We start from the raw sequence: 71,167 nt of genomic DNA on the forward strand, positions 1-71,167 counted from the left end.
GAGACAATAATGATAAAAAAAAGACAGGCTTCTAATTGTACAATTGCAACGCTGCTGAAATGTGTTAACAACAATTAGAGACAAATGGTAGGCTACATACAGTACGATTTTCTTGAATAGTAAACGCACGGTATAGTGGTTGCGGTCTTTACCTTCAGAGGGGGAGACGTCTTCAGAACTTTTCTGTCTCAGGTATCCATTAACCAGCAGCAAGCACAGTCATATTTCCTTATGTCGAAGCAGATGTTTGGGCTACGTGACCAGCAGTGAGACCTAACCTGAGCACCTACAATCTGGCTGTCTTCTTTTCGCGATGGGCGGACTCCTGGAGATGTTCTTTAACTTGGCAATAAAAAAATGCTGGAAAGAAAGATAGTCGTTTCACTCTCAAAAGTGAGACACGGTAGATCTACTAGAACATTTAAAAGCTAGCTAGCTTGCTAGAAGTAAGCAGAAAACTTCCCCAAGTAGCTAGCAGTATTATTGTGGAACTCATTGAATCAGCGAGCTTCCATCACCATGGTAACTATATGCTAATTTCCTGGAATCCAAGATTTATGCAGTAGTATCCCACTACGTTCAATTTGACAGATAAGAATACCTACATTTCAGTAACACAGACACGACTTGATTTTTTAAATCAATTTTGCCATAGCATAGCCTACTATCTCTCTAGTCTAATCCCCTTTTCTGGCATTTCATTGCTTTCCCCCATGGCCTCCATCCCGGACCCAAAACCTGGCAGTGGTAATAGGTGGCACCCAGTCTCCTTCATCAGCCTAGGCATCCCCGAAACTACCCTACGCCAGAGAGGAAGGGACAAAGCCCAAAATCTGTCGGCGCGAGAATACAGCAATAAGAAGACAAAGTGGGTATTTTTTTATGGAGGTGTATATAACAGTGTCTAATTTGGTAAGCAAAAAATGTGAATACTAATTTACTACTTATTTGATCTAATAGAAGTTTCGTAATTATTATGTTGTTAGAAATGTATTGATATAAGTTGACGGAAACCTGAGAAAAAAATTGTTTGCAAGCTGTGCATATCTGCCCTCTCACGGGCTAGAATGAGCAAAAACGTAAATGCAACATTTGTAAAGTGTCACTCACATTTTGAGCACACATTTGTTTACATCCCTGTTAGTGAGCATTTCTCCTTTGCCAAGATAATCCATCTACCTGGCAGGTGTGGCATATCAAGAAGGTGATTAAACAACATGATCATTACACAGATGCACCTTTTGCTTTGTACAATAAAAGGCCACTTTAAAATGTGCAGTTTTGTCACACAACACAATGCCACAGATGTCTCAAGTTTTGAGGGAGCGTGCAATTGGCATACTGACTGCAGGAATGTCCACCAGAGCTGTTGCCAGATCATTTTATGTTAATTTCTCTACCATATGCCGCCTCCAACGTCATTTTAGACAATTTGGCAGTACGTTCAACCGGCCTCACAACAGCAGACTTCGTGTAACTACACCAGGCCAGGACCTCCACATCCGGCTTTTTCACCTACGGGATCATCTGAGGGGGGATGGAGGAGGGTGCTGAGGAGCATTCCTGTCTGTAATAAAGGGAAAAACTCCCAAGTGGGTGGGCCTGGCTGCCAAGTGGGTGGCCCTATGCCCTCTAAGGCCCCTGCCCAGTCAGGTGAAATCCATAGATTAGGGCCAAATTAATGAATTAATTTCAATTGACTTATTTCCTTATATGAACTGCAACTCAGTAAAATCTTTGGAATTGATGCATGTTGCGTTTATATTTCTGTTGTTATTTCCGTGGACTATCTTCGCATTATAATAGATCATCTTTGGGGGACACATGCCTAATAATCCTAATAATTGCTTCAGCGGTCACATTTTAAATCTTGAACATATTTCAGACTTTTTTATAGTTATTATTATTATTTGGAACACTATTTACTGTATACAGCATTACTTGAAAAGCCATAAAAACGTACAAACTTGCAGACCGGTCTGGAATACGTTTCTTGTATACAGCTTTTTGATAACATACCATTTATACATTATAAAGCTACCCTTGTTAAAACTCCCATTTTTAAAGGAGCTTCCTGGAACATTGTTGCATTATCATTTCAGAAAAGGTCCAAAATACGTCTGCAGTAATGGAATTATAGTGTTTCACAATAAATGTAAAAAAACATTTGTCATTGTTTTGGGCCCTCACTAAATTGCATTCTGATGGTGCAGCTTTCCTATTAAAAAGCATGAGCTAATGCAAATCCAAAAACGTTTGTAGAGGTGCTGACTAACAGATGTATAAAAGGAAAGAAAGTCGCACACTATGAAGAGTGCTGAATTTGCCATCTTGTTGAAAGAGATTGCGTGCTGACCGCTCTGATGAACTCTCATTCTGCCTTTGAGTCAAGAACTTGAGAAGGACAGATGTATCATGTAAAAATAAACCAATGGTTATTTGCGTGTGAAAATGTTCTGGGATGCATTTGCCAGTCCATCCAGGATTTTGCGATTCTGCGATCCTATTTTTTGTTGTTGCAAAATCAACAATTTCCCAGCTATTATGCAAAGGCTTCCAAATTTGACGAATCACTGCACTATTAGGCCTAATGCATAAAACAGTTAAATCATAATCATAAATCATAAAACATAAGACAAATAATAAAATAATGACACAAACTGAGCAACTAAAAAGCACACTAAGGAAAAGCAAAGCTAAAAAGACGTGATTTAAGAGATCTATTAAACATGTCCACAGTCCCCCCCCCCCCCCCTCCAGGTTCTCTGGCAGGCTATTCCAGAGGCAGGGGGCATAATAACTAAAGGCTGCCTCTCCATGCCTCTTAGTCCTAGGCTTTGGAATAGTTAAAAGGCCAGTACCAGAGGACCTGAGGGACCTTCTGGGTACATAACTTAAAGCATATCTGATATGTATTGGGGTGCACAAGAACGTCTATTTATTGACAAACCAATAGAATAATCTTAAAATGAATTATAAAAACTCACAGGCAACCAGTGCAGAGACCTTAAAATTGGTGTAAAAAAAATGGTCAGTACCCGTGCTGCAGCATTCTGTATGTTTTGTAGTTGACCAATGACTTTCTTGGGTAGACCATCCATGAGAGCATTATAGTAGTCAGGCCTGCTTGTAATAAAAACATGGATGAGTCTCTCTGTATCAGCCTGAGAGAGAAACAGACTGAGAGAAAAACTCAAGTTGTAAAAAGCTATTTTGTTCACATTCCTAATGTGTGATTCGAAATTGAGTTCAGAATCTAAAATAACACCTGGGTTTTTTACCTGGTGTTTTGTATTTTTTGCTCAAATGTGCGGCTAGATTTCCTCTCTGTGCTTTGGTTCCAACAATAAGTACTGCGGTCTTGTCTTAGTTTAGCTGAAGGAAGTTGTATTAAAATCACTAATGCAGTCTAATAATTTATCCATGGAGCTAAAATCCTCTGGTGACATAGAAATGTGACGTTGTGTATCGTCTGCGTAGCAGTGAAAATCAATGCCGTGCTTTCTGATAGTGCTGCCAAGGGGTAACATATATAAACTCAACAGTACCGGACCCAAAATCGAACCTTATGGAATGCCACATGTGAAATGTATTGTCTCTGAGTTATGTTCACCAAGGGTGACAAAAAACTCTCGACCAGTTAAATAAGTCCTAAAACCATTTAGAACGGCACCGGAGAGGCCAACCCACCTGTCCAGAAGGACATCATGGTCAACAGTGTTGAATACAACACTTTAATCTAAGGACAGAGAGCTGTTTGGCATCTGCTCAAAGATCATTTACCACTTTAACTAAAGGGCACATGTCAAACTTCTCATCAGGTCTTGCTTGACTCATACCCAGCCTATTGTTGGTTGTCTTATCTCTGAAATGTGCTGTAAACTGAAATGTAATGTAAACTCCTCACATTTAGAAAAATTAGCCCTTCTGGAATTTCTAATTGCCTTGTTATATAGTGCATTCGGAAAGTATTCAGACCCTTTCACTTTTTGATGATAAATGGAAACAGCTGAGCTCAATTTCGAGCCTCATAGCAAAGGGTCGGAATAGTTATGTAAATAAGTTATTTCTGTTTTAGTTTTTTTTAACATTTGAAAACATTTTTTGAAAACATTTTTCTCTTTGTCATTATGCGGTATCTATCGTGTGTAGATTGATGAGGAATATTTTTTATTTAATACTGTCACGCCCTGGCCTTAGTTGTCTTTTTTTTCTTTATTATTTTGGTTAGGTCAGGGTGTGACATGGGGGATTTGTGTTTTGTCTGGTCTAGGGGTTTTGTATGTTTATGGGGTGTTTTCTAGTCTAGGTGTTTATGTAAGTCTATGGTTGCCTAGATTGGTTCTCAATTAAAGGCAGGTGTTTATCGTTGTCTCTGATTGGGAACCATATTTATGTTCTTTGGGTATTTTGTGGGTGATTGTCTTCTGTCTTTGTGTCATTGCACCAGATAGGACTGTTTCGGTTTTCACCTTTGTTGTTTTCTATTTTGTAGTGTTCTCATGTATGTTCTTGATTAAACATGTTGAACTCTAACCACGCTGCATTTTGGTCCTCCTCTCCTTCAGCGGAAGAAAACCGTGACAGAATCACCCACCAACCAAGGACCAAGCGGCGTGGTAAACAGCAGCAGGAGAGGCAGCAATATATAGAGAAGTGGACTTGGGAGGAAATCCTGGACGGAAAAGGACCCTGGGTACAGCCAGGGGAATGTCGCCGCCCCTAAGCGGAGCTGGAGGCAGCGAAGGCGGAGAGACGCTGGTATGAGGAGGTAGCACGGCGGCACGGATGGAAGCCCGAGAGTCAGCCCCAACAATTTATTGGCGGGGGCACACAGGGAGTATGGCGAAGCCAGGTAGGAGACCTGTGCCAACTTCCTGTGCTTACCGGAGTGCGAGAGGGACTGGGCAGGCACCGTGTTATGCGGTGGAGCGCACGGTGTCCCCAGTGTGGGTGCATAGCCCGGTGCGGTACATACCAGCTCCTCGTATCGGCCGGGCTAGAGTGGGCATCAAGCCAGGTGCCATGAAGCCGGCTCTACGCATCTGGTCTCCAGTGCGTCTCCTTGGGCCGGCATACATGGCACCAGCCTTACGAATGGTGTCCCCGGTTCGCCAGCACAGCCAGTGTGGGCTATTTCACCACGTCGCACTGGCAGGGCGACCGGGAGCATTCAACCAGGTAAGGTTTGGCAGGCTCGGTGCTCAAGAGCTCCAGTGCGCCTGCACGGTCCGGTCTATCCAGTCCCACCTACACGCACCAGCCCTCCGGTGGCAGCCCGCCGCACCAGGCTTCCTGTGCGTGTCCAGAGCCCAGTATTCCCTGTTCCTCCTCCCCGCCCTGAGGTCTACTGTGCGCCTCGCCTGTCCAGCGCTGCTAGAGCCTTCCTCCTCTCCAGCGCCGTCAGATTCTCCCGTCTCTCCAGAGCTGCTAGATTCTCCCGTCTCTCCAGAGCTGCTAGAGTCTCCCGCCTGTCCAGAGCTGCTAGAGTCTCCCGCCTGTCCAGAGCTGCTAGATTCTCCCGTCTCTCCAGAGCTGCTAGAGTCTCCCGCCTGTCCAGAGCTGCTAGAGTCTCCCGCCTGTCCAGAGCTGCTAGAGTCTCCCGCCTCTCCAGAGCTGCTAGAGTCTCCCGCCTGTCCAGAGCTGCTAGAATCTCCCATCTCTCCAGAGCTGCTAGAGTCTCCCGCCTGTCCATAGCTGCTAGATTCTCCCATCTGTCCAGAGCTGCAAGAGTCTCCCGCCTGTCCAGAGCTGCTAGAGCCGCCAGACCCGCCAGTCTGCAAAGAGCCGCCAGACCCACCAGTCTGCAAGGGGCCGCCAGAGCCGCCAGTCTGCAAGGGGCCGCCAGAGCCGCCAGTCTGCAAGGGGCCGCCAGAGCCGCCAGTCTGCAAGGGGCCGCCAGAGCCGGCAGTCTGCAAGGGGCCGCCAGAGCCGACAGTCTGCAAGGGGCCGCCAGAGCCGCCAGTCTGCAAGAAGCCGCCAGAGCCGCCAGTCTGCCAGTAGCCGCCAGTCTGCCAGGAGCCGCCAGTCTGCCAGGAGCCGCTGAGCCGCCAGTCTGCCAGGAGCCGCCAGTCTGCCAGGAGCCGCCAGTCTGCCAGGAGCCGCCAGAGCCCCCAGTCTGCCAGGATCCGCCAGAGCCGCCAGTCTGCCAGGAGCCGCCAGTCTGCCAGGATCCGTCAGAGCCGCCAGTCTGCCAGGATCCGCCAGAGTCGTCAGCCAGTCCCGAGCTGCCCCTCAGTCCCGAGCTGCCCCTCAGTCCGGAGTTGCCCCTCAGTCCGGAGCTGCCCCTCAGTCCAGTGGGGCCATTTAGTACGGTTGCCAATCCTAGGTTGACGGCGAGGGTTGCCGTTCCTAGGAGGAGACTTAAACGGACAAAGACTATGGTGTGGTGGGGTCCATGTCCAGCGCCAGAGCAGCCACCATGGACAGACGCCCACTATACACCATGGACAGATGCTCCCCTATAGGTTTAGGTGTGCGGCCGGGAGTCCGCACCTTTGGGGGGGGGGGGGGGGGGGGGGTACTGTCACACCCTGACCTTAGTATTCTTAGTTTTCCTTGTTATTTTGGTTAGGTCAGGGTGTGACATGGGTGACGTATGTGTTTTTGTCTTGTCTAGGGGTGTTGTATGTTTATGGGGCTGTTTCCTTTCTAGGTATATGGTATTTCTATATTTAGGCAGCCATATTCTGTGGGTACTTTGTGGGTGATTGTTTCTGTGTCTGTTTGTTTCACCACACGGTACTGTTTCGGTTATTCACGTTTCGTTTATTGTTTTGTAGTGTTTCAGTTTATTTCATTAAAAACAACTATGGACACTTACCACGCTGCATTTTGGTCCGATCCCTGCTACACCTCTTCAGACGAAGAGGAGGAAATCAGCCGTGACAAATACATCTTAAAATAAGGCTGGAACGTAACAAAATGTGGAAAAAGTGAAGTGGTCTGAATACTTTCTGAATGGATTGTATATGCCATTTTGCTCTCTCAGAATATCATAATGGACCTGCAACTTTGACTTTCTCCACTTCCACTCTGCCTTTTTGCAATTTCTCTTTAATTGATTAGTTTCCTCACTCATCGGGGCGGCAGGGTAGCCTAGTGGTTAGAGTGTTGGACTAGTAACCGCAAGGTTGCAAGTTCAAATCCCCGAGCTGACAAGGTACAAATCTGTCGTTCTGCCCCTGAACAGGCAGTTAACCCACTGTTCCTAAGCCGTCATTGAAAATAAGAATTTGTTCTTAACTGACTTAGTTGAATAAAGGTAAAAATAAAAAATCCAAGGGGATCTTTTGGATGTGGCCTTTTTCAACTTTACTGGAGTTATGGCATCTAAATGGTTACACTTAACTTGTTATTAAAGTTATCAACTAAATCATCACAAAAGGAAGGCAGAATAGGTGGTGGAGTATTGTTCATACATTCAATACAATTTGCATCAACTTCAGAAGTAAGATAGTGTTTCTCAATAATGCATTCAGTATTACCATGTGCTATGGGCAACAATGTAATAAAAAAAATACACAGTGGTGATTAGATAAAGCAACATCAACAATAGAGGATATGTTCATAGAAAGCCCCCTTGGTAATAACCAGGTCCAGAGTATGGACAGACCTCCACTCGTTACCTGTATTAATGGCACCTGTTTGAACTTGTTATCAGTATAAAAGACACCTGTCCACAACCTCAAACAGTCACACTTCAAACTCCACTATGGCCAAGACCAAAGAGCTGTCAAAGGACACCAGAAACAAAGCCTCTGAAAGAAGAAGTTACAGGTCTGTGAGAGCCAGAAATCTTGCTTGTTTGTAGGTGACCAAATACTTATTTTCCACCATAATTTGCAAATAAATTCATTAAAAATCCTACAATGTGATTTTCTGGAATTTTTTTTCTCATTTTGTCTGTCATAGTTGAAGTGTACCTATGATTAAATGTACAGGCCTCTCTCATCTTTTTAAGTGGGAGAACTTGCACAACTGGTGGCTGACTAAATACTTTTTTGCCCCACTGAAAAATCCCGCAAAATGAGTGAAGTAGGCCTTTATTACTCCCGTATGACGGGAGAAAAATACTCCTCAGTCAAAATTGACATTTGTTTTTTTACCAGAAGAAATGCAGGAGTTAATATTATAGTACCTATGTGAGAGGTTATAGATACAGTCAGTGTCCAGATTTCAGACTATTATTCAATGAACCCACCGGAACAGTAGACTGCATAGCACCTCACAATCATCACGCATAACATAGCAGGCACTGTATTCATCCTCTTTTACAACTTTAACGTTAACGTTGACGTTGTCTTCCCAAGTTCCCCAAAGCATTTGGCAATTGGTGTGTATTTGGCGCGCTACAGTTAGGCCCTGAAGCTTAGGCTACGCACTAACGCCAGGTAAAAAAATGTTTTAAAGAAAAATATCAATTTAGCCGATAGATATGTATTGCACAGGAATTACACATTTATGTATTTTTGTATGCCTTGTTTTATTTTGATTCAGTCAACCAGCGCATCACTAATGTTTATTACAACGCTAAATCATGACGAGTCATTAATTAGTCATCAGAATGCCACTTTGTAACTTCAGGTCCTTAACCGTACAATAATGAACAATCGCGTCATGAAGCATGAGACAGTCCATATCATGATGATCCATCCTCCTGTGCAGCATGCAGACAGGTGGTGATAGGCTCCCCCAGCCTTCTTTAAGTGAAATAAAAAAGACCCTGGCAATTTCCCCAGCAGTCTCTCCCAAGCCGCGCTCCTGTCTGTGCAAATGACATGTTTCCCACTTCTCACTGTCTCCTGGGGTGATCATAGTATGCATCGGGCCCCGCGGCTCACCGTACACTAATAGGACCAGAGACAGGCTTCCCCAGTATGCAAATGTGAAAGATTTCACTCTCAGACTCAGCATGACAATCACTTCCCTGAAGAGGATGATGACTGCTCAGGCTTCCTTGTCTGAGTGAACTCAGGTTCTCATTAATGTCAGCGGATAGGTTCAAGAGACAGGTTTAGTATCAGTTATGATGATGAACTAGTTTCCTTAACACTGGTTGGTTATGCATCCATAATCCTCCACTCTATATTCACTCAACATGAAATGTAATGATCAGATCTTGATTTTACAATCAACATTCGCTTTTTATTATGGATGTGTAAAGTGTTAAAGGTGGCTGTTGTAATGACATCTGATTTCAAATTCACTGTCTCCTATTTTCTGTGCCGTTCAAGGGGATAATTGGTGAGAGATGTCTGCCCTCTGCTGGACATACAAGGTAGTAGCGAAAATTCGGCAAATAAAAACTCAAAACTATATAAGGATCCATAGGGACAAATAAGGGAGGCACTCTGGTCAAATACGTTGTCCTTTGAGTGGTTGACTACTTCTATGAGGTGTGCAGACGAGTCCAAAGTAAACCCCCCCCCCCCCCAACCACTTCCTGCCAACACACACAAACATACAGTATACACACACACACACACACCTGGATGTTGGTATGTGTTGCTGGAGGGGGCAAACTCGTTGTGTTGCATAATTTATGTTCCATATTACCTTACATCTTTACAGTGCCTGTTTGGAAACAAAGCAGTCATTAACTATTCACTGCATGATTTTGAAGTGAAAAATGATTCCGGCCGTGTGGATCCGGAGCAGGTCATTTTGTCGCTGAAGCCCCTGGAGTCTGATTTCAGACTGGTGAGTGATACGTGATAGTTCTATTGTTGTTATTTAGTGGGGACGTGTGGCGATATTAGTATGGGGAGGGTGTATGGAGTGTGCTGTTCATTCACACACAGTATAGTATACACTTGTAGTGATATTTGAGTTTACTTATACACAGTATTTGCTATGTTTTTAAAAATATATAACGTATTTTCTGCACAGAGATGAAAAGAAAGAGTGAAATGAATTGACAAACTTCAGTAACTGATCGTGCTTATGATAATCAGGACATTGATCATGAGTGCAATATAGTTTTTCCTCCACAATGCATTTGTCGAAATGTTAAAACTCCAATAAGGTTAACAGAAATGAGGAAATAACATAGATATCTATCAAAATAGCCATCTCTCTTTGCACCTTCTTTAGTTTCATCAGTAAGACTTATTACACACATACTATACATGAAAATGCTCTCTTGATGAACAAAAGAACAGGGCCTGGTTTCCCAAAAGCACCAGGCTAAGTTTATCTTAGAACCATAGTTTATCTTAGAACCATAGGATCATATGGTTCTAACAAAGAACTTAGCCTTAAGATGCTTTTGGGAAACCGTGCGCAGAACAGTCTCCAATAACACGTGGGTAGCCAGCATTGTCATGGTGCCTTGCCGATGATCAGAATGCTCATGAGGAAGACCATAATGAAAAAGATCCACATGAAGAACCTGTCCATCACCTTGGCAACCCTCTTCCACTCCGCCCCCTTGGCGCAGGTGGCCCTCTGCTCCCGGAAGCAGTTGGCAATGTACTCCACGTTCCGCACCAGCTTGGAGTCCACCCCGGGTAAGCTGCTGCCGTGACTACAGAACACACAGGGGCCAAAGGTTACTGAGGCCACCGCAGCAGCGACCACTGCTGTCTTTTCATCCTCCGGACAGCAGGGCGGAGCCTCCTTGCAGCAGTCCCCCAGGGGGAGGTTCCTGTTGGACTCAAAGCCCTCGTATTTGGAGCTGGAGAGATGGTTCTTCTCGTCTCTGGTGATGTGGTGTTGGTGTCGGGGCTTGGGGTGACGTTGAGGTCCAGGAGTCTGGGGTCTGGGGTGTTTGTGGCGGTACTGGTTCTCTCGCCCGCTGTTGCCCCCCGGCTTCCCATTGGCCTGGCAATGGGGGCTGAGGTTGGGTTGGTGGACATCGTCCTGGCCAAAATGTGATGAGGAAGAGGAGGAGGAGGAGGAAGAGGTGGCAGTGGCACAGTTCTCTCCCACCTCGTAGACAAAGAAGATCTTGGACATGTAGTCGATGATGAGGACTTTGGCCCAGTGGGGGACGGGTTTGGCCTCGGCCCCACAGAAGTGGATGTTCATGATGAAGATGGTGAGAGCCGTGGAGGCTGTGATCATCGTCATGGTAGCAATGTAGTACTTTCCTGTGACATACAGGAGAGGGAAAAATGAGTTCATGCACATGTACAGCATGTGCGTATGAGACGCATGCGTGTATGAGACGTAACGTGCGTATGAGATTAGCGGTGCTTGTGCGGGTGAGAGAGTTAGAGAAAGACTAAGAGACGCGGGGGGGGGTGCGTACACGCTCACCAATAAGCGGCACACTCTCAGACGGCGGCATACTCTCGGCCACCATGAGCTGGAAGACAGTCAGGGCCAGCAACACGGTGACCCCCAAGGACACCTTCTCCCCAGAGTCAGCGGGCAGGTAGAAGCCCAGCGGAGCCAGGAAGGAGATGAGGAAGCAAGGCAGGAGAAGGTTAAAGATGTAGAAGGAGGAGCGGCGCTGGAGCAGGACGGTGTAGGTGATGTCAGGGTAGGGGTCGGAGCAGCATCCGTACATTATGACGTTCTTGGTGGCCGGCATGCCGTGGCATTCCCATTCAACGTTCTCCACGAAATCAGACAGGTCCCCGCTGTCCATGCCCATGGCGATGTCAACCTGGGAACAGACATAGGAATAGAGGGTGAAATATAATGGGACCGTAATAGCAGTGTTTTAGCAGGACGTGTGTAATGCGCACACACACACACACACACACACACAATGAGTTTGTCTGCATCGATAATGGTAGAATGATATCACCACACACCGAGGAATGTGTGTGTCTGCCTGTCTGCGGCAGGGTAGTCTGAAGCAGTAGGACAAGGGCGGTGCACAATTGGCCCAGCGCCGTCCGGGTTTGGCCGGTGTAGGCCGTCATTGTAAATAAGAATTTGTTCTTAAATGACTTGCCTAGTTAAATAAAGGTTCAATAAATGTAAAAAAGATATATTATATATATATCATCTGTGGATGTATGCCCATCCTGTATACCTGGTTGCCGTTGTATGTCCAGGAGCCGAAGGTGAGGTTGCACTCCTGGCTGTCGAAGGGGAAGTAGGACACGTCCACCACACATGAGCTCTTGGTGATGGCCGGAGCATCCCATGTAATCTCCCCATTATAGCGCAGCACCACGTTCGTGTCTAGCGGCCCTGAGAAGTCATCATCAGCCCTGAGAAAGAACGGAGAAACTAGTACCTGTACACTGTAATAACACAACATGACATTTTAGTCAGTGATTTACAGGAGCAATTAGGGTTAAGTGGCTTTTTCAAGTGCACATCGACAGATCGTTCACCTAGTCAGCTCGCTGATTCGAACCAGCGACCTTTCGGTTACAGGCCCAACGCCCACTAGGCCACCTGCCGCCTTACCATGTCATTACTATAGTATAACATCCTTCTACTGTATATGGGACCACCTTCCTCAATATATATACTTTGCATTAATACACGACCAATTCATGGACCAATAATTATTGCGAATAAGGGAGGTTGTTTCTAGATAGAATAAGTCATTCCGATATCATGGTACAGTGTTTGTATATATCTGTGTGACGTATGGGCGTACTTGTTATAGAGGACGAGGTCAGGCCTCCACACCAGGCTGCTGGGGATCCGTATGACCTCCAGGCCATCGTAGTCCTCCTTGTTCCACCTCAGGTAGGCATCGTGCCACGTCTGACGGATCCACAGGTACGCTATCAATACCTGGTTCCTCTCATCCTGCATACATAGGCACAGTAATAAACATACAGATGCAGGTTCACACACACACACACACACACAGAGATGCCGCAGAGGCGCGCACACACACACAGATCCCGCAGATGCGCACACACACACACAAGGCATGTGGACACACACAGGTAAGGGCAATGTGCTACTGTACATGTGTATCTCTCTCTCCCCCTCCCTCTCTCTCTCTCTCTCTCTCTCTCTATATATATATATATATATATATATATATATATATATATATATATATATATTTCTCTCACTCTTCCTCACTCTCTCTATTTCTCTCACTCTTCCTCTCTCTCTCTCTCTCTCTCTCTGTCACTCAATAACCCACTAAGGTCTCAGACTAGCTGTCAGACACAGTGAAATCCAGACCCAGTTTAGGAAGTATCACTGCCAGAACCTGATGCACTGCTTAACCAAAGCAGGGAACCAAGGAGAGTAAAGGAACCTTCATTACACACACACTCGGATACACACACGAACACACAGGTCACACACGTGTAATGGGTCTGTGTGCGTTTCCAAGTGGCAGGATGACATCATCACAGAGACGAGGATGAAGGCCGTAGGACAGATGTCTCGTCTCTCTTCAGAGTGCACCGGACAAGATGCACTTAGTTACTTAGTCAGACACACAGACACGCAGAAGGGGAGGTTGACCCTCCGCTGGACTGAAACAGGAGATGGCTGAGTAACTGTAGGCCGGTACAGTAGGAGGTCTGACGTCTCTCAGACCTCCTAGCTGACCACTGCACCTTGTCATCAGTGACCTCTAATACTAATCTGCACTCAATTGCAATTGCACGATGTGCACCTCTGCACAACACTATCTATTCACCATGGCGACATCCCTCCCCCTGCTTATGTAGATAGATCCCCTCTGTAAATGGTGTGTTGCCACTGTAATCAGCCTATGCTCCAGAGTTTTGGTTTATGGTCCCTGTTCCGGTATTGTATATTCTGTCTGCATTCGGTTGAATTATTGTCTGTTGCTGGCAGCACCTTCTCACCAAGGCAAATTCTGGGTGTTTCTGATTCTCATGCACATCAACAGAGGAACCAACACAATCAACTGGGTAACCAATACAGTGAGGGCATCTTGGCGCACCGATCTGCCCTGCCCGGGTGCATGTTAAAGATTCAGTGCATATGCCTTTCATGCTTGGGTAAAAGACCAGGTGAGTCACAGAGATGACTGACTTTATGCTATATGCAGACTAGACTGTCTTACCAATGAACAGAGCAGCACTGGCAATTGATGCCTTTCTCTCACAATGCTTTATGATCAAAAGTACACGATCGCTCTCTCTACAATATATTTGATATATTTGAAAGTATTTGATCAAGGATGACATTTTGTCAAAGCCTCATCGAGAGAGAAGCCAGTCATAGATTGCCAGTGGTGCTCTGCTCATCGTCGAGACACAGTCAGTCATCTCTGAGACTCACCATGTCTTTGATCTGGGAGAGAGTGATCTGCAGGGTGACGTTCAGGGCTTTGTCTGTGTCCTCCACCGGCCGCAGGGCATTTGAGTAGTTCTCCATCAGGTCGGTGAGCAGCTGTTGAGCGTACCGGCCCTGAGCCGAGTGAGCCACTGCGATAGGAGAATATAGAAGTTATTTGTTGCAGTCTCCCTTTATAGGTGTAGACTCTGAGGGGTCAAAGCCTTAATGGCACAGGTGGCATGATATTGACCCATGGAATGCTGGTTCAAGCCCCACTCCACAGCTACCCCATTTAATCCCCCTGAGCACCAATTAAAGGATTACCTTGTTTGGAGAGAGTATGGTCTGGAGATTGTGTGACTCATGGGTCGAAGTGCCCAAGGGGCATGCCGAACAATCAGTGGTGTAAAGTACTTAAGTAAAAAATACTTTAAAGTACTACTTAAGTAGATTTTGGAATATCTGTACTTTACTTTAATATGATTTATTTTGGACTACTTTTACTTTTACTTCACTACATTCCTAAAGAAAATGATGTACTTTTTAACTCCATACATTTTCCCTGGCAGCCAAATGTTCTAGCTACAATTTGAATTGCTTAGCAGTAAAGGAAAAAGGTCCTCCCTACTGCCTCTGATCTAGTGGACTCACTAAACATAAATGCTTCCTTTGTCAATTATGTCTGAGTGTTGGAGAGTGCCCATTGCTGTCAAAAGAAGTTCTAAAAAAACGAAATTGTACCGTCTGGTTTGCTAAATATAAGGAATTTGATGTGTAGCGTTTACTTTTACTTTGTACTTTTACTCAAGTATGACAATTGAGTACTTTTTCCACCTCTGCGAACAATCCAATGTGTAAAATGAGCGCACTTGGATTTATAAAAATACTTTATGTTGTGAACTATAAAAGCAAAAATGTCGATCTAGGTCAGAAAAAATTGCCTGGTAATAGTATATAAAATGTATTTACATACATGTATAGAAATATAATCTTTAGATTTCCATAGCCTAAACTCCTAAAGCTTTCCAAAAAATGTCCAAAGTACAGCACAAGTGCCACTGACTTACCCTGGAGCAACATCGTCGCAAAGCACACAACTGGAACCATCTTCCGCATTTTGGATGAATAAGTCCAGAAGAAAACTGGAGGATGTTGGAGCAAAATAAATAACCACTCCTTGGTTTAAATCCATTCAGGTTTACATGATGTTCATTCAACCCCAATTGAACTCAATTGCTGATAGCATCCTGTAATTTCCTTTCGTCCCCTTCAGGGCAGCGCTTATTGCTTGGCAGAGGAGGCTGCATGGCTGCTCAGACACGGAATAGGACCCCAGCTATCACGTAGCACGCGCAGACCGAGAGAAACAAGATGCCCTCCGAGCATCGGCTCAGTGCACACAGAATCTATTCAGCTGTCAATCAAACGCTTGGCAGGTGGGCTCGCGGGCCTGCAACAGGCTGTGGGTTATATGAGATAAATGCAGAAGATTCAGTCAATATAATAGTGGATCAACAGTCTTCAAACATAATTGCATGGGTGTCCGGTTTGAATATGGCATAGGAATGGTTGTGTGGTTTTATGGTCATGGGTGCTGTGGTAGTCAAATGGTTATAGCCTACAATTCTCTGGGTTGGTTGCCTTGGAGGGCCCACAGGGGACCTGGGTAATAGGGCACCAAGGGAAGAGATGGGAGAGGATTATATCTGGGTGGTAAAACCAGTAGATTCTGAGAATGGAAATTCTAGGTTGTAAATAACCTTCTGAGAACGTTTCAAAAAGACTTTTAATTACCCTGCTAGCTTAGGTAAACTGTTTTTAACTCCAAGCACAGACATACATTCATTTGCTTAGGCATTAATCATGCAAACACATGTATTTTTTATTGCGGTATGGAATCAGTGAGATTTGAATCTCTCTGCTTTCTATCCATGGACTTAGTCCACTGCGCCACAAGGATGCCGTGTTTGTTTTTTTACTCATTAAAAGCTGTTCATTTTAGTCTATTCAAACAGACACTATTTCAAAGGAAACAAGCACCTGAACACACTTAACAAGACAGAGGATAGAGAGAGTTTTGTTGACGCTGAGAAAGGAATGTATATGTTTTTAAATAACATTCTTAGAACATTCTTTGATTGTTACTAATGTTTTCTTGTGTTTTTTTATGGAAAGTTTTCTTAATGTTCTCAGAACATGACTTTAAATAGAACCATAAGAAAACCTGTAGAAAATGTTATGCTGAAGTACTGAAATTCCCACAGAAAAATGTTGTTTCTTAACATTCTCTGAACATGACTTTAAATGGGGAAACCTTTTTTTTTAAATAATTGTTATACTTTTTCCCCTTTTTTTTCTCTCCAATTGGAAGTTACAGTTTTGTCCCATCACTGCAACTCCCGTACGGACTCGGGAGAGGCAAAGGTCAAGAGCCATGCGTCCTCCGAAACATGACCTTGCCAAGCCGCACTGCTTCTTGACACACTGCTCGCTTAACCCGGATGCCAGCGGCACAAATTTGTTGGAGGGAACACCATCCAGCTGGCGACCGAAGTCAGCTTGCAGGTGCGCGGACTACTCCTACTACAAGGAGTTGCTAGAGCGTGATGGGGCAAGAAAATCCCCTGTGACACAGCCTGGGATCGAACCCAGGTCTGCAGTGACGCCTCAAGCACTGTGACGAAGTGCCTTATACCGCTGTGGCACTCGGCAGGCCACATGAGGAAACCTGTAGGAAATATTATGGGAAGGTTGAATGAAAAATAACCATAGGGCAACCACACTCTCACCAGGCTCTAAGAAACATATGGTTCTCAGAACCTTATGCGCTAGCTGGGTAAACTGTTACAACCCTGACATTCACTCAGATCTCTTCTCACATTACTGAGTATCATTGGACCTATACTTTGAGCCTAAATGCCTCAGCTTGTCTAAACTCTGTCAGGAGACTTGGTGGTGTGCCAGGGGAGAGATATTCATCAGGTTGAAAAGGGGAGGTACAAAACAAGCTTAGGAAACCTGAGGCTGGTTATCTCTGTAGCTTGATAGCAGCTGTTGTTGTGCAGCAGGGGAGTTGGCATGGTGTCGCGAAAGGGGCGCTGAGGCCTGACTCCAGAGTCCACACACACAGTACACTCTTAGAAAAAAGGGTTCTTTGCGGAGGGGTAGGATTTTACCAAGAGCCGTTTTCATCCTAAGAATAGTTTTTCGAAGAAAGGGTTCTTTGATGATTCTTTGCAAGTGTTATGATATGGGGGGAAGGTGTTAGGATATAGACAAACCCACTATCCAGGTTACACTTCCACACTCTATTCCCCCAGGGGGCAGCAGCAAACCTTTTCCAGGTGTTGAGCCTGGCTGATAAGCACATTAGGTTTTGCCAATTAAGGTGATCTCAGTCAGTGTCCCAGTTTGCGGCTGAACAAATAATAATCCGCTTGGACTGGCTAACCAAGAGGTCAAGTGAGACAGAGCTGGCCTTGGACAAAGGTAAGGTTGCTGTCTCCCTGGGCACATGAGCATTTAGCATAGTCCTCAAACGCTGGTTTCTCACATTACAGTGCATTCTGAAAGTATTCAGACCCCTTGACTTTTTCCACATTTTGTTGCATTACAGCCTTGTTTTAAATTGAATATTTTTGTATCCCTCATCAATCTACACACAAAACCCCATAATGACAAAGCAAAAACTGATTTTTTTCACATTTGCATAAGTATTCTGACCCTTTGCTCACTACTTCGTTGATGCACCTTTGGCAGTGATTACAGCCTCAACTCTTCTTAGGTATGAGGCTACAAGCTTGGCACACCTGTATTTGGGGAGTTTCTCCCATTCTTCTCTGCAGATCCTCTCAAGCCCTGTCAGGTTGGATGGGGAGCGTCGCTGCACATCTATTTTCAGGTCTCTCCAGAGATGTTCGATCAGGTTCAAGTCCGGGCTCTGGCTGGGCCACTCAAGGACATTCAGAGACCTGTCCCAAAGCCACTCCTGCATTGTCTTGCCTGTGTGCTTAGGGTCGTTGTCCTGTTGGAAGGTGAACCTTCGCCCCAGTCTGAGGTCTAGAGCACTCGGGAGAAGGTTTTCATTAAGAATCTCTCTGTACTTTGCTCCGTTCATCTTCCCTCAATCCTGACTAGTCTCCCAGTCCCTGCTGCTGAAAAACATCCCCACAGCATTATGCTGCCACCAACATGCTTCACTGTAGGGATGGTGCCAGGTTTCCTCCAAATGTGACGCTTGGCATTCAGCCAAAGATCTTGGTTTCATCAGACCAGAGAATCTTGTTTCTCATGGTCAGACAAGTCATTTTGGCAAACTCCAAGCGGGCTGTCATGTACCTTTTACTGAGGAATAGCTTCCGTCTGGCCACTCTACCATAAAGGCCTGATTGATGGAGTGCTGCAGAGAGGGCTGTCCTTCTGGAAGGTTCTTCCATCTCCACAGAGGAACTCTGGAGCTCTGTCAGAGTGACCATTGGTCACCTCCCTAACCAACCCTTCTCCCTCGATTGCTCAGTTTGGCCGGGGGGCCAGCTCTAGGAAGAGTCTTTGTGGTTCCGGACATCTTTCATTTAAGAATGATGGAAGCCACTGTGTTCTTCGGGACCTTCAATGCTGCAGACATGTTTTGGTACCCTTCCCCAGATCTGTGCCTCGACACAATCCTGTCTCGGAGCTCTACAGACAATTCCTTCGACCTCATGGCTTGGTTTTTGCTCTGACATGCACTGTCAACTGTGGGACCTTATATAGAAAGGTGTGTGCCTTTCCAAATCATGTCCAATCACTTGAGTTTACCACAAATGGACTCCAATCCAGTTGTAGAAACATCTCAAGGATGATCAATTGAAACAGGATGCACCTAAACTCAATTTTGAGTCTCATAGCAAAGGGTCGGAATACTTATGTAAATAAGGTATTTCAGTTTTTTCTTTTTTTTAAAGTTGCAAAAATGTCTAAAACCTGTTTTCTCTTTGTCATTTTGGGGTATTGTGTGTAGATTCATGAGAATTTGTATTCATTTAATCAATATTAGAATAAGGCTATAAAGTAACAAAATGTGGAAAAAGTCAAGGGGTCTGAATACTTTCGAACACACTATAAATGCACACATTCATTCAAGTTACAGACCATGTAACTAAGCATAGGACCACTAGACAAAGCAAGTGCAACAATATCCGTAGGATAGTTATGGGTATCATAACCTATGGGAGCTTGTACAGCATAAATGTTGGCATTTGTGGTTCTAATCCGGGTGGTTTTGAAGCGGTATGGTTCAGTAATGTGATTGTACATTTGTTGAGAAAGTTTGTAGCAGGTGTTTGTGTTGAACTAGCATGATAGGTGAGGTTCGCAATAGCGCTAATGTGAGTTTCAGTTTGCTAGCTAGCAAGACAGCTCATGTTTTTTTGGTCAACAGAAATGTTTGGTGTGGCCGCACCCGTGAAGGTAGTCAGTTGTTTGCAGCTGGTAGTCGTTAGCTACTTGTAGGGCTGATAAATTGTTTTGCTCAACATTTTGTGTTGACTGTTTAGGCACCATTTGTTAGTGCTGTTTGCAGGATTACATTACCCAGTTTGGAGTCTGTGGCACGTATATTTGTGTTAGCGCTAGGCTAGTGGCAAATTGTTGCTATGGTATGTAGCTTTGGTAAATCAGGGTGTGTTAGTGCTAAGCTAGTGGCTATGGTTTGTAGCTTTTGTGCATGGCATGCTGGTTTGGATTTGCCTGGTATGAATGGATATCTCTGGATCTTGGAATGCATGTTTAGGTTGGTTAGCAGTGAGCTAATGGCTAACTGTGACTTTTGTCAGTCGATTCATCAGTTTAACCTATTGATTTTGACTATGGGGGCATTTGAGCCAGCAGTGTTTTGTGCTGATGTAGAGGATAGTTTGGGTTTTCTCAATCTAATGAAGGAGACCACGAAGATCTCCCCCACAACACGAGCCCGAGGGGGGCGCAAAACCCGACAGGAAGATCACGTCACGGACTCAACCCACTCAAATAGTATAGCGGGTAAAACGCCTGGTATGATGTGGTGCACCCTTCCTAGGAATGGCATGGGAGAGCGCGAGCAAGCCAATGACTCAACCCTCATAACAGGGTCAGAGGCAGAGAGAGGGGAGCCAGCCAGGCAGAGACAGCAAGGGTGGTTCGTCACTCCAGTGCCTTGCAGTTCACCTTCGCACCCGGGGGCCAGACTACACTCAATCATAGGACCTACTGAAGAGCTGAGTCTTCAGTAAAGACTTAAAGGTTGAGACCGAGTCTGCGTCTCTCACATGGATCGGAAGACCATTCCATAAAAATTGAACTCTCTAGGAGAAAGCCCTGCCTTCAGCTGTTTACTTGGAAATTCTTTGAACAATAATGAGGAATGCGTCTTGTAACCGTAGCGTACATGTAGGTATGTACGGCAGGACCAAATCGGAGAGATGGGTAGGAGGAAGTCCATGTAATGCTTTGTAGGTTAACAGTAAAAACTTGAAATTAAGCCTTAACAGGAAGTCAGTAATATGATCAAATGTCAATATGATCTATTGTCAAGATTCTAGCAGTTGTATTTAGAACTAGCCAACGTTTATTTAGTGCATTATCTGGGTAGCCGGAGACTAGAGCATTGCAGTAGTCTGATCTTGAAAGGAGAAAAGCATGGATGAGCTTTTCTGCATCATTTTTGGACAAATATTTTTGCGATGTTACTAAGATGGAAAAAATAGTAACGCCAAGGTCTTTCAGTTTTATTTGAGACAGCCGTCGAGGTTCATTGTCATTTCCGACAGCAGATCTCTTTGTTTCTTGGGACCTAGAACAAGCATTTCCGTTTGGTCCGAGTTCAAAAGTAAAACATTTGCCGACATCCACTTCCTTATGTCTGAAACACAGGCTTCCGGGCTCGATAATTTTGGGGCTTCACCATGTCTTACTGAAATGTACATCTGTGTGTCGTCTGCATACCAGTGAAAGTTGACATTGTGTTTCCTAATGACATCACCAAGAGGTAGTGTCATGTTATGTCTTGTCCCTGTGCTTTCTCTTCTCTTCGTTTCCCCCTGCTGGTCATATTAGGTTACTATCTCTCTCTCTATCGTTCCGTTCCTGCTCCCAGCTGTTCCCCGTTCTCCTAACGACCTCGTTTACTCTCTCACACCTGTCTCCTCTTTTGCCCTCTGATTTAGTCTCTATTTCTCTCTCTGTTTCTGCTTCTGTCCTTGTCGGATTCTTGTTTGCTTTGCCCTTGTCCCGTCCTGTCGTAATCTGCCTCTTCATCAGATGCTGCGTGTGAGCAGGTGTCTCTGTCCTCTACGGCCCGCGCCTACCCAGAGGGACCTGAAGTCTGTTGCCGCTAGCCCTGCAATTCTCCTCTACTACTAGAAGGAGGACTCTCCTGCAAAGATAGAGGATTTATGTTTTCCCTGTTTGGACATCTCCTGTAAAGATTGAGGATTTATGTTTTCCCTGTTTGGACATTAAAAGACTCTGTTTCTGTTGAATCGCTGTTGGGTCCTCACTCACCTGCATAACAGAAGAATCCGACCAAGAATGGACCCAGCGACTTCGGATCCTCTCAACTCAGCCGTCGAGATCCAGGGAGCGATGCTAGGCAGACACGAGCAGGAATTGTCTGCTGCTCGACATGCCGTTGAGACCCTGGCCGCCCAAGTCTCCGACCTCTCGAAACATATTCACAATCTCCGCCTCGATCCACCGGCTACTTCCAGGGCTTCCGAGTCTCCGGAGCCCAGAATTAATAACCCACCGTGTTACTCTGGGGAGCCCACTGAATGCCGCTCGTTCCTCACCCAGTGTGATATTGTGTTCTCTCTCCAGCCCAACACGTACTCCAGGGTACAGCTCGTATAGCCTACGTCATATCTCTCCTTACTGGACGGGCTCGTGAGTGGGGCACGGCAATCTGGGAGGCAAGGGCTGAGTGTACTAACCAGTATCAGAACTTTAAGGAGGAGATGATACGGGTTTTTGATCGTTCAGTTTTTGGGAAAGAAGCTTCCAGGGTCCTGTCTTCCCTATGTCAAGGTAATCGATCCATAACGGACTACTCTATAGAGTTTCGCACTCTTGCTGCCTCCAGTGACTGGAACGAGCCGGCGTTGCTCGCTCGTTTTCTGGAGGGTCTCCACGCTGGAGGTAAAGGATGAGATTCTCTCCCGGGAGGTTCCTTCCAGCGTGGATTCTTTGATTGAACTCGCTATTCGCATAGAACGACGGGTAGATCTTCGTCACCGAGCTCGTGGAAGAGAGCTCGCGTTATCCGTTTCCCCCTCTCCGCATCACTACCATCTTCCTCCACTGGCTCAGGTGCTGAGCCCATGCAGCTGGGGGTATTCGCATCTCGACTAAGGAGAGGGAACGGAGAATCACCAACCGCCTCTGTCTCTATTGCGGTTCCGCTGGTCATTTTGTCATTTCATGTCCAGTAAAGGCCAGAGCTCATCAGTAAGCGGAGGGCTACTGGTGAGCGCTACTACTCAGGTCTCTCCTTCAAGATCCTGTACTACCTTGTCGGTCCATCTACGCTGGACCGGTTCGGCAGCTTCCTGCAGTGCCTTGATAGACTCTGGGGCGGAGGGCTGTTTTATGGACGAAGCCTGGGCTCGGGAACATGACATTCCTCTCAGACAGTTAGGGGAGCCCACGGCCATGTTCGCCTTGGATGGTAGTCCTCTCCCCAGGATTCAGCGTGAAACGCTACCTTTAACCCTCACTGTCTCTGGTAATCATAGCGAAACCATTTCTTTTTTGATTTTTCGTTCACCTTTTACACCTGTTGTTTTGGGCCATCCCTGGCTAGTGTGTCATAATCCTTCTATTAATTGGTCTAGTAACTCTATCCTCTCCTGGAACGTCTCTTGTCATGTGAAGTGTTTAATGTCTGCTATTCCACCTGTTTCTTCTGCCCCCTCTTCACAGGAGGAGCCTGGTGATTTGACAGGGGTGCCGGAGGAATATCATGATCTGCGCACGGTCTTTAGTCGGTCCAGGGCCACCTCCCTTCCTCCTCACCGGTCGTATGATTGTAGTATTGATCTCCTTCCGGGTACCACTCCCCCCCGGGGTAGACTATACTCTCTGTCGGCTCCCGAACGTAAGGCTCTCGAAGATTATTTGTCTGTAGCTCTCGACGCCGGTACCGTAGTCCCTTCCTCCTCTCCCGCCGGAGCAGGGGTTTTTTTGTTAAGAAAAAGGACGGGACCCTGCGCCCCTGCGTGGATTATCGAGGGCTGAATGACATAACGGTTAAGAATCGTTATCCGCTTCCCCTTATGTCTTCAGCATTCGAGATCCTGCAGGGAGCCAGGTTTTTCACTAAGTTGGACCTTCGTAACGCTTACCATCTCGTGCGCATCAGGGAGGGGGACGAGTGGAAAACGGCGTTTAACACTCCGTTAGGGCACTTTGAATACCGGGTTCTGCCGTTCGGTCTCTCTAACGCTCCAGCTGTCTTTCAGGCATTAGTGAATGATGTACTGAGAGACATGCTGAACATCTTTGTTTTCGTTTACCTTGACGATATCCTGATTTTTTCACCGTCACTCCAGATTCATGTTCAGCACGTTCGACGTGTCCTCCAGCGCCTTTTAGAGAATTGTCTTTATGTGAAGGCTGAGAAGTGCGCTTTTCATGTCTCCTCCGTCACATTTCTCGGTTCTGTTATTTCCGCTGAAGGCATTCAGATGGATCCCGCTAAGGTCCAAGCTGTCAGCGATTGGCCCGTCCCTAAGTCACGTGTCGAGCTGCAGCGCTTTCTCGGTTTCGCGAATTTCTATCGTCGTTTTATTCGTAATTTCGGTCAGGTGGCAGCTCCTCTCACAGCCCTTACTTCTGTCAAGACGTGCTTTAAGTGGTCCGTTTCCGCCCAGGGAGCTTTTGATCTCCTCAAGAAGCGTTTTACATCCGCTCCTATCCTTGTTACACCTGACGTCTCTAGACAGTTCATTGTCGAGGTTGACGCGTCAGAGGTGGGCGTGGGAGCCATTCTGTCCCAGCGCTCCCATTCTGACGATAAGGTCCACCCTTGCGCGTATTTTTCTCATCGCCTGTCGCCGTCAGAACGTAACTATGATGTGGGAAACCGCGAACTGCTCGCCATCCGCTTAGCCCTAGGCGAATGGCGACAGTGGTTGGAGGGGGCGACCGTTCCTTTTGTTGTTTGGACTGACCATAAGAACCTTGAGTACATCCGTTCTGCCAAACGACTTAATGCGCGTCAGGCTCGTTGGGCGCTGTTTTTCGCTCGTTTTGAGTTCGTTATTTCTTATCGTCCGGGCTCAAAGAACACCAAGCCTGATGCTTTATCCCGTCTCTTCAGTTCTTCAGTAGCCTCCACCGACCCCGAGGGGATTCTCCCTGAGGGGCGTGTTGTCGGGTTGACTGTCTGGGGAATTGAGAGGCAGGTAAAGCAAGCACTCACTCACACTCCGTCGCCGCGCTTGTCCTAGGAACCTTCTTTTCGTTCCCGTTCCTACTCGTCTGGCCGTTCTTCAGTGGGCTCACTCTGCCAAGTTAGCCGGCCACCCCGGCGTTCGGGGTACGCTTGCTTCTATTCGCCAGCGTTTTTGGTGGCCCACTCAGGAGCGTGACACGCGTCGTTTCGTGGCTGCTTGTTCGGACTGCGCGCAGACTAAGTCCGGTAACTCTCCTCCTGCCGGCCTTCTCAGACCGCTTTCCATTCCCTCTCGACCGTGGTCTCACATCGCCTTAGACTTTATTACCGGTCTGCCTTCGTCAGCGGGGAAGACTGTTATTCTAACGGTTGTCGATAGGTTCTCTAAGGCGGCTCATTTTATTCCCCTGGCTAAGCTTCCTTCTGCTAAAGAGACGGCACAAATCATCATTGAGAATGTTTTCAGAATTCATGGCCTTCCGTCAGACGCCGTTTCGGACAGGGGTCCGCAATTCACGTCTCAATTTTGGAGGGAGTTTTGCCGTTTGATTGGGGCTTCCGTCAGTCTCTCTTCCGGTTTTCACCCCCAGTCTAACGGTCAAGCAGAATGGGCCAATCAGACTATTGGTCGCATCTTACGCAGTCTTTCCTTTCGAAACCCTGCGTCTTGGGCAGAACAGCTCCCCTGGGCAGAATACGCTCACAACTCGCTTCCTTCGTCTGCGACCGGGCTATCTCCTTTTCAGAGTAGCCTCGGGTACCAGCCTCCTCTGTTCTCGTCCCAGCTCGCCGAGTCCAGCGTCCCCTCCGCTCAGGCTTTTGTCCAACGTTGTGAGCGCACCTGGAAGAGGGTCAGGTCTGCACTTTGCCGTTATAGGGCGCAGACTGTGAGAGCCGCTAATAAGCGTAGGACTAAGAGTCCTAGGTATTGTCGCGGTCAGAGAGTATGTCTCTCCACTCGTAACCTTCCCCTTATGACAGCTTCTCGCAAATTGACCCCGCGGTTCATTGGTCCGTTCCGTATTTCTCAGGTCGTTAATCCTGTCGCAGTGCGACTTCTTCTTCCGCGACATCTTCGTCGCATCCACCCGGTCTTCCATGTCTCCTGTGTCAAGCATTTTCTTCGCGCCCCCGTTCGTCCCCCCCCCCCCCGTCCTTGTCGAGGGCGCACCTATCTACAGGGTCCGGAAGATTATGGACATGCGTCCTCGAGGCCGTGGTCATCAGTACCTAGTGGATTGGGAGGGTTACGGTCCTGAGGAAAGGAGTTGGGTTCCATCTCGGGACGTGCTGGACCGTTCGCTGATCGATGATTTCCTCCGTTGCCGCCAGGTTTCCTCCTCGAGTGCGCCAGGAGGCGCTCGGTGAGTGGGGGGGTACTGTCATGTTATGTCTTGTCCCTGTGCTTTCTCTTCTCTTCGTTTCCCCCTGCTGGTCGTATTAGGTTACTATCTCTCTCTATCGTTCCGTTCCTGCTCCCAGCTGTTCCCCGTTCTCCTAACGACCTCGTTTACTCTCTCACACCTGTCTCCTCTTTTGCCCTCTGATTTAGTCTCTATTTCTCTCTCTGTTTCTGCTTCTGTCCTTGTCGGATTCTTGTTTGCTTTGCCCTTGTCCCGTCCTGTCGTAATCTGCCTCTTCATCAGATGCTGCGTGTGAGCAGGTGTCTCTGTCCTCTACGGCCCGCGCCTACCCAGAGGGACCTGCAGTCTGTTGCCGCTAGCCCTGCAATTCTCCTCTACTACTAGAAGGAGGACTCTCCTGCAAAGATAGAGGATTTATGTTTTCCCTGTTTGGACATTAAAAGACTCTGTTTCTGTTGAATCGCTGTTGGGTCCTCACTCACCTGCATAACAGGTAGCATATATAGTGAAAACAATGGTGGTCATAGGACGGAAGCTTGAGGAACACTGAAACTTACCGTTGATTTGTCAGAGGACAAACCACCCACAGGGACAAACTGATATATTTCCAACAGATAAGATCTAAACCAGGCAAGAACTTGTCCGAGTAGACCAATTAGGGTTTCTGATATCTCCAAAGGAATGTGGTGATTGATGGTGTCAAAAGCGCCACTAAGGTTTAGAAGCATGGAAACCGATGCAGAGCTTTGGTCTGACGCCATTGTAACGCCATTTACCACCTTCACGAGCGCCGTCTCAGTACTATGATGTGGTCTAAAACCAGACTACAGCTTTTTGTATACATTATTTGTCTATAAGAAGGCAGTGAGCAACAGCTTTTCTCATGTTTTTGAGAGGAATGGGAGATTCCATATAGGCCGATAGTAAAAGATTTCCGGGTTGAGGTTTGGCTTTTTTTACTGGCACTTTTAGTGAGTTTGGGACACATCCTAACATGTATTGACTCTGGGGTGTGAATACTTATGTAAATTAGATGTCTGTAATTATTTTCAATACACCGACAAACATTTCTAGAAACATGTTTTCACTTTGTCATTATGGTGTATTGTGTGTTGATTGGTGAGAATGGTTTATTTTTTTTGTATTCATTTTGAATTTGAGGCTGTAACACAAAATGTAAAATGAGTCAAGGGGTATGAATACTTTCTGAAGGCACTGTAGCAAACTTTTTTTAGCTGATGGTGGTCCTGCAGACCAATTTCCAGATAAAGTGTCCGGGGTGATAACGTTGAATGAAAAAAAAATAAAAAAATAAGATGTTGGTCAACTTGTTAAATACAGAGGTTGATTAAACGGCTATTAAAAGTCAAAAGCAAAACGTTTGACTGGTAGCGAAGTAGCAGCAAACAGCAGAGCAGCACGAAAACAACGCTAGTTAGGGGGTTTTGTAGCCTCTGCCGAGTCCCCAACAACCAGATGTTCCAGTTTTCAGGGGAAATGGAAAGAGAGCCAGTGACACGCGTTCCGCTTTTGGACCTTAACAAGGTGACACTCCATCTTAACTCCCTCACATTTACTGGATTGGATGAACAGTGCAGAAGAGAACCTCCCCCAACATTTTTTTTGTTCTCATGACCAGTATGTAGGGATCTAGTTTCAGGCGTTTCTTTTACGCCTGCTACGCTAGGTTAATGGTTTTGTAACAGAAGGAAAGAAGGATTCTAGAACACTTCTGAATCTGAATAAGCTTTTAAATTGTATTTTGTTCTTTATTTTAAATAGCGCCTGAGCGTTAGTGTTTACTTCATTGTTTAAACTTAAACATCAGGAGTTTGTTTTAAACTGTACCTACATGGGAATATTTGTACATGTATCTGGTATTCCTTAAAAACCTTTTAGATGTAAAGTTCCCTGTTTTATGTAGGATGTGAAATCTGAAACCACTTGAAGCTTGGATGTCCCTCCTACTATTTAATTTGTTCTTCCGACTGTCCATCAACTCCTGGCTGAACCCTATGTCACAGCCACTGACAAAGCACACGCCTGCAATATATTGTAGTGCAGCAGGAGAGAGTGGTTTCATCACTATAGCACATTCAGAGATTGACTTATAGCCATTCATCTAAAATAATTCATAGATTTTAAACAAATAACACTTTCTGTTTTGTCATAGATGGACAAGATTAATATGTGATGAAAGGCAAGTTCAGGAAACCAAGCTAGAGCTTTGTGTGATGTTCACAGATGTTTTGATCAAGAGAGATCTTTAGAACATATGCACATTTTCTCCAACACTAAACATACAAATATGTATTTTACAGTTATAAGGAAGGTGAAATCCTGTAGTTAGTGGTTTGATAATTTGATTATACTATATATAGAAAGAATATATAGTATCAGTCAAAAGTTGGTACACACCTACTCATTCAAGGGTTTTTCTTTATTTTTACTATTTCCTACATTGTAGAATAATAGTGAAGACATCAAAACTATGAAATAACACATATGGAATCATATAGGAACCAAAAAAGTGTTAAACATCAAAATATATTTGATATTATTCAAAGTAGCCTCCCTTTGCCAAGGTAGGGATGGTATACAGAATATATCAGTCAGAAATTGCAGCCCAAATAAATGCTTCACAGACTTCAAGTAACAGAGACATCTCAACATAAACTGTTCAGAGGAGACTGCGTGAATCAGGTCTTCATGGTCAAATTGCTAAAACCACTACTAAAGAAGAAGAGACTGGCTTGGACCAAGAAAAGAACAATGGACATTATACCGGTGGAAATCTGTCCCAATTTGAGATTTTTGGTAACAACCGCCGTGTCTTTGTGAGACGCAGAGTAGGTGAATGGATGATCTCTGCATGTGTGGTTCCCACCGTGAAGCATGGAGGAGGTGTGATGGTGCTTCGCTGGTGACACTGTCTGTGATTTCTTTAGAATTCAAGGCACACTTAACCAGTATGGCTACCACAGCATTCTGCTGCAATACGCCATCCCATCTGGTTTGCGCTTAGTGGGACTATCATTTGTTTTTCAACAAGACAATGACACAACACACATCCTGGTTGTGTAAGGGCTATTTGACCTAAAAGGAAAGTGATGGATTGCTGCATCAGATGACCCAGCCTCCACAATCACCCGACGTCAACCCAATTGAGATGGTTTGGGATGAGTTGGACCGCAGAGTGAAGGAAAAGCAGCTAACAAGTGCTCAGCATATGTGGGAACTCCTTCAAGACTGTTAGAAAAGCATTTCTCATGAAGCTGGTTGAGAGAATGCCAAGAGTGTGCAAAGCCGTCATCAGGGCAAAGGGTGACTAATTTGAAGAATTTAAAATATCATATTTGGTTTGCTTAACACTTTTTGGGTTACTACATGATTCCATATGTGTTACATTATAGTTTTGATGTCTTCACTATTACTCAAAAATATAGAAGGTAGTAAAAATAAAGAAAAACCCTTGAATGAGTAGTTGTGACCAAACTTTTGACTGGTACATTTAAGAGGTTTGAATCATTTTACATATACAGTACTTCAAAATTCAAAAAGGCAATCACACATCTGCGCTATCTTTGCTGCAGGTGCATGGTAACAGCTGAATAAGATTAGAAAAAAACTAGAAACCCGCACACTGCTCTTGATAGTATCACTGCTCTTTAATAAGCTTTACGTTTCGGCCTCGAGGACTTTGTCAGAGCTCTTGTACAGTATTGACATAGAAAGAAATCATGGCAAAGATATAAACTTTCAAATTACTATTTTCTGGGATTTTCATTGAGCCGAGAGTAGAAGAAAAGAAGGAAGTCTGAGTGAACCAACAGTGTATTGTATGGTACACAGCAAATTGTCCAGGGTTAACTAGTGTGGATTTTTTAAGTGTAACATTTATAGTGTTGATTTGGGAGTTTAATTAACTAGTAAATATTTAAATTAACACTCCGTGGTAGCGTTAATAACCAGAGTTGTGTGATTGTGTAATTTTTACTCAGTGTAGAGTAACTCAAAACCACACCCAGCCATTATCATATATCCCAGCATGCTCTATTGGGAAAGGGGAATACCTAAATCAGTTGTACATTGCAGGGTGATTTTCAGAATTGTTTGTTTCAAGATCTGTTTTTGTATGCACATTGTCTGATTGATTGATCTTATGCTACACAAAGGATAAGTAGCATCCATTTATCTAAACAAATCCAATCTGTTTGTAAATGCACCTATTACTGGGTCAGATGGTTATCCCAGTTTACATAATTTAGGTAGTCTCAATAAACAATCCTCCCTCCCAGACAGTAATTCAGAATGTAGAAGTTAAAAGTTAAAATGGCGAAGTTGCATAAAGATATGGGAATCCATATATGACGTCATGGTTTTACCACTATCCATATGGAGTTTTTAAACTACGGCCGGCGAATGGTCCAATGCGCCAATAAATCAGCAAAATCTACTTTTTAGTTTTTTCAGATTTCTTGCGTCTTGGAGTTTAAATTGGGATTGTGTATTCTATGCTAATGACGATACAAACGAGTAACAGAGAGCAATGTACAATACGGCAAACCTGGTAAAGAAGGCATTTGTGGTGAATGGAGGCATCTTTATACACCTCCGCTTTTGTTGGATATCCTCACTCTGGCTGGATTCCAATTAGAATTACACATCACTTTGCAAGCCAGCATGTGACTTGCAGGCCTAATGTAAAACCAGGAATTTCTGACCACTGTGTTAGTTTAAGTAATGTAGGCCCTGGAAGAAAATCCTTATTATATATGTAATGTACTGTAAAAAAATATATATATAATAAAAATGCAGGTAAGGCTGGTAGAACCATTCAGAGGGTTCTAGGTAGATCCCTTTGCAAAGTGTTCTACCTAGCACCAGAAAGGGACAAACCGAAGAACCCTTAGCACCTTTTTTCTAAGAGTGTAGGTCTACATACGCACAGTATAGACTACTCCCAGGGACACAGACTGATACACACAAGCGTGTAGGGGCATTCTTCCCAGTGCAGGCACGCAGGCTGCCATATGGGTATAAGAGAGCTCTGCCAGGTCCACTCCTGTGATAAAAGATGGACTTGTTGGCGAGGCTGGCTCAGACACATGCTACCTACCCTGCCATCTGGTTGTGTTCTGACTAATAACTCTCGCCTGACTAAGCAGACAATCTGCTCTGCGGCTTTTTCGCAACCGAGAGCCCATTGTTTGATACGTCAATCTTGCTCCTGCGCTGATCCAGCAGCATGTTGAATTTTAATCATCTTTACCGACAGGTTGAACCCATTTATTAATTCCTTTGGTGCAGTGCATACAAATACACTTATTGAAATAAATATGCATATGTATGCAGCATTGTTATATGCACACGCACACAATTCTATTATAATGAATATGCCCGTTCTACTTTTCCCAAGTATATAATTCCCACTGGACTTTGTTTCCCCAGCATCATACATTTTGCTTCTCACCCTAGATTTTTACACACACACACACACACACACACACACACACACAGGGAAGACTACTAAATTGCACACACAAAATCATAAAAATAATTATACAATATTAAGCTCTTCTAAAAAGCACATAATTCACATTCCACACATTTTGGATTAATTTACACAGACTTTTTATAGCTTTATTTACAGATGAATTCTTGACAGTTTTTTTCCCCCTCTGTTGGCATAATTCAGTGGATGCCATATTTGTCAAACCTTTACATTTTTTTAAACTTCCAGTCTCAATTTGCTTGAGGAGCATTATTGGTGAACAATGAGGTGAGTGTTTTCCGCTTTGTTTTCTTTCTTTTTAAAAATGGGAATCCAAATGTCTTCCTGTAGGAGGCCAGAACCAAATAAAAAAGTGGGAGGAGGAAAGTGATGATTATGAATCATGAGGGGGTGGGGCTACCTGCTGATGGAGTGGGCTGGGGAGGGGAGTTTGGGAAGTTAAAACTCTTAAGACAGGTGACATGATACGGATGTGGCTACTGCAAGGGGGGGAAAAAATAATCTGTAATGTTTCCTAGCAAGTGCCAAAAGAGTGGAGATGGAGGAGATTAAGAAAATGGCTCTGTTCAAACAATCTAACACGGCTTCCTTACTTTCTTCAAGGTCATAGCTGATGTAAAAGGATTGTATAGTTAAATAGGATGCCAGTGAAGAGTGTTTGGACAAAGCCAGCGAGTGAATGGGGTCCAGCATGTGCAGAGAGGAAGGGCACTTGGTTCAAGTCATTTGATTGAGGTATGTGAAATGGAAGGGTATAGTGCCAATGTGAAGATGGCAGGAAAGCTGGAGCCTGGTACAGAGCAGAGACGATGGTGATTATGACTAAGGGGAGAAGTGCCAGGAGGTTGAGAGGGGGTATCCAACAGGTGTGGAGGTAAGGGGTCAGAGGAACAGAGGGCTTCAGATGGAGGGAGACTTAAGGAGAGGGTGTGTATGGAGGGTCAGATGGGTTCGGGGGTGATTTGGGACCAGGGGGCTGTTGAGACTCAGTTACTGAGCAGTAGCTCTGTCGCAGTCTCCACGTCCCAGGATTTCGACGACAACGCCACTATTACTGCATTCTGTGGAGACGGGACGAAGAGTAGAGAAGGAAGTTTATAACACAGTCATAACTATGCTACAGCATTCAAACACAAAACAGATCCATTGGTGAACCATAATAAAATGTGATGAAGGTATCTACTGCTGAGACAGCATTGGAGCTAGTCACGTGGGGCCCACTCACTTTGTCGAAGCCCATGGCACAGAGTTTGTCTATTTTGCGGGTGTACTCTGGACTGGAGGAGGGGGCGCCGGCGTACACATGAGACCAGAGTCTGGCCGTCTGTTTGAACATCTCTGGGTTCTGTTTATACTGAAGAGTGAGAACACACAACACTGAGTTGGCAGTATACAAAACATCACTAGGCTACAATTTAGTAAAGCAATTGTACACGAGAGGGCATGCTAAAACTATTTTATTAGCAATTATTTTGTGCAACAAAAAAAAAAAAAGGTGTTTTGGACAAGCGAGTGTACAATTGCTTTTCTACAACGGGTTATCAACCTATTCATCAGCTACTATATCATCCCTCAACAAAAATATAGGCTAGTCCCAATGCGTCTATGGTTACTAGCCAAGCCAGCTGACCGTTCAGTCTATCGGTTAAGCTGCCAGTCATGAACTCTGTTCAATATCCCCGTCGTTGGTTGTAAATGTTCCGTTGCCATGCTGGCCGGCAACGCCTTTATGGTAGAGTGACCAGACGGAAGCTACCCCTCAGTAAAAGACACATGACAGCCCACTTGGAGTTTGCCAAAAAGCACCTAAAAGACCATGAAAAACAAGATTCTCTGATCTGATGAAACCAAGACTCAACTCCTTGGCCTGAATGCCAAGCTTCACATCTGGATGAAACCTGGCACCATCCCTACAGTGAAGCATGTTGGTGGCAGCATCATGCTGTGGGGATGCTTTTCAGCGGCAGGGACTGGGAGGGAGACTAGTCAGGATCGAGGGAAAGATGAACGGAGCAAAGCATCCTTGATAAAAACCTGCTCCAGAGTGCTCAGGACCTCAGACTTGGGCAAAGGTTCACCTTTCAACAGGACAATGACCCAAAGCACAGAGCCAAGACAATGGAGGAGTGGTTTCAGGACAAGTCTCTGAATGTCCTCTAGTGGCCCAACCAGAGCCTGGACTTGAACATCTCTGGAGAGAGCTGAAAATAGAGGATCTGCAGAGAAGAATGGGAGAAACCCCCCCAAATACAGGTGTGCCAAGCTTGTAGCGTCATTCCCAAGAAGACTCAAGGCTGTACTCGCTGCCAAAGGTGCTTCAACAAAGTACTGCGTAAAGGGTCAGAATACTTATAAAATGTGATATTTCATTTTTTCATTTTTTTATCAATTTGCAAAGAAAATCAAAAAAGCTGTTTTTTCTTTGTCATTATGGGGTAGTGTGTGTAGATTGATGAGGTGAGAATAAGGCTGTAAGGTAACAAAATGTGGAAAAAGGGGTCTGAATACTTTCAGAATGCACTGTGAGAAATCAGCATTTGAGGATTATGCCGATTCATGATTTCGACTGGCTGAGAAAAGATGTCAGTTTCGTCCTGATACTAATTCTCAATAGGACAGCGGAGATCGAATTTCAATACCATAACAATGTTGCAAATGCCAAGAGACAGACCGCAACGTTGGCACAAACCCCACTTGTTGCAAACCAAATGTTAAGCTAGAAGCAAATCATGTCTAGATGCGTTTTACAGTGGAGACCAACTTAACGAATATGGCGGGCTGGGCTGATGGGACAGCGGATGGAGCAAGGATTTCTCAGATGGATCAGAACACAAGATGCCCATTTTTGCGTCATAGGCTTACCCGTGCTGAACAGGTTTTTTAGTATGGCTGGCTTAGAACACGTCTCAACCAATCACAATGCTTGTTTTGACCAACTCATTGCAGAATAAACCAGTGAGGAGACAGAGCAAGTCTAAAAAAAAAACACATTACAAAATCTGCAAAAGACATTCCAGGCATACTTATGCATGATCTCCCTCTCCCACACATGCACACAGTGTTCCTCTCACTTGATTGGCCACCACAGCGTCCTGTGGGTCGTCTGGTTCTGCAGCTGCCAGTAAGGCCTGTAGTGACAGCAACACTGTCCTCAGCGTCATAGCTGCCGCCCTGTCAGACACACAGAGGGAACACAGAGTAGTAAGACCTGGGATCAGCCTTAACCAAGACATGACAATGAAAAGAAATGTGAATTTTAGAGTGTTGAAATAAAGTGACTCACCACTGGTCTTTGAGGATGTCCAGACATATCGCACCTGTGACTGAGCTGATGTTGGGATGCCAAATCTTCGTGATAAATCGTACCTGGGGGGCCACAGGAAGCACATAAACAAGCTAATTAATTAGCAAGGACTTCACCCTGGCACAGGTCAATGTTGACAAAATCCACAACTGAATGACAAACATCAGAATATGTTTGACACACACACCTACCTTTGGTGGATTGAAGGGATATGTTTCTGGAATTTTTATTTCTAGTTGATATCTACCACCTGAAAACATTTTTTGGGGAAATAATTAATCACAGCAAGAAATCTATATCCTTTTGCATGACATGAACCACACTCACTCGAGGTAAAAAGTGCTTTGAATCCTATTGTGGTAAGTTAGGTAATCTGCCTCAGCCCTCAAGTAAACCCAGGCGAGCTTGTCCCAGGTAAAGCTGTTAGGTCTGTCTGAATAGACGACAGTAAACTCCCCTGGGCCTCTCACCTTCATACGGTGTATCAGGTGGCCCTGCGATCTCCCCCTTCAGCTCTGTGAAGTTCTCATCCACCAGGTCCACTTTTATCTGGTTTTTACTCGTCTGTCAGTGAGAAGAGAAGTCAAAAGTTAGTTCTGTCACAGAGCATGGGCCAGGGTGTAAGGAAAGGAGGGGTATCCGTCAGGGGGTACCTCATCCCAACTTCCTCTCAACACAGACATTCTCACGGAAGTGAGAACTAATACTTTCACATGATCGGTCTCCTTGCACTTGAGTATGACAGATACCTTGATAACAAGCAACATTATAAGACGTTTGAAAGTAGTGACTTGTGCCATAGATTCTGATACGATATCCGAAAGGGCCAAAAGCTACCGGTATCTTCTTGCATCGTAAAGTGCTCTAGTCTGTAGGGACATTATTTTGCAAACAGTTATGAACATTTCCACATGCCGTGTCGCATTATTCAAGTGTGTTAACTTCTGTGCAGCATGAGTGGGGAGCTAACATGATGTCTCCCAGACTCCCAGTGCAGGATAGCAATGAGTAAGTGGACCAGGCACGGTGTGCTATAATAAAGGGTCGGCTGTGCTGATAGACAGGCTTGATCCGCGAGACACATTTGACAGACAAAGTTTTTTTTTTTAAATACAATATAGAACCGAAAAGTCTTTAAAAAAAATTATAGTATCAAAAAAAAGTACCCAAGTTTCAGTATACCGTGCAACACTATTAAGCTGTGGAAGCCAGAACTGTGTGTGACCACTCGGTTACGGGGACATCATTCTGCCGCGGACACCCAAACCAGTAGACACCGCAAAGCCCAAGCAAGCCTGACCCGCTCTGGAAGTTGCTGTAACCCTGCTTGGGATATTTACACTATATTGGCTATTGGTTGAGACGCAGGGTCCGTTCTAGCTTGTTATGTCAGGGTGGGGGACTGGAAATGTAAAATAAATGCATTTAGGTTATAGTTTATTAAGATGCATGAATACACCACACCAACAGCCTGATAAACAATCAATTGGCTGTTTTAAAATGAATTTCCTGCAATTTCACATTGTTATGGTCAATAGATGTGATAGCATGCTTAATATATGCAAATACGTGATTCTATTCCGTAATAGGGTAAACCGTAAGGTGTTCCAGCTAATCAAATCAACGTTTATTTATGTTCCAGCGTAGTGTAAGCTACACAATACAATGAAATGTCTACTCGCAACTAAAGCTCTCCTTGCAAACAGTGCAATTATTCAGCTATATGGATTTGCGTTTACATTAGGCTATAGGATGTGGTCATAGGCCTATAAGGCTATACTGCAAATTGTTGTTTGTTCCTGAACAAGCCGTATGGCAGAGCTACCCTTCAACACCACAAGTGAAGTATGACTCTGGGGTATCCAGTGAACTTCTCCCATGTGGTGCAGCATGGACCCTATGGCCCCTTCTCCTCCACCTCTGGGATACAACTCAGCACCAAGTCTCCCTAACAACCCAGCGTGTGACTTATTATTCTACATTGGGAGTACCAGGGAGTTGCAGTGCAGTGGACATGGCTGCATACGTCATAGGGAGGACAGTTTCGCCCGTATTCAACAGAACATTATGCAACAGAAGATCAGGTCCCAGGGTTCATCCTGTCAGGGGAGCCCTCTCCAACAGGTTGCAGTAGAGAACATCGGACAGTCATATGAAGAATTTGTCTCTTCGGCCCCGGCACCGTTGCCAGGTGTGACTGTGACCATCGGGTGTGACTATATTGCTTCTCCGGTCCTGGCACCGTTGTCAGGCACGGCTGCGACCGGGCAGGGACACGTCATGTCCTCGGCCCCCGCCGGTCCTCAGGAGTTGCCTGCTACAGAGACTGAGCCCACAACAGATGTCATTCCCTCCTCCACTGCTGTGGAATCTGGGGGAACCCTCTCCTATGTGATTCCAGCATTATCGCCGAACGGTAGTGAGCCTATGTCGCTGGCTGGACCCTATTCCTCACCGCCGCCAGATCATCACCCGTCAAAGCTACACGGCGAGCCTGTCTGCCCATCCGACACGCTGTCCCTGCAGTAGAGGACCCTCCAGCAGCACCGGTCTGCTGCTACCGCCGATGACCAGTCCGGCCATGACCTGTGCCCATGGGGGGACACACAGCCACACTGGTGTCACCAGCTACTAATAGTACAGATTTTCCTGACCCAGCCACAGCCCTGGGTCCCAAGCGTGCACCACCTGACCCAGCTCCAGTCCTGGTCCTGCTGGACTCAACCCTCAACTGTGGGGGACACAACAGACCTCATCGGGGCAGACCACCCAGACTTCACCCCCCAGTGTCCTGTCCCAGGGGCACTACCTATTCCTGCTCCTGGGGTCTGAGCTGATCCACCATCTGCCTTGGACTCACCAGCATTGGCCTGGACTCTGGGTCTACCGGTGGGACCTTCTCTGGGGCTTGCCCTGGGTCCACCTCTGGGGCAAAGCCCGCCTCTGGAGGAACCACTGCCATGCCTGCTCTCCGCTGACGGACAAATCTGGGTTTGGCTGATGCTAGGTGAGCGCTACCTGCCCAAATACATAGTGCCAACTATAAAGTTTGATGGAGGAGGAATAATGGTCTGGGGCTGTTTTTCATGGTTCGGGGGAGACCCCTTAGTTCCATTGAAGGGAAATCTTAACACTACAACATACAATTACATTCTAGATGATTCTGTGCTTCCAACTTTGTGGCAACAGTTTGGGGAAGGCCCTTTCCTGTTTCAGCATGACAATGCCCCCGTGCACAAAGCAAGGTCCATACAGAAATGGTTTGGTGAGATCGGTGTGGAAGAACTTGACTAGCCTGCACAGAGCCCTGACCTAAACTCCTTCGAACACCTTGGAGATGAATTGGAACACCGACTGCAAGCCAGGCCTAATCGTCCAACATCAGTGCCCGACCCCACTAATGCTCGTGGCTGAATGAAAGCATGACCCCGCAGAAATGTTCCAACATCTAGTGGAAAGCCTTCCCAGAAGAGTGGAGGCTGTTATAGCAGCCCATATAGCAGAATGCCCATGATTTTGGAATGAGATGTTCACCGAGCAGGTGTCCACATACTTTTGTAGTGTCATGTAGTGTGCATCCCATGTTCATCTTCCTCAGTGTGTTTAAATAAAGTTCCCGTGTGGGTGTTAACTCTTGGGCTGCGTTATTCCCCTCGAACCATGGGTGGTGTCAGTGAGTCACATCCATAGAGCCGGGTAAAATACGTAGAGCCGGGTCACACTCTTTCACTGGTGCCGTCATTTCAGCACCAACCGCTTCAAATAAACACGATGCTTAATAGTCCTACTCATCACGTATTATTACAAATAGGTCATCACTTCTCACCATGGTGCTCGTTTAGTAAAGTTAGACAAAAACTCAATCAATGTCTCGCAAGATCAATGATTAATTTGCATTTTACATAACAGAACAGACTATAATAGCGTATCAGGCCTCGACAAACAAAATGCAAGAAAACGCATCTGCTCTAATCCGCTCATGAAACAGTAATTCAAGAGCATCTAAATGCATATTCCCGTGAAACAGAGATATCAATCAAATAGATTGGCACGCAGATGCAGTTGACGTTTCACCAGTAAAACGTGAAGAATTATCTTTCGCGACTGACAGTGACAGCCTATTTTGAAATTAGGTAGCCTATGCCTAACTTGGTATTGGAGGCTATTAAAAATATAAAATATTTGAGACAATCTATGTGTGGGCATAGGCAGTTTGCAATTGGAGGATGCATTTTATGCATATTCTTTCATGATAGGCTATTCAATAGGTTACATCTGTCGGTACAAAAGGAAATCAAATCAAATCAAATGTATTTATATAGCCCTTCGTACATTAGCTGATATCTCAAAGTGCTGTACAGAAACCAAGCCTAAAACCCCAAACAGCAAGCAATGCAGGTGTAGAAGAACGTCATAAACAAAAATTGCGCTCCATCACCTAAATAAGATCGCACTACACTACTGGGTTTGCGGCAGTGGAGGCTGCCGAGGGTAGGATGGCTCATAATAATGGCTGGAACAGAGCGAATGGGAATGGCATCAAACACATGGAAACCATATGTTTGCATTTGATACCATTCCACTCATTCCGCTCCAGCCGTTACCACAAGCCCGTTCTACCCAATTAAGGAGTCACCAACCTCCTTTGGTTTGTGACTATGAACTTCCATTGTCTCCGATTCAGTTGCAGTCATTCGGTTAACAGATTTGTTTTGGTAACAGAATAATGCATTTGAATTACTTCATAAATCATAAACCACATTTGTATTTGTAAAAACAAACTAAATTGGGAGGTCTAACTTTACTTGTTATTTCTGTGAAGTTTCATTATCCTCCCTCTTGAGGGAGAGAAAGTAGAAAATATCTTAAAGATGTGGGTTTTTGATAACAGAATGACAAGACACTAGGCAATATTTCTTAACTTATAGAAGACAAATCATTTCTGCACAACTAAATATAAAATGTTGAAATTATTTGGACAATGGACGCAATGCAAGAATTCTACAAAATACTGCAGTAAACAAATCTGCTTCCACTAAAGGTGTGTTTGTAAATTCAATCTGGAGTGCCAGAGTGCGCTGTCAGGTTGTCCGTTAGTAAATTCAGAGCATTTCGCTCTCGGAGCGCACACTGGATGCTCTGGCTGAGGAGTGGGGTACATCGGAGCAGTCTGACCTCACAACGGTAGTCAAGCATCCAAGCTAACTGGCTAACGTTCGCTAGCTACCTCCAGACATAAACAAGAGATCACCTCACTGACCATTTTACTTGTCCTAGCAGAGCTGATTATGCTGTTTTTATGTTATCCAGACATTGGTGACTGTAAGTGTGCTGCTGGCAGCAATTTAATTGACGGCTGTTAAATGTTCGTAAATTCATCAGCTATTCTGCGCTCTGGCACACTCAGATAAGAGTGCTCTGAAATCAGAGTAGATAGCCAGTGCGAATTTACGAACGCACCCAAAATGTAAATTATGTGGTCGTCAAAATACATAAATCATTTGAAAACAATGTGGCAGTAAAAATCCCAATACTGTGCCATGAACATTCAAATCTGTGGGCCAACCCTTCTAGTGAAACCCCACAAATCATTGTGTTTATAATTACGATGGGTATTCCTCAACCTAGAGTAAGATCGATGTGACATTGTATTGCCAAGAGCTATGGGAAAGTCCTGAGGGTGTTTCACGGTCAACGGACGTCTTGACTGAACTACACTGAACAAAATATACAAGCAACATGTAAAGTGTTGGTCCCATGTTTCATGAGCTGAAATAAAATATCCCAGAGATTTTCCATACACACAAAAAGCTTATGGCTCTCAAATTGTGCACAATTTGTTTACATCCCTGTTAGTGAGCATTTCTCCTTTGCCAAGATAATCCATCCACCTGAAAGGTTTGGCATATCAAGAACATGATTAAACAGCATGATCATTACACAGGTACACTTTGTGCTGGTGACAAAAGGAAATTCTAAATTGTGCCGTTTTGTCACAACACAAAGCCACAGATGTCTCAAGTTTTGTAGGGAGCGTTCTGACTGCAGGAATGTCCACCAGAGCTGTTGCCAAAGATTTGATGTTCATTTCTCTACCATAAGCCACCTCCAACGCATCTGTTGCATTCATATTTTTGTTCAGTTGGTGCTAGCTGTGAGGGGAGGGCCTTACGCCGTTCGCTGAGACAACAAGCCAGAAGAGCGGCAGCACTGCGCGGCAAATTTTGTGATTAATGGTTTTATTCTTTCAAGTAAAAACTACCAGAATTCAGTGGCTACAGCCCTACAATCATTAAAAACATAGCTGAATACCAGTGAATTGAAAATATGTCCCATCTTGTCTTTTGTGCAGCTGGTTCTTGCATGCAGCTCACTCTGTTCTGTGCTTAGGCTAACTATTTGCTGCAGTTTATCCTCCCATCACCAGAGTAACTCATCAACACCAAAAATAACATTACAATGTAACCCAACTCGAATGTAGGCCTACCGTAGAAGTAAACTATGTTATCCAACTAGGAACCTTCTGTGTTACAGTTCAGACTTAGGTGAGAAGTGTTCATCTGTGTTAGGCTGTGTGAGTGTGTGTGTGGGGAAGTGTTTTGTGTGAATGTGTTGGTGGGAGGGTGTGTATTAAGTATCTAATTTGCATAAAGTAGTATAAAAAGTGGTATTCTAATTTCATACATTTGTTCAAATTGTTACAAACTCTGTTTTGCATAAAACTACATTATTGTAATTATGTACTCCATACTGCCACATTTACATAATATAGCATTTGAAATGAAAAGACGTCATAACAATATGACCACCCTATCTTGAGATGTTGGACAAAACATGTTGAATTTAAGAATCCAGACAGGTGATTTGATGCCTTTATCGACTAGGGATTAACATGGACCTGTCCCGAGACCTTTTTCAATAACTTGAAAATAAGACCGCTCAGCTACATGTATGGTAAATCCTATCCTCATGAAATAAAGTGTTCTGTGTTTCTGGGAGAAGCATCTATAACATGAAATACAAAGTATAACACCTGAACCAAAGTTACATTTTGTCCCCTAAAACCCTAATATTCGTTTCCAGTTTAAAGTGTTTTGATGCATTTCTAATGTTTGATGATGATTTCTCTTCAACCTAGCCTGCAACAACACAGGTAGAAAATGTCACACTAACGTTAGATTTCGAACCCTCTGCGGCAGAAGTTGCACCCTGGTGGTAACCAATTATGTATATAACAATCATTGGTGGTAACATATCGTTAGCGGTGTGTGGCAAATATACTTTTTAGCTAGCTTGTTGGCTAAATAACCAGACATCTAACGTATTCGCCTCTGTAATCATATCAAGCCAGTGTGAGCGTATTTGCGTGGCTTATTTCACTACCCCTGGCCTAACTAGGTTGCTACCTTCGCTAGAAACGCGATCTGTATAGTAGTAGCTGGCATCCAGGCGGGGGGTTTCCTGTAAGCTAGCAGCCATAACTAACGATAACGTAGTTAGCAAAAACCCAGTCACATTTTCCTTCGCTTGCAAGCCAGCTATCGCCTTGTCCTTCGCGTTTGTTAACAACTGGTACCGCTATCTAGCTGTTAGCTAACAAAACACTACTTTCCAACAACAGGCAATAATCGTGTTTGACACAAACTCTGCTAACGTTGCTAGCTACCTAGCGTTAGATTCACGGTCGATTGAAGAAAATAAATCACCAACCTCCTCGCTTTTGAGAACCTCTTTAAATTCCCGTTTTATCCTTTGAACCGCGATGTTGGCCATGATTTCGCCGTGTTTCTGTCGGAAGGGAACACGATCCTCTCGGTCACAGGCCTTACTTGGCTTCAGCCCTCCTAGTTAGCTAGCTAACCCAGCTAATTCGCAGTCCCCCTCGCACTTTCGTTCTCTGCCTCTGTCACTTTTGGATCGGAGCAATAATAACAGCTGCTAGCTACGGCCACTAATTGCTAAGTTCTACTGGAACGTGACCGAGCCCCGATGTCATAAAATATAACGCTAGTTACAAAAGAGCAGAGGAACATGTGTATTTTCTCGCAATATTGCCACTATGTACGCAGTGGACAGAAGGTGGTCCTGGAAACATTTTAATACCAACTACATGCAAGCTGAAATGCGGGTCATGTGATTTCTACAGCATTGATACCCTCCCTGTCATTATAACATTTTAGAGGGGCTTTTTATGTCTGCAATAACTGGTAGACGTACTTGCATGAGTGGAGAATTAAAAAACAGGCATACATTTGCTTGTATATGCTTGATTATGTTGTCCAAAGTAAACGTTCATTAATAAATAATGACAATGTACATTATATTTATTGTTACCTGGACCTCACTTCTTATCATCAATGATGCAACATTCAGAACCTACCTATAGAATAGTATGTATCTGGGACACTTATAAGGTCCACTGTACACCTTCATAAACCCTGGGGTGTATTCATTACGCCAATTCTGTTGCAAAACATTTAGTTTGTTGCATTGCAAAAAGTTTTTTTAACAGAAACAGTTTACTCCAAATGAAAGTTTCTATTGGACAAATTCAGGTAGGTCCCTCAAAGTTTTGTTCTGTTTGCTTCCGCTTGGTTCTTAAACGTAGATGGGTTCCGTTGCAAGATGTAATGAATACACCCCAGTCTTGATTATGATGGATGAGAACAAGGTCAAAGGTTATTCTATTAATCTGTCATAACAAAGCCTTTCCTTATTTGTATTCATGGTCTTTCACTGCCTCTACCTAGAAAAACTGTTTCATGTGGAGATGCCACATCATTACATGACAACTCAGGATGATGTATCATATGTCAGTCATACTAGACTCTATGGTGAAACAATGGTACTAATACATCCTCTACTCTGGGGGATTCCAATCCAAACTTTTTCTTTAAAAAATTCAGGACCCCACCATGTAAAAAAATGTGATGTAATCAACAGCCAATGTTTCGTTTTTTAAATTGGGCCTATAACCATCTATTACAAATCACTCTGAGACATGTCTTTTCAACCAGGGTTTTCCCAGTGGGAGGGTTTATGTTAGCAAAAGCAAAAAAAGGAAAAAAAACAAGGAAAAGCAGATCATTAAAACTGTTGCTGGCCAACTGTATCCAAGATGGCGTAGCAGTAAGTCGTCCTGTCGTATCGTCTCTCTGTAAATATCGTCTCTTTTTCGTTTTAGATATTTTTTCTTCGTATCTTTAAAAACATTTTGCTAAACCTAAGCTTCCAAATACTCTTCTGCAACCCGCCAATGTAGCTACTTTTCCTAAAGTATTTATATTTACTCCGGAACCGGACCCCTCAACTGAAGCTAGCCAGCTAACTACCAGCTATGCTAGCAGTCTTCAGCTAACCGGTCATCAACTAACCTTTAGCTCGGAAAGCTCTCGCCAGTTCGAACAACGCGACGCTAACCAGAGCATAACGGACCTATTTAATTTTTTACCCCCGGATTCCCACCACAAACGGAACATTCTTCAGCTGGATCTTCACAACTAGCTATCGAGCTAAACAGCAACCCTGGTTGATTACTCCTGGCTAGCGTTTCCACCCACGTAGCTTGAAGCTAGCCCGGCCAGAGCTCCTAGCATACTCCTGGGCTACAATACCTTGACCTACGACCGGTCTATCGATATCACTGCATGAAGAGGAATAAACAGACTCACCCCATCGCGACGTCCTCCAAAGGCTAACTCTCTAGCCCTCGCTATCTCCTTGCTTGCTAATTCGGCATGCTAACTGCTAGCTTGTTTAGCTCAGGTCCGCTAACTACTACCTTGTTTACCCCGGCCTGCTAATCTGTTAGCTTGTTAGCACAGGCCTGCTAACCGGCTGCATCGCCGCGTCCCAAAAACGCAGTGGTCCATATGTACTTTATCTCTTCCCGATTAAAAAAAAAATGTGTTTATACCTTCCGGAAACCTGCCTCACCCAATGTGATACGGAATCGCTATTATCTTTATTTTTAGAACACACTCAAGAACCTCCAGAAGCTAACCAGCTAGCCAGCTACAAGCTATTTAGTCATTGTTAGTTTTTTTAACCTGGATAACACTCGCCAGCCCAGCCCCCCTGCCCCATCCACCGCTGCCCCCTGGACTCTGATCACTTGGCTACATAGCTGATGCACGCTGGACTGTCCATTAATCACGGTACTCCATTCTGCTTGTTTGTTTTATCTGTCGGCCGAGTTGCCTAGTCAATGCCATTTCACCTGCTGTTGTTATGCTAGCTGATTAGCTGTTGTCTCACCCACTGTTTTAGCTAGCTTTCCCAATTCAACACCTGTGATTACTGTATGCCTCGCTGTATGTCTCTCTCAAATGTCAATATGCCTTGTATACTGTTGCTCAGGTTAGTTATCATTGTTTTAGTTCACAATGGAGCCCCTAGTCCCACTCCTCATACCCCTGATACCTCCTTTGTCCCACCTCCCACATATGCGGTGACCTCACCCATTACAACCAGCATGTCCAGAGATAAAACCTCTCTCATCATCACCCAGTGCCTGGGCTTACCTCCGCCGTACCCGCACCCCACCATACCCCTGTCTGTGCATTATGCCCTGAATATATTCTACCATGCCCAGAAACCTGCTCCTCTTATTCTCTGTCCCCAACGCTCTAGGCGACCAGTTTTGATAGCCCTTAGCCGCACCCTCATACTACTCCTTCTCTGTTCCGCGGGTGATGTGGAGGTAAACCCAGGCCCTGCATGTCCCCAGGCACCCTCATTTGTTGACTTCTGTGATCGAAAAAGCCTTGGTTTCATGCATGTCAACATCAGAAGCCTCCTCCCTAAGTTTGTTTTACTCACTGCTTTAGCACACTCTGCTAACCCTGATGTCCTTGCCGTGTCTGAATCCTGGCTCAGGAAGGCCACCAAAAAATTCTGAGATTTCCATACCCAACTATAACATCTTCCGTCAAGATAGAACTGCCAAAGGGGGAGGAGTCGCAGTCTACTGCAGAGATAGCCTGCAAAGTAATGTCATACTTTCCAGGTCCATACCCAAACAGTTCAAACTACTAATTCTGAAAATTACTCTCTCCAGAAATAAGTCTCTCACTGTTGCCGCCTGCTACCGACCCCCCTCAGCTCCCAGCTGTGCCCTGGACACCATTTGTGAATTGATTGCCCCCCCATCTAGCTTCAGAGTTTGTTCTGTTAGGTGACCTAAACTGGGATATGCTTAACACCCCGGCAGTCCTACAATCTAAGCTAGATGCCCTCAATCTCACACAAATCATCAAGGAACCCACCAGGTACAACCCTAACTCTGTAAGCAAGGGCACCCTCATAGACTTCATCCTGACCAACTGGCCCTCCAAATACACCTCCGCTGTCTTCAACCAGGATCTCAGCGACCACTGCCTCATTGCCTGTATCCGCTACGGTGCCGCAGTCAAACGACCACCCCTCATCACTGTCAAACGCTCCCTAAAACACTTCTGTGAGCAGGCCTTTCTAATCGACCTGGCCCGGGTATCCTGGAAGGACATTGACCTCATCCCGTCAGTTGAGGATGCCTGGTCATTCTTTAAGAGTAACTTCCTCACCATTTTAGATAAGCATGCTCCGTTCAAAAAATGCAGAACTAAGAACAGATACAGCCCTTGGTTCACTCCAGACCTGACTGCCCTCGACCAGCACAAAAACATCCTGTGGCGGACTGCAATAGCATCGAACAGTCCCCGCGATATGCAACTGTTCAGGGAAGTCAGGAACCAATACACGCAGTCAGTCAGGAAAGCTAAGGCCAGCTTCTTCAGACAGAAGTTTGCATCCTGTAGCTCCAACTCCAAAAAGTTCTGGGACACTGTGAAGTCCATGGAGAACAAGAGCACCTCCTCCCAGCTGCCCACTGCACTGAGGCTAGGGAACACGGTCACCACCGACAAATCCATGATTATCGAAAACTTCAACAAGCATTTCTCAACGGCTGGCCATGCCTTCCGCCTGGCTACTCCTACCTCGGCCAACAGCTCCGGCCCCCCCGCAGCTCCTCGCCCAAGCCTCCCCAGGTTCTCCTTTACCCAAATCCAGATAGCAGATGTTCTGAAAGAGCTGCAAAACCTGGACCCGTATAAATCAGCTGGGCTTGACAATCTGGACCCTCTATTTCTGAAACTATCCGCCGCCATTGTCGCAACCCCTATTACCAGCCTGTTCATCCTCTCTTTCATATCGTCTGAGATCCCCAAGGATTGGAAAGCTGCCGCAGTCATCCCCCTCTTCAAAGGGGGAGACACCCTGGACCCAAACTGTTACAGACCTATATCCATTCTGCCCTGCCTATCTAAGGTCTTCGAAAGCCAAGTCAACAAACAGGTCACTGACCATCTCGAATCCCACCGTACCTTCTCCGCTATGCAATCTGGTTTCCGAGCCGGTCACGGGTGCACCTCAGCCACACTCAAGGTACTAAACGACGTCATAACCGCCATCGATAAAAGACAGTACTGTGCAGCCATCTTCATCGACCTTGCCAAGGCTTTCGACTCTGTCAATCACCATATTCTTATCGGCAGACTCAGTAGCCTCGGTTTTTCGGATGACTGCCTTGCCTGGTTCACCAATTACTTTGCAGACAGAGTTCAGTGTGTCAAATCGGAGGGCATGTTGTCCGGTCCTCTGGCAGTCTCTATGGGGGTGCCACAGGGTTCAATTCTCGGGCCGACTCTTTTCTCTGTATATATCAATGATGTTGCTCTTGCTGCGGGCGATTCCCTGATCCACCTCTACGCAGACGTCACCATTCTATACACTTTCGGCCCGTCATTGGACACTGTGCTATCTAACCTCCAATCGAGCTTCAATGCCATACAACACTCCTTCCGTGGCCTCCAACTGCTCTTAAACGCTAGTAAAACCAAATGCATGCTTTTCAACCGATCGCTGCCTGCACCCGCATGCCCGACTAGCATCACCACACTGGATGGTTCCGACCTTGAATATGTGGACACCTATAAGTACCTAGGTGTCTGGCTAGACTGCAAACTCTCCTTCCAGACCCATATCAAACATCTCCAATCGAAAATCAAATCAAGAGTCGGCTTTCTATTCCGCAACAAAGCCTCCTTCACTCACGCTGCCAAGCTTACCCTAGTAAAACTGACTATCCTACCGATCCTCGACTTCGGCGATGTCATCTACAAAATTGCTTCCAACACTCTTCTCAGCAAACTGGATGCAGTTTATCACAGTGCCATCCGTTTTGTCACTAAAGCACCTTATACTACCCACCACTGCGACTTGTATGCTCTAGTCGGCTGGCCCTCGCTACATATTCGTCGCCAGACCCACTGGCTCCAGGTCATCTACAAGGCCATGCTAGGCAAAGCTCCGCCTTATCTCAGCTCACTGGTCACGATGGCAACACCCATCCGTAGCACGCGCTCCAGCAGGTGTATCTCATTGATCATCCCTAAAGCCAACACCTCATTCGGCCGCCTTTCGTTCCAGTACTCTGCTGCCTGTGACTGGAACGAATTGCAAAATCGCTGAAGTTGGAGAATTTTATCTCCCTCACCAACTTTAAACATCAGCTATCTGAGCAGCTAACCGATCGCTGCAGCTGTACATAATCTATTGGTAAATAGCCCACCCATTTTCACCTACCTCATCCCCACAGTTTTTATTTATTTACTTTTCTGCTCTTTTGCACACCAATATCTCTACCTGTACATGATCATCTGATCATTTACCACTCCAGTGTTAATCTGCAATATTGTAATTATTCGCCTACCTCCTCATGCCTTTTGCACACATTGTATATAGACTCCCCTTTTTTTCTCTACTGTGTTATTGACTTGTTAATTGTTTACTCCATGTGTAACTCTGTGTTGTCTGTTCACACTGCTATGCTTTATCTTGGCCAGGTCGCAGTTGCAAATGAGAACTTGTTCTCAACTAGCCTACCTGGTTAAATAAAGGTGAAATAAAAATAAAAAATAAAATAAAAAATGACAGAGACAAAAAAAAATCCCATTGAAGGAAATACCAGTCAATGGAAATACATTTGTGGTCAAATCAAATCAAATGTTATATGTCCATTGCACCTAATACAACAGTAAAATGCTTACTTACAGGCCCTTACGTATTAAGTAAAAAATAAGAAATAAAAGTAACAAATAATTCAAGAGCAGCAATAAAATAACAATAGCGAGGCTATATATACAGGGGGTATCGGTACAGAGTCAATGAGCAGGAGAACCAGTTAGTTGAGGTAATTGTGGTAATATGTACATTTAGGTAGAGTTAAAGTGACTATGCATAGATAATAAACAGAGAATAGCAGCAGTGTAAAAGGGGAGGGGATGCAAATAGTCTGGGTAGCCATTTGATTAGCTGTTCAGGAATCTTATGGCTTGGGGTTAGAAGCTGTTGAGCCTTTTGGACCTAGACTTGGCGCTCCGGCACCACTTCCCATGCGGTATGTGTCAGGAAGCTTGGCCCCAGTGATGTACTGGGCCGTGCGCACTACCCTCTGTCGTGCCTTGTGGTCGGAAGCAGAGCAGTTGTCATACCAGGAAGTGATGCAACCCGTCAGGATGCTCTCAATGGTGCAGCTGAATACATTTTTGAGGATCTGAGCACCCATGCCAAAACTTTTCAGTCTCCTGAGGGGGAATAGGTTTTGTTGTGCCCTCTTCACAACTGTCTTGGTCTGCTTGGACCATGATAGTTTGTTGGTGATGCGGACACCAAGGAACTTGAAGCTCTCAACCTGCTCCACTACAGCCCCGTCGATGTGAATGGGGTGCGTGCTTGGTCCTCCTTTTCCTGTAGTCCACAATCATCTCCTTTGTCTTGATCACGTTGATGGAGAGGTTGTTGTCCTGGCACCACAAGACCAGATCTCTGACCTCCTCCCTATAGGCTGTCTCATTGTTGTCGGTGATCAGGCCTACCATCAGCAAACTTAATGATAGTGTTGGAGTCGTGCTTGGCCATGCAGTCAGGAATGAACAGGAGGGGACTGAGCACGCACCCCTGAGGGGCGCCCATGTTGAGGATCAGCGTGGCGGATGTGTTGTTACCTACCCTTACCACCTGGGGGCGGCCTTTCAGGAAGTCCAGGATCCAGTTGCAGAGGGAGATGTTTAGTCCCAGGGTCCTTAGCTTAGTGATGAGCTTTGAGGCCACTATGGAGTTGAAAGCTGAGCTGTAGTCAATGAATAGCATTCTCACATAGGTGTTCCTTTTGTCCAGGTGTGAAAGGGCAGTGTGGAGTGCAACAGAGATTGCATCATCTGTGGATCTGTTGGGGCGGTATGCAAATTGGAGTGGTTATAGGGTTTCTGGGATAATGGAGTTGATGTGGGTCATGCCCAGCCTTTCAAAGCACTTCATGGCTACAGATGTGAGTGCTACGGGTCGCTAGTCATTTAGGCAGGTTACCTTAGTGTTCTTGGGCACAGGGACTATAGTGGTCTGCTTGAAACATATTGGTATTATAGACTCAGACAGGGAGAGGTTAAAAATGTCAGTGAAGATACTTGCCAGTTGGTCAAGTGCATGCTCAGAGTACACGTTATGGTAATCCGTCTGGCCCTGCGAATGTTGACCTGTTTAAAAGGTCTTACTCACATTGGCTACGGAGAGCGTGATCACGCAGTCGTCCGGAACAGCTGATGCTCTCATGCATGTTTCAGTGTTACTTGCCTCGAAGCGAGCATAGAAGTAATTTAGCTCGTCTGGTAGGCTCGTGTCACTGGGCAGCTCGCAGCTGTGCTTCCCTTTATAGTCTGTATTATTTTGCAAGCCCTGTCACATCCGACGAGCGTCGGATCCAGTGTAGTACGATTCGATCTTAGTCCTGTATGCTTTGCCTGTTTGATGGTTCGTCAGAGGGCATAGCGGGATTTCTTATAAGCTTCCGGGTTAGAGTCCCGCTCCTTGAAAGCGGCAGCTCTCCTCTTTAGCTCAGTGCGGATGTTGCCTGTAATCCATGGCTTCTGGTTGGGGTACGTACAGTCACTGTGGAGACTACGTCATGGATGCACTTATTGATGAAGCCAGTGACTGATGTGATGTACTCCTCAATTCCATCGGAAGAATCCCATAACATATTCTAGTCTGTGCTAGCAAAACAGTCCTGTAGATTAGCATCTGCTTCATCTGACTACTTTTTTATTGACTGAGTCACTAGTGCTTCCTGCTTTAGTTTTTGCTTGTAAGCAGGAATCAGGAGGATATAATTATGGTCAGATTTGCCAAATGCAGGGCAAGGGAGAGCTTTGTACACGTCTCTGTGTGTGGAGTAAAGGTGGTCTTGAGTTTTTTCCCTCTGGTTGCACATTTAACATGCTGGTAGAAATTAGGTCAAATGCATTTAAGTTTCCTTGCATTAAAGTCCCCGGCCACTTGGAGTGCCGCCTCTGGATGAGCATTTTCCTGTTTGCTTATGGCCGTATACAGCTCATTGAGTGCGGTCTTAGTGCCAGCATCGGTCTGTGGTGGTAAATAGACTGCTACGAAGAATATAGTTGAAAACTCTCTTGGTAAAAAGTGTGGTGTACAGCTTATCATGAGATACTCTACCTCAGGCGAGCAAAACCTTAAGACTTCCTTAGATATCGTGCACCAGTTGTTGTTTTACAAATATACATAGACCGCAACCCCTTGTCTTACCAGAGGCTACTGTTCTATCTTGCCGATACAGTGTATAACCCACCAGCTGTACGACTGTGGCTGAAGACATTACAGTCCCGTTGGTAGGATATATGTGCTTGTAGTTCATCTCTTTTATTATCTAATGATTGTTCTTTGGCTAATAGGACCGATGGTAAAGGCAAATTACCCACTCGCCGCCGGATCCTTACAATGCACCCTGACCTTCATCCTCAATATATGACAGGGATAAGGGCCTTGTCGGGTGTCTGGAGTAAATCCCTCCCGTCCAACTCCTTAAAGAAAAAATTGTCTTTCAATATGAGGTGAGTAATCGCTGTCCTGATTTCTAGAAGCTCTTTTCGGTCATAAGAGACAGTGGCAGAAACATTATGTACAAAATAAGTAACAAATAAGGAGAAAAAACACACATTAGCACAATTGGTTTGGAGAACGTAAAACGACAGCATTCTCTCCGGCGCCATCATTAATAATATGGTCTATAGGTTAATTTGGATAATTTAGTGGAATTAAATTGGCCTGTGTGTATTTTCATTAGTCATCATGCATCTTATTTTTCCAACACAACTATCTCATGTGCACAGCATACTATTTTGAGGGAGATTTATTCTGCCGCTACTTAGCTGGTTGCTGCTGGAATAAAATGTGATTTTACAAGCTCATTCATTGGGAAACAGTTCTAAATGCAATTGCATGTTAAAAACAAGACTGCCGTTATGGGCGGGGCTTTGGGGGCCTGGCCTGCCCTACCATACATCCTTGCCCCTCCAAATAAAATAATGAAATATTGATTATTTATTTGAGCGAGACAAAGACGAATCATTTTAGATAAATCATCCGAGCCAGCGAAACAGCGCCCGTCTGTTTCGGTATGTGTAGCCCATGAATCTGATGTTGTCTGGCATGTCATATATCTGCATATATGGGCTACGTAAAGACAAAGGGGCGCTGTTTTGCTCGCTCATGTTTTTCCTGTGAGTAGTTTCTTCTCCAGACAGTAGAACCTGCTCCGCTCCTTCTATGATAGTTGAAGGTGCCATGTCCAGTTGATAACCACCCTGATAATTGCCTCGAAACTCAACCTAAACTATACCGAAAGTAATTTCAGCAATTTAACAACAGTTTAAATAAATTAAGTAAAGTATGATTGGGAGAATGGGTGAGTTGATGAGCGAGGTGAAGCGAACGATGTATAATTATTACGCAATCACCAATTGTGAATAAAGAACAGGGCGGGCCCTTATATTGTATTAATCTATTCTAATTATAATCTCAAAATGGTAGGCTGTGGCAGTCATGAAATTTCGTCAGTCGGTGATTGTCAAGCAAATAACTGTTGGTCTCGCGGTAATTGACCATTAATTATCATAAACACTTTTAGCATCTCCTGGCTTCCACACATAGCCTACAAGCCACTGACGCAGACATTTGAAACATCTACATTTTAAAAAGTCTAAGAAATCCATGTAATATAGCCTACACATTCACAATAAATCCATTATTTATTTTAGACAGGTCTAAAGAAGCATGATATGAAGAAAATATAGTCTATTACAGAAGAAAAGAGTAGTTTGAGTTGAGTTGTCCTCATGTTAGGTTCTGATCTGGCTGTGGGCTACACTAGTTCATTTAGCAGAAAAAAATTGCTAAGAATTCCGTGGCATTATTTTATAGTATATTTTTTAGAAAGTAGATTTTCTCCAATCAATTTGAGGGAGTGCACAGGTAGCCTAGTGGTTAGAGCGTTGGACAACAAAATCGAATCCCCGAGCTGACACGGTAAAAATAATCTGTCGCTCTGCCCCTGAACAAGGCAGCTAACCCACTAGGCTTTGTTTTTTTGATCAGGCTTCAATAATCTCTCATTCACAATTTGACAAGCGCTTGATAATATCTACAATTTCATGGTGGCATCCCCTTTGTGTGGCCATAATGCACCCTAAAACAAACCATGCCTTTTGCGGCCCGTAATGCTATGTTGTGCCCTTCTCCTTGAGTGCTGCGCAAGCCGAAGCCCTCTCACTCACATGGCTCTCCATCACGTGATCGGGTCTTTCTCACAGGCTACCAGTGAAGACAGACAAATCAGGGACGACACTGCGCATGTCCTTGTCCAATTCCGAGTTGCATATTGAAGATCTTGGAAGAACTGTCCACATTTACTTTTCGTCAGCCAACAAGATGAGCAGGCCTAAAAAACAGCAAAAGCACTAGCCTATGTCAATCTACTATCCCCCATAGTACAAAAGTCGACCTATTCTATTCTGTGTGAGAAATAAATATACCAAACATAGTCTGGGACAGTTGTGGGGTGCAATAGATCCCAAATTAATACAACCATCAGCATAAAAAATATATATATATTTACTCAATGTGGCTGACGGAACAGATCAGAATGCTTAGCTTAAAATGTTGATAAACTATTAGGCTATTTCTTCACATTATAAGCGTAGCAATGCGTACATGGCAGTAGGATATAAGCATGAATGTTCCATTAGTGGAAAACACCATTATCAAAAGTGACCGCAAATGCAATTATGCATGTAATCATTTTTATAAAGGTGCATTTTATATAGTGAAAATTATCTTCCCCAAACTTGAAACTCACGCACTGCTTATGTATGCCAGTCAGGCTCTTAACCCCTTGTAAAGCGGATTAATGTGCTTCATTTTAAGAAGTTATTTGGCCACTTCAGTTGTGATACTAACCTTATCAAAACATATAGGCCTATGGGCTAGGCTACATGAGGTGTGTGACCATGATTCGAAAAAGTCGCAAGAAGAATGCAGTTTCTTATGCTGGGCATCATTCACAAGTGATTATTATATTATATAATATTGTCACCCATCAGTCTATTCTTGATATAATCTTGTCTTTACATATACTAATAATATACAGTACCAGTCAAAAGTTTGGACACACCTACTCATTCAAGGGTTTTTCTATATTTTTACTATTTTCTATATTGTAGAATAATAGTGTATACATCAACACTATGAAATAACACATGGAATCATGTAGGAACCATAAAAGTGTTAAACAAACCAACATATATGTGAAATTTGAGATTCTTCAAAGTAGCCACCCTTTGCCTTGATGACAGCTTTGCACACTCTTGGCATTCTTTCAACCATCTTCATGAGGTAGTCACCTGGAATGCATTTCAATTAACATGTATTCCTTGTTAAAAGTATTTGTAGAATTTCTTTCCTTCTGAATGTGTTTGAGCCAATCAGTTGTGTTGTGACAAGGTAGGGGTGGTATACAGAAGATACGGCAAGAACAGCTCAAATAAGCAAAGAGAAACAACAGTCCATCGTCACTTTAAGACGTGAAGGCCAGTCAATGCGGAAAATTTCATAAACTTTGAGTGCAGTCGCAAAAACCATCAATCACTATGATGAAACTGTCTCTCATGAGGACCGCCACAGGAAAGGAAGACCCAGAGTTACCTCTGCTGCAGAGGGTAAGTTCATTAGAGTTACTAGCCTCAGAGATTGCAGCACAAATAAATGCTTCACAGAGTTCAAGTAACAGACACATCTCAACATCAACTGTTCAGAGGAAATTACGTGAATCAGGCCTTCATGCTCGAATTGCTGCAAAGAAACCACTACTAAAGGACACCAATAAGAAGAAGGGACTTGCTTGGGCCAAGAAACCAGGCAATGGATATTAGACCGGTGGAAATCTGTCCTTTGAGTCCCAATTTGAGATTTTTGGTTCCAACCGCCATGTCTTTGTGAGACGCAGAGTAGGTGAACAGATAATCTCCACATGTGTTGTTCTCACCGTGAAGCATGGAGGAGAAGGTGTGATGGTGTGGGGGTTCTTTGCTGGTGACACTGTCTGTGATTTCTTTAGAAGTCAAGGCACACTTAACCAGCATGGCTACCACAGCATTCTGAAGCGATATGCCATCCCATCTGGTTTGCGCTTAGTGGGACTATCATTTGTTTTTTAACAGGACAATGACTCAACACACCTCCAGGCTGTGTAACTGCTATTTGACCAAGAAGGAGAATGATGGAGTGCTGCATCAGATGAGCTAGACTCCACAATCACCTGACCTCAAACCAATTGAGAAGGTTTGGGATGAGTTGGACCGCAGAGTGAAGGAAAAGCAGGTAACAAGTTCTCAGCATATGTGGGAACTCCTTCAAGACTGTCGGAAAAGTATTCCAGGTGAAGCTGGTTGGGAGAATGCCAAGAGTGTGCAAAGCTGTCTGTAAGGATCAACGCTGGAGACAAGAAGCAGGTACAGGGAGTGAACATTTAATTAGTAACGGACATGGAACAGGACAGGACAGCGTCTGGACATGAACACATAACGACATTAATGCTGACACAGGGAACAAACGGGGGAGCAAACAGTTAGAGACGGAGCAATCAACAAAGGGAAGGAGTCCAGGTGAGTCCAATGAGCACTGTTCCGCGTAACGATGGTGACAGGTGTGCGTAGTGAAGGGCAGTCTGGTACCCTCGAGCGCCAGAGAGGGAGAGCGGAGGCAGGCGTGACAGTAAACCCCCCCAGGGTCGCCACCTGGCTTCCCACCTGGGCGAGCCTGACGGCCGAGGCATTGGTGCTGGACAAGCCGGCTGGGGCGGAGAAGCCCGTCGAACCAGCAGAGGCGTGGGTGCCTAGCGAGCCGGCTCAGGCGTGGGAGCCTGATGGGCCGGCTGAAGCATGACATGGGGTGGGTGCCTACCGGGCCCACCGAGGCAAGAAGACCTCTCCAGTCATCTAAGGCGTGGAAGCCCCCTCAGCGACGGCACCCGGACCTGACGTCACCAAACAAAAAAACACAAACCTCCCTGATGCTTCGTATAGTGGTGTCAGCATTCTGTAAGGATCGACGCTGGAGACGAGAAGCAGGTACAGGGAGTGAACATTTAATTAGCAACGGACATGGAACAGGACAGGACAGCGTCTGGACATGAACACATAACGACATTAATGCTGACACAGAGATCAAACGGGGGAGCAGACAGTTATAGAAGGGGCAATCAACAAAGGGAAGGAGTCCAGGTGTGTCCAATGATGACAAGTGTCCGTAATGAAGGGCAGCCTGGCGGCCTTGAGCGCCAGAGAGGGGGAGCGGGAGCAGGCGTGGCAGCTGTCATCAAGGCAAAGGGTGGTTACTTTGAAGAATTTAAAATCTAAAACATCTTTTGATTTGTTTAACACTTTTTCGGTTACTACATGATTCCATATGTGTTATTTCACAGTTTTGATGTCTTCACTGTTATTCTACATTGTAGAAAATAGTAAAAGTAAAGAAAAACCCTTGAATGAGTAGGTGTGTCCAAATTTTTTGACTGGTACTGTATGTGTAAAAAAGTTTTTTATTTATTTATTTTTTTTTACCCCTTTTTCTCCCCAATTTCGTGGTATCCAATTGTTGTAGTAGCTACTATCTTGTCTCATCGCTACAACTCCCGTACGGGCTCGGGAGAGACGAAGGTTGAAAGTCATGCGTCCTCCGATACACAACCCAACCAAGCCGCACTGCTTCTTATAACACAGTGCGCATCCAACCCGGAAGCCAGCCGCACCAATGCGCCGGAGGAAACACCGTGCACCTGGCCACCTTGGCTAGCGCACACTGCGCCCAGCCCGCCACAGGGGTCGCTGGTGCGCGATGAGACAAGGACACACCTACCGACCAAGCCCTCCCTAACCCGGGCGACGCTAGGCCAATTGTGCGTTGCCCCATGGACCTCCCGGTCGCGGCCGGTTACGACAGAGCCTGGGCGCAAACCCAGGGACTCCGATGGCACAGCTGGCGCTGCAGTACAGCGCCCTTAACCACTGCGCCACCCGGGAGGCCTGTATGTGTAAAATTTGTTTTGATTTAGAATGGACCATTATCATGCACATGTCTCGAAACAGGGGCAGTGTGTGCAGGAGAGCAGAGATGAGTGAACAGGCACACTTTAATCGGCAGAAGCAAAACAGTTGGACGCAACAGCATCACAACACTCCAGCCAAAGGCAAAAGCGAATAGCGCCCTGGTCACACAAAATAATGTTCAACAATACAATACCACGGGTTCAAAACAATACCCGGGAAAAAACACACAATAACCGTAATGAACAATTTCACTCACAGACATGGGGGGGAACAGAGGGTTAAATACATGACAAGTAATGAGGGAACTGTAAACCAGGTGTGTGGGAAAACAAGACAAAGCAAATGGAAAATGAAAGGTGGATCAGGGATGGCTAGAAGACCGGTGACGTCGACCACCGAACGCTGCCCGAACAAGGAGAGAAACCGACTTCGGGGGAAGTTGTGACACAGTGGAAAAAAATATGTCATCTATGCACTTAAAACCTATAGAAATGTTGCACAACATGAGCTCATGGGCTCTCATGAAATGTTTGATTTTCAATTATATTTGCATTGATGTCAGAGTGATTAGAGGGAGTGCTGAGTACCAGGAAGTTTATAAGGCTACTAATGACCATCAGCAGCATCAGAGCTTGGAGAAACCTATTTACTGTGACTAAACTGTCACATGGAATTTGACTGCCTTCATGACTAGTGACCACCAGGTATGGCGGGTGTGGCGATAATACGGTCACCTCCACAGCCCTAAGCCTATATCAGTCCACCGAATCCAAGCAGTCTTATCAGCCTACGCTGGCCTACAGTACTTGGAGTACACAGTGAGAGCGTGCATAATTTACAATGGCACGAAGGCCTAGAGGAATGGATGCACGTGCTGCCTTAGCATTGCTACAAAATCTGATTGAAAACGACTCAGATGATGGGGAAGAATCGATCGTGACATCTCGGATGATTATTCTTCTGATTCTGAGCCTCAGCCTGAACATACATCTCTGAGGCCTAAGCGCAAAAAAAAAACAGAATCGTGTCCACTGAGCAGGTGAGACAGGAGAGAAGAGTGGAGGGGTGGCACTGTTTGGAAAGAACAAGCCGGTTTATCCGCACAAAATGTAATCACTTAGAGCTACATCTCAAGCAAAAAACAGCATCAGCAACGCACTCACCAGCTTTGTGGTTTATGTGACATGGATGTCTGATGCCATTGCATGAAGACGCACACTATGTAACCACGAGCTGACAAGAGTTGACTATTTTTGACTGCTGTCATATTGACACATTCATTATAATGCCATTATTGCTTTTGTGCCAATTTTCACTATTTATCAAGCACACTTAGTGCTTATGACTTTTAGGCTACTGATGTTTTCATCATTGGACTGCCCATCTTGCTGATGTTGCAAGGGAAGTCAGGTCTGGAGTGAACCAAGGGCTATATCTGTTCTTAGTTCTACATAATTTGAAAGGGGCATGCTTATTTAAGATGGTGAGGAAATTACTTTTAAAGAACGACCAGGCATCCTCTACTGACGGGATGAGGTCAATATCCTTCCAGCATACCCGGGCCAGGTCGAATAGAAAGGCCTGCTTGCAGAAGTGTTTTAGGGAGCGTGGGGTGGTCATTTGACCGCGGACCCATAACGGATGTAGGCAATGAGGCAGTGATCGCTGAGATCCTGATTAAAAACAGCAGAGGTGTATTTGGAGGGCTAATATCTATAAGGGTGCCCATGTTTACGGATTTAGGGTTGTACCTGGTGGGTTCCTTGATCATTTGTGTGAGATTGAGGGCATCTAACTTAGATTGTAGGATGGCCGGGGTGTTATACATATCCCAGTTTAGGTCACCTAACAGAACGAACTCTGAAGATAGATGGGGGGCAATCAATTCACATATGGGGTTCAGGGCACAGCTGGGGGCTGAGGGGGGTCTATAGCAGGAGGCAACAGTGAGAGACTTATTTCTGGAGAGATTCATTTTTTAAAATTAGAAGCTCAAACTGTTTTGGCATAGACCTGGAAAGTATGACAGAACTTTGCAAGCTCTCTCTGCAGTAGATTGCAACTCCTCCCCCTTTGGCAGTTCTATCTTGACGGAAAATGTAGTTGGGGATGGAAATCTCAGAATTTTTGGTGGCCTTCCTAAGCCAGGATTCAGACACGGCAAGGACATCAGGGTTTACTCACTAAAGCAGTGAGTAAAACAAACTAAGGGAGGAGGCTTCTGATGTTAACATGCATGAAACCAAGGCTTTTACGGTTACAGAAGTCAACAAATGATAGAGCCTGGGGACACACAAGGCCTGGGGACACACAGGGCCTGGGTTAAACTCTACATCACCTGAGGAACAGAGGAGGAGTGCGGTGGGGACAGAGAATAAAAGGAGCAGATTTCTGAGCGTGATAGGATAGATTCAGGGCACAATGTACAGACAGGGGTATGGTAGGGTGCGGGTACAGTGGAGGTAAACCTAGGCATTGAGTGACGATAAGAGAGGTTGCATCTCTGGACGCACTAGTTATGCTGTGGGGAGGTGGGACAAAATAGGTATCTGAGGCATGTTGAGTGGGACTATGGGCTCCTCAGTAAAATAAAACAATGATAACTACCCTAAACAACAATATACAAGGCATATTGACATTAGAGAGAGACATAACGCAAGGCATAAAGCAATCACAGGTGTTGATTGGGAGAGCTAGCTAAGACAACAACTGGTAAGACAACAACAGCAAATCAGCTAAGGCAACAACAACAGGTAAAATGGTGATGAATGGGCAGAGAGGGTCAGTTAACTACACACAGGGCCTGAGTTCGAGGCTGGCCCCGGCAGATAAACAAAATAAACAAAATGGAGTACCGTGATTAATGAACAGTCTAGCATGCATCAGTTATGTAGCCAAGTGATCATAGGGTCCAGTGAACAGCAATAGATGAAACAGGGAAGCCGCTAACCTGCAAAGTTCTACGCTAGCAAGCGGGAAACACGGCGTTCATAAAGTTAGCAGGCCGGGGCTAGCAGAAACGTCTTCACCGATGTCCGGCAAAGGCCGGTTGAGGGCACATCCGACGGAATTACGTTGGCAGACCAGTCGTGATGGATCGGCAGGGCTCCGTGTCGACAAAGGGTCCAGGCCAATTGGCAAAAGAGGTATTGTAGCTGGAGTAATTTCATTTGCTAGCCGGGAGATGCACCTGGCTCGAGGCTAACTGGTGCTAGCTTCGGGACAAGGGCGTCAGCCACTATAGCCACTCGGTAGCAGCTAGCTAGCTGCGATGATCCGATGCAAAGGTTCAGAGCTTACAGCAGGAATCCGGTGATGTAATGGATTCTAGTCGTGTTAGTGAAGAGTCCGGGAGGCATCAGCTGTGTAGCCAAGTGATCATAGGGTCCACTGAGCAGGCTGGGAGATGGGCCTGGCTCAAGGCTAGCTTCGGGGCTGGGCCACTCGGTAGCAGCTAGCTAGCTGCGATGATCAGGAGTAATGGTCCAGGGCTTAAGGCAGGAATCCGGTGTTGTAGTGGAAAAAAGCAGTCCGGTATGCTCAGGGTTGATATCGTGCTGTGCAGACTGGCAAATATTATCCAGGCTAAAAGCATCTGGTGTCTGAGCTAAAGGTAAAGGCCGCTAGCAGTGGCTAACAAGGACTAAATAGCTAGTAGCTAATTAGCTGGTTAGATTCTGATGGAGGTTCTAGCTATAATGTCTTAAAATAGCAGATTCGTATCACATTGGGTGAGGCGGGTTGCTGGAAGGTATATTTAATTTAAAAATGGAAAAAGCGATTGAAATATATTGAAATATATACAAAAGAAGACAACAAAAATATTTACACAGGACAACAACAAACAACGTCTTTTTACTGCTACGCCATCTTGGATTCAACCTCCCTCTCTCTCTCTCTCTCTCTCAATTAAATTCTCTCTCAGTTCTCTGTCTCTCAATTCAATTCTCTCTCTACCAATTATTTCTCTCTCACTCTCAATTCTCTCTCTCTCATTCTCTCTCTATTTTCTTATCAAGGGCCCTGAACCAGTTTTGGGACATAAGACCCCCACTAGGGGGCAGCAGTGTCTGAAGGAAACAGTGCCCATATACAGCAGCAACTTCTGGCACAACGATTTAATTTGATTTCATATTAGAATAAGCGCTTGAGTTAGCCATTTGTAGATAACATGTTCAAGTGGTTTTGTCTCTGTAGCACAGAGGGACAAAAACTACTGCCATCAGCGCAGACTCCCTATTTGAGGAACTCCTTACTACAAATATACAAAGACTGTGCAAGGGTGTCTCAGGGAGAGTTGGGATATGCAAAAAACAATTCACACGTATAAATTCACACTTGTACACACTTGTACACGTGTGAAATAGGACAAATATAAGTACCCACCAAATTATAAGACAGGTGAGGACACACTATGACACACACCACCAACAAGTCATATTAACAGGCCGGTCTTGTACACCATACATGATCAGTACATCACAACAGCAGCATTCATAGAAGATCTCAAGCTATAGCCAACGTTCTGTCAACGAAACAACAAAGCAATCCCATGGCAACATCATATTCTTGTCTGTGATAACATATAGCCTACATACTGTCAATTATGTTAATTGCCTATACATTGATCATCAATATGTGGTATCTCTAGGGCTCAGACAGAAGATGACCCCTTGGCCCTTGCTGATCCCGCTGCGTTGAGCCCAGTCCCATTGGGCTTGTGGAGGATAATGAAGTTGCCCCCTAGAACACTGATCTAAATTTTTCGTTTATCCACTAAGTTCAAGGTTTTGGGGAGGGTAAGCTGATCCTAGACCTGTCCCTAAGAACCACGACTCAAAAGGGCACCATGGTGCTCTCCCGGAAGCTTGGCTGGCGTGTAAAACCTGCAGGCCACTACAACAGGAACAAACTCCGTATGAATGAGGCCCTAACTAACGGCGGACCACGCGGATCCTATCCGTCACACTCTGTAGTGACACTCTCTCCCACGGCTGACACTTCCTCCCGAGCGGGATGGGACACACCGGCAAACCCACCCTCCTCCTCCTCCTAGTCCTCTTCCCCCTGACGACGACGATGACGACCCCCACCAGCATAGCTAACGTAAGGAGGAGACATGCAGCGAAGAACAGCAGCAGTTTGTTCTCTGAGATGTGAGCGCAGATGGAACACCCCGCCCTGCGGTCAATGATCCTACAGGAGGATGTGACGTTGTTGCCAGGGAAACCGCTGCGCTCGATGATCTCTCTGTAGGCTGCGATGGAGGCTTTGGGTCGGGACTTGTGGTGGGAAGAGGTGAAGAGGCCGAACTCAGGGACGTGTCGATCCTGCAGCTTCCAGACGTAGAAGCCCTTTAGGTTGACTCCATCCAACTGGCGAGCTGGAGAGGAGCAAAAACAGGGAGAGGTTGAGGTCAGAATCCCTCTTTTGACATACAGAAAAGCAATGTCAACAGAGAAGCTGTAGCCTATTGTGGCTAAAGTACTGCACAGAACGTTTAGTTCAGTACATGACAGGGCAGTTCTTACTGGGATGAACTTTATGAGCTCAAAGGTTTCTTATACAGTAAAGTCCATGAGTTTTATGAGGGGGCTCATGTGATACGGCTGTGTGCTGTGGTGTGTTAGGTAATGAGCTGTGAGAAAAGTCACCTTCGACCTCTCATACTTAAAGCTGCTAATGAGTGCCCTACTCTACCTGTCTGCAGAAGAAACTGCAGAGAGGAGGTCTGTTTATTTCAAACAATAGAAGTATAAGTATAGAACCTCCAGGCTATTTCTGATAAGAACAAACTAGTGGGTTATCATTGGACTGGAGTTTGGGGGTTTGAAGGGAGTTTGAGGAGGTTAGAGAGAGGCTCACCTTTGAGGGCCTCCTGTAGGTAATTCCTGATGTAGTGCTGCCTGAGCAGATCATTTACAGGGGCCTGGTCATCTACCCCACTGGCTGTGACTACAACAGGCAGGGCCCCTCCATACCTCTCCTTCACCCAGCGCAGCACCCTCCGGAGGCCCCAGGGGACCACTGCCTGCTCCAGACCGGAAAAGGCCCAGGTGTGGTCAGACATCAGCAGGCAGCCATGGTCTGGAGGTTGCTGAGGGTTAGGTGGGGCAGTCTGAGGAGACTGGGGGCGTGGTGACACGAGACGTGTGGTGAAGTGGTTCAGTGCAATGAAGCCCAGCGCCCCTCCTAGCTCCTCTTTTTCCCTAGCGGTGAAGTGTGGTAGTGGGGATCCAGGGAGGCCCATCACCCTTGCCCTCTCCTCCAAGTACCTCCTCACCTCTGGAGGGTACCTACCACTCTTACCCTCCCCCTCTCTGCTCCCTAGTAGTGGGTCTAGGAAACGACCAAGCTCAAACAACAGGAATCTCTGAGCGGCTGTTGCATGTGACTCCAGGAAGGGGTTGGCGGGTTCTACCCAGTCTGCGTGCAGAGCCAGGGACACCAGTCCTCCCTGTTGGCTGAGATACTCCCTCTCATAAAGCCTCCAGGCCTTAGCGTGGGCCAGGAGGAGATTATGGGCTGCCAGATGCTGCTCCTCCCCGATATTGTAGGCATCCACTAGTCTGTTGGGCTCATTGATGGTAATCCAGTAGCTCACCCAGGGCCCCAGCTCCCTGTAGCAGAGGGCTGCGTATCTCTGGAAGGCCTCCACCGTGCTCTGGTTCAGCCAGCCGCCAGAGGCATGCAGCGGGCCGGGCAAGCCCAGCAGAGGGACTCTGTTAGTAGGGTAGTAGAGAGTGACCACAGCCTCCAGGCCCTGCTTGCGGAGTTCGGTGAGGAAGCAGCGGTAGTACCTGTTAGAAAGAGTTTGAAATGCAAAGGGCGTATGCATACAGGCGTGCATTTTAGTGTGTGTTTGCATGTGTGGTGAACATTTGAATACACATTATACAGTTGTTGTCTCTACCTTAGGGCCTCTGTGTCCACATTAGACAGATCTCCTTGGGCAAGGATTAGGGACCAGTTGAGGGCGAAGAGGTAGTGAGATGCCCCTGTGGACTTAAAGAGGCTCACGTGACCACTGATGGCCAGGTAGTCAGTGCACTGTGCCCCCCTGATGTGGAGGTTGACTCCTTGGACAGGACGCAGTGCCCCATCCCCTGTCAGGTTCCAGCTGTACAGGTGGGGGTCGGTGAATTGAGGGGAGAAGGGATAGAAATTGACCTTTGATAAAAGAAGAAATATATAGTTTTTTGTTTTTGTTTGCATCATCCAGCTTGCTTATTGTTCTGTTTGAGATCAAGAGCAAGGAAGGCAGAGCAGTTTTGCAAAATAAAATCACCCTCTCTTTCCTTTCTCCTGCCTCTCTCGTGTCCTTTCTTCTCCTTCTCATCCCCTCACCTGTAGGCTGGAGTCGGCCACACCCCAGTGGAAGTCACATGGGAAACGCCCTTTGACCTCTCCGGTGATCTCATCACTGAGGAAACCGTTGTCCTTGATGACCTGCCTGTAGAACAGAGCAGTGGTCTTGGGAACCCTGGTTCTGTTGGCCTGGCTGAAGTCTAGGTAGAACAGGCCTCGTCTCACACTGTAGCTGTAGTTCCACTCAAAACCATCCACCAGAGACCAGGCTGTGTAGCCAAACACTCTGACACCGTCAAACACCATCGCTGGACACAGACAAACACAGAACGAAGGAGATGTTACCAAAGAGGTACAAATAGCACAACAGTTCAGGTTAAATGTATAGTACCAGTCAAAAGTCTGGATGCACCTACTCATTCAAGGGTTTTTCTTTATTTTTGCTATTTTCTACATTGTAGAATAATAGTGAAGACATCACAACTATGAAATAACACATATGGAATCCTGTAGTAACCAAAAAACGGTTAAACAAATCCAAATATATTTTAGAGTCTTCAAAGTAGCCACCCTTTGCCTTGATGACAGCTTTGCACACTCTTGGCATTCTCTCAACCAGCTTCACCTGGAATGCTTTTCCAACAGTATTGAAGGAGTTCCCACATATGCTGAGCACTTGTTGGCTGCTTTTCCTTCACTCTGCGGTCCAGCTCATCCCAAACCATCTCAATTGGGTTGAGGTTGGGTGATCGTGGAGGCCAGCTCATCTGATGCAGCACTCAATCATTCTCCTTCTTGGTCAAATAGCCCTTACACAGCCTGAGGGTGTGTTGGGTCATTGTCCTGTTGAAAAACAAATGATAGTCCCACTAAGCGCAAACCAGATGGGATGGCATATCGGCGTATCGCTGCAGAATGCTGTGGTAGCCATGCTGGTTAAGTGTGCCTTGAATTCTAAAGAAATCACAGACAGTGTCACCAGCAAAGCACCCCCACACCATCACACCTCCTCCTCCATGCTTCACGGTGAGAACCACACATGTGGAGATTATCTGTTCACCTACTCTGCGTCTCACAAAGACATGGCGGTTGGAACCAAAAATCTCAAATTGGGACTCAAAGGACAGATTTCCACCGGTCTATTATCAATTGCTTGGTTTCTTGGCCCAAGCAAGTCCCTTCTTCTTATTGGTGTCCTTTAGTAGTGGTTTCTTTGCAGCAATTCATGCATGAAAGTCTGAATCACGCAGTCCCTGATTCACGCAGTCTCATGTGTCTGTTACTTGAACTCTGTGAAGCATTTATTTGTGCTGCAATTTCTGAGGCTGGTAACTCTAATGAACTTATCCTTTGCAGCAGAGGTCACCCTGGGTTTTTCTTTCCTGTGGCAGACCTCATGAGAACCAGTTTCATCATAGCGATTGATGGTTTTTGCGACTGCACTTGAAGAAACGTTCAAAGTTCTTGAAATCTTTCGCATTGACTGACCTTGATTTTTTTTTTTTACCTTTCTTTAACTAGGCAAGTCATTTAAGAACAAATTCTTAGTTACAATGACGGCCTACCAGGGAACAGTGGGTTAACTGCCTTGTTCAGGGACAGAACGACAGATTTGTACCTTGTCAGCTCAGGGATTCGATCCAGCAACCTTTCGGTTACTGGCCCAACGCTAGGCTGCCTGCCGCCCCATAATAAGGATGGACTGTTGTTTCTCTTGGCTCATTTGAACTGTTCTTGCCATAATATGGACTTGGTCATTTACCAAATAGGGCTATCTTCTGTATACCACCCAAACCTTATCACAACACAACTGATTGGCTCAAACGCATTAAGAAGGAAAGAAATTCCACAAATGAACTTTTAACAAGGCACACCTGTTAATTGAAATGCCTTCCAGGTGACTACCTCATGAAGCTGGTTGAGAGAATGTCAAGAGTGTGCAAAGCTGCCATCAAGACAAAGGGTGTCTACTTTGAAGAATCTAAAATCTAAAATATATTTTGATTTGTTTAACACTTTTCTGGTTACTTCATGATTCCATATGTGTTATTCCCTAGATTGGAAGTCTTCACTATTATTCTACAATGTAGAAAATAGTACAAATAAATAAAAACCCATGAATAAGTAGGTGTGTCTAAACGTTTAACTGGTACTGTACTCTCTCTTGTTGACCTCCTCTGTTTTCCCTAATCCTGCCCCCCATCCTCGGCCTCCTCCTCCTTGCCCCCTTCTCACCTTGCAGCACCTGGTTGATGAACCTCTTCATCAGGTAGATGGCATCTGTATCCTCCCTCTCCACAGCTGCAGCTGAGAACCAGCCCCCCTCCGCCACCAGCACAGGCAGGTCCCCATATTCCAGCCTCACCCAGCCCAGCACCCGCCTCATGTCCGGGTTCACAGTCTGCCCATAGTGGGCTAGACTCCGGCCCAGACGCAGGTTGTTAGGCCCAAAGGACAGGGAAAAGAAGTCAGCCGTTCCCTGCACCAAGTGTTTCTCCTCTGGGGTGAACTCAGGCAGAAGCCCCCTGTGGGTGGATCTCATGGATGCTGGGTAGTCCCCATCCCTGAAGATGGGATTGGCGAACCAGCCAAGCACCGCCTCCATGGACTGCTGGCAGAGTTCAATATTGACCGGTGTGGCTTGGTCTCTCTTAGGCTCCATCCAATGGGAACCCAAGACGATGGACACTTTACCATTCTGAGTCGGCCGGAAATAGGTGTCATAAGTGTGCCATGCTTTGGCATGCGCCTGGAAATGAAAACAAAATTAGAAATAAATCAAATGGATGTCTGTTACATGCATTGCATTATGGCAGAGACATTACACATACACATACACATAGTACAGACATCGGACCTGTACAGTGTGAATATGCACTGGGACAGAGCTGATTATTAATGAAGCCGCAAAACTGTTGCTGTCACAGACTTCGACCCCCAGTGGCTCCTTAAGTGTCCTGTTTACTAATCGCAGTCCTGCAGCTGTAATAAACCTCTCATGGCAGAAGGTGAACACACTTTTTAACAAGAGGTCAATGACTGCTAATAGCTGCTGAAGGAGCACAGTGAATATTGAATATCTCAACATAAAACCATTTGGATTAGTTGAACCTGATTGACTGAATAAAGCACAGCATGTACCATGGCTTTTCAAGTGTTATGTCTTCACTCATTTCCTTTGCAATGTCTTGAACCCAATGAATGACGCAAACATTCACTGACGACATCAGCTGATAAATCCCACAGAAGTACGAAGTTCAGGAACAGGCTGTCTGACTAAACGTGGTCTTAGTCTGTACTATGGTCTGTTCAACAGACCCTTTCACACGAGTCAATCTATCCAAAGGGTTCTAATTTACAACTCAACCCCCTGACCCCCCTCCCAAATGGGTACAAATAATCCATTGCCCTTTGACACAAAACTAGGAACTTTTCTTTCTGAAATCCTAACCATTCCCATTGGAGGGAAAACAATAAACTGACCAAAGCTCATCGACTATGGGGCAACTTCATCCTCTGACCCTTAACCCTTGACCCTGCCTTACCTTGATGAGGTTGTGGGCCACATTGAAGGGTGCGGTGGCGTCGCCTGTCTCTCCAGGCGCGTGCACCCCTGTCCCGTACCCCTGGACTGCCACCAGGTAGGGGTTGTGTATGGTGATCCAGTACCTCACACGGCCCCCGTACGTTCGAAAACAGAAGGCAGCGTATGCATCAAACAAACCCACCAAGGTGTCATTCCTCCACCCCCCGTAGTGCTCCTGCAGGGCCTGGGGAAGGTCCCAATGGAACAGGGTGACCACCGGCTCAATTCCCCTCTCCAGGAGCCTGTCGAGCAGTCTCCCATAGTGCTCCACTGCCACCCTATTGGGCCGACCTGTGGCAACACCGTCGGGGAAGATTCGGGGCCAGGAGAGGGAGAAGGCATAGGAGCGCACCCCGAGGTACCCCAGCGCCTCAACGTCCTCCTCCCAGCGGTTGTAGCCGTCACTGGCCGTTTCAGCGACACTTCCATCACCTCGGTGGGGGGCTGAGTGGGTGAAGTGATCCCAGATTGAGGGGCCTTTACCGTCACAGTCCCAGGCCCCCTCGGTCTGGAAAGCAGAGGTCCCCGTACCCCAGAGGAACCCTGGGGGGAAGGTCCCATGGAAGAAGGTCTGGCTCTGGGTGAAGGGCTCTGGGGTGGTGGGATGCTGCCACTGCCTCCTGCCCTCCCCCAGGGAACAGAAATCTCCGCGACAGACCATCACTGTCAGGAAGAGCGAGAAAAGGTATGTTGCCATATTGGAGTCTGTAGAAGAAGAATGATCCTCTCCAGAGTTTTCCAAAATCCTTTAGAAGAAATAAGCTGGTCTCTGTCTGAGGGACTGTTTCTGTGTAAGTATCAGCGGTCCGGATGTTAAGAAGGTGAGGGATCCATGATGAAGATTAGAAGATGAAGGGATTGAAGTGAGCGAGTACAGGAGACTGAGACATCTACATGTGGAAGCCAGGAGGTGTGCAGTGTCCATCTGACAGGCTAACATGGTTGGACTTCCCTATATCTCTCTCTCTCTACCTCCCTCCTTTTCTCTCCCCTCCCTCTTTCTGACACATACCGTACATTGAACATGCACAACCACACTCACAAACACTGACTCATACACTCAGGAGCACACGCACCCGCACACACCTTTGAGGCAGACGCATGATAATTTTGTCAATGATTAGCTTGAACTACGATCATCCTCACCTCCATGACTGAGATGTAGCTCCCATTTACTCTCTCTCTCTCTCTCTCTCTCTCTCCCCCCATCTCTATCTCACAATCACTGTCTCCTGCTAAATCTTATACTCTCCCTATCACTTTACCCTTCATTTTATTTTCAGCGATCTTACCGTCATATTGGAATCATTACAACCTAATGGATAGTAAGGAAAATATCTGCTTGTTCTTGCAGCTATTCAAACCCAAGATGTCCTGTTTGAGAAATAGCCACAATAAGGTTGAGTTAAGGGTTTAGCTGTGGGGCACATCCACAAGATAAAACCCACATGTCAGTTGGATTCATGGAATCAGAGACAAATAGAATACAGTTTAGCCAGGGGCCACAAAGAATACTGGGGAAGAATTGAGCGTTCCCTATGGTTTTATGGCCAAATCAGTCCAAGCCTGGCCTCACTGTTATCCTAGATTTGATTAAAGATGACGACAGATAAAAACAGGCATGATGTTCCTCTTGATCTCATTCACTTCCGCAAATTGTGTGTGTGTGTTTGTGTGTGTGTGTGTGTGTGTGTGTGCGTGTGTGCGTGCGTGTGCGCGTGTTACCTATCTTTGATCTAATCTTAGGAAATACAAAATAAAACAGAAACAACTCCCCATCTGCCATATCCTTAATGTTGTTGTTTGTGTAGCTGTGAAGATGCCAGTTGTTGTAAAGTGGTGGTTGGAGATAGAGACACCTTATCATTAAATGTGTCACAGGCGTTATTAGGTTAGGGTCCATTTAGCTAGAGAATGGATATCCTTCACCTCTACCTGACCTGACATCAGCATGGTTGCAATGATACAGCACAAATGTAGGCCCACCCTCCCGAAAAGCACTGCACTAGTATGATGTACCTTAGAGCTGACTGGCCTAAACTTGATCAAGTATATCAAACGGGAGATCAGCGATGGTATATGGTGGGATACATCGTGGGATGCTAGGCTGAAGCTATCAGTTCCCATTAGCCACTTTACCACTGCTGAATATGGGATGAAAATATGCATTATGGTGCACTCTCTTGGAGAAGCACATGAATCCATGCGTCAGAGGGAGAGAGTAGCTCAGCAAGTCAGCAACACGCCGGGCCCAGGGAGGAGTGAAGTGGGAGTGTTTAGAAGCACACTGTGAACGTGGCAAGGGGTCAGACTTGAAAATTCAAATTTTCACAAAGGGGGGTTCAGCCAGGATTTGAACCCTGGACCGCTCGCACCCAAAGAAAACGCCATACTCCTAGACCAACAAGCCCTGTCGTTGAAAATGTGTAAAGGGTGGCTATTACAATACCCAAGCATTTCTCGATCAAGATCAGCAGGGCTCATTGGCATGATTCCCCAACTAGTGGCCCGAATTTGGCCCGCGGCTGGTTTTATTTGCCCCCCCCCCCGAGTTTCCTGAGCAAATTATTATTATTACATTTATTTTTTTTATCATTACATTTTTGGACATAGAAGACTGTAAAAACACCAGGAAATCAGCTCCAACTGGTTTTCATTTTGTAAATCTGTTCCCAAGTATCCCCCAACGCTTAACAGAGAGACGTGATCGTTTACAAATGATTCATAATAATTGGATTTATATAGCGCTTTTCCACCAATAGAGGTACTCAAAGCACTTTACATAGTAGAGGGAAACTCACCTCAATCCCCATCAATGTACAGCACCCACCTCAGTGATGCACGGCGACCATTTTTGTGCCAGAACGCTCACCACACATCAGCTATCAGGTGGAGAGGTGAGGAGTGATATTTGACAATTAGGAATGAGGGGGATGATTAGGTTGCCATGATGGAATGTGGTCAGTTTGGGAATTTAGCCATGACACCGGGGTGAACAC

At 45.5% G+C, this 71,167-nt stretch overlaps 4 protein-coding genes across 5 annotated transcripts in view; all 4 read right to left on the reverse strand.

The window, feature by feature from the left end:
- LOC115130584 (putative methyltransferase NSUN7) overlaps positions 1 to 514 on the reverse strand; it is a 37,246-nt gene extending 36,732 nt beyond the window's left edge. Inside the window, 1 exon segment of the mRNA XM_029661869.2 lies at positions 153 to 514. The gene's annotated coding sequence lies outside the window, so the exon portion shown is untranslated.
- Positions 515 to 6,849: 6,335 nt separating this feature from the next.
- LOC115130585 (neuronal acetylcholine receptor subunit alpha-9-II) lies at positions 6,850 to 15,740 on the reverse strand. Of its 2 annotated transcripts, XM_029661871.2 has the most exons (6): positions 15,255 to 15,740; positions 14,191 to 14,336; positions 12,569 to 12,723; positions 11,990 to 12,170; positions 11,263 to 11,614; positions 6,851 to 11,093 (listed from the first exon to the last, which is right to left on the reverse strand). In XM_029661871.2, the coding sequence occupies exons 1-6, from the start codon at positions 15,301 to 15,303 to the stop codon at positions 10,324 to 10,326; spliced, it is 1,653 nt and encodes a 550-aa protein (XP_029517731.1). In that variant the 5' UTR covers positions 15,304 to 15,740; the 3' UTR covers positions 6,851 to 10,323. The 2 variants fall into 2 exon arrangements, with proteins under 2 accessions (XP_029517732.1, XP_029517731.1); XM_029661872.2 differs by lacking the exon at positions 14,191 to 14,336 and having other exon boundaries at positions 6,850 to 11,093; positions 15,255 to 15,415.
- A 16,635-nt stretch (positions 15,741 to 32,375) lies between these two features.
- On the reverse strand, positions 32,376 to 42,652 carry LOC115130586 (ubiquitin-conjugating enzyme E2 K). Its single transcript, XM_029661874.2, has 7 exons — positions 42,489 to 42,652; positions 35,249 to 35,342; positions 34,970 to 35,028; positions 34,758 to 34,840; positions 34,546 to 34,645; positions 32,700 to 32,828; positions 32,376 to 32,535 (listed from the first exon to the last, which is right to left on the reverse strand). The coding sequence occupies exons 1-7, from the start codon at positions 42,549 to 42,551 to the stop codon at positions 32,461 to 32,463; spliced, it is 603 nt and encodes a 200-aa protein (XP_029517734.1). The 5' UTR covers positions 42,552 to 42,652; the 3' UTR covers positions 32,376 to 32,460.
- A 13,640-nt stretch (positions 42,653 to 56,292) lies between these two features.
- Positions 56,293 to 69,197, reverse strand: LOC115130587 (beta-klotho). Its single transcript, XM_029661875.2, has 6 exons — positions 68,128 to 69,197; positions 66,818 to 67,331; positions 64,622 to 64,890; positions 64,188 to 64,444; positions 63,140 to 64,074; positions 56,293 to 62,657 (listed from the first exon to the last, which is right to left on the reverse strand). The coding sequence occupies exons 1-6, from the start codon at positions 68,863 to 68,865 to the stop codon at positions 62,209 to 62,211; spliced, it is 3,162 nt and encodes a 1,053-aa protein (XP_029517735.1). The 5' UTR covers positions 68,866 to 69,197; the 3' UTR covers positions 56,293 to 62,208.
- Between the last annotated feature and the right edge of the window lie 1,970 nt (positions 69,198 to 71,167).

This window comes from Oncorhynchus nerka, linkage group LG6, assembly GCF_034236695.1.
Source record: "Oncorhynchus nerka isolate Pitt River linkage group LG6, Oner_Uvic_2.0, whole genome shotgun sequence".
NCBI lineage: Eukaryota > Metazoa > Chordata > Actinopteri > Salmoniformes > Salmonidae > Oncorhynchus > Oncorhynchus nerka.

Coding starts and splice junctions, on each gene's coding strand:
- LOC115130587 (XM_029661875.2), bottom strand. CDS start 68,865: ATGGCAACATACCTTTTCTCGCTCTTCCTGACAGTGATGGTCTGTCGC. Junction 64,891..66,817: donor CATCAACCAGGTGCTGCAAG/GTGAGAAGGGGG, acceptor GTCTGTGTCCAG/CGATGGTGTTTGACGGTGTC. Junction 64,445..64,621: donor TGGCCGACTCCAGCCTACAG/GTGAGGGGATGA, acceptor CTTTTATCAAAG/GTCAATTTCTATCCCTTCTC.
- LOC115130585 (XM_029661871.2), bottom strand. CDS start 15,303: ATGCGGAAGATGGTTCCAGTTGTGTGCTTTGCGACGATGTTGCTCCAG. Junction 14,337..15,254: donor TGCGACGATGTTGCTCCAGG/GTAAGTCAGTGG, acceptor CTCCTATCGCAG/TGGCTCACTCGGCTCAGGGC. Junction 11,615..11,989: donor GGACATACAACGGCAACCAG/GTATACAGGATG, acceptor GTCTGTTCCCAG/GTTGACATCGCCATGGGCAT.
- LOC115130586 (XM_029661874.2), bottom strand. CDS start 42,551: ATGGCCAACATCGCGGTTCAAAGGATAAAACGGGAATTTAAAGAGGTT. Junction 34,841..34,969: donor ATCCCTTCAATCCACCAAAG/GTAGGTGTGTGT, acceptor GTGGCCCCCCAG/GTACGATTTATCACGAAGAT. Junction 32,536..32,699: donor GTGCCATGGGCTTCGACAAA/GTGAGTGGGCCC, acceptor CCGTCTCCACAG/AATGCAGTAATAGTGGCGTT.